The sequence below is a fragment of the Phoenix dactylifera genome, chromosome 2 (assembly GCF_009389715.1).
Source record: "Phoenix dactylifera cultivar Barhee BC4 chromosome 2, palm_55x_up_171113_PBpolish2nd_filt_p, whole genome shotgun sequence".
NCBI classification, from domain to species: domain Eukaryota; kingdom Viridiplantae; phylum Streptophyta; class Magnoliopsida; order Arecales; family Arecaceae; genus Phoenix; species Phoenix dactylifera.
The window spans coordinates 5,765,585-5,836,507 of record NC_052393.1 but is presented as its reverse complement, the minus strand read 5'-3'; the positions used below and the strand labels follow the sequence as shown (position 1 = coordinate 5,836,507).

Below are 70,923 nucleotides of genomic sequence, written 5' to 3'. Positions count from 1 at the left end.
TCTAGTCCTACGCTGTTGCTTGATTGATCTTCAACATGGCCCACCAAATGCACTCATTGTATTCTTAAACAAAAGCTTCCAGACTAGAATTTTTACTTAACTGACTTTAGGGCATGATCCACCAAAGCTTTCCAAGTAGTTCAAATCTAGCACCAAACCTGATTACAATGCATCAGAGCTTTCCGAAATAGTTCAAATCTAGGAAACGTTACCTGAATAGTGTTTCATCAATCAACATCTCCATAATCTGCACGGACCATAATTCATGGGACCTCCCACTGACATGGAAGAATAAGAAAAATAATGCCAATTTGAAGTACAGGCCCATACTACTCAGAAAATTCATCTTACCAGGAACAATTACACAACCGGCCACCAATCACTGATGCATGTGTGATGTCAATATAATTATTTTTGTGCATCATGCTTTCACAAGCACTGACAAGAGTACCTCCAATGGTGCTAGAGTGTATTTGTTCCTTGGGATGATGAAAATAATTATGTCTGTAAATTTTCAATGAATGCATGCCAGAAACATGTTAACATGCCTAGGTCAAACTAAGCTAATATCATAAGGTTTTTATTTCCAATAAACATCAAAAGATAGTTGTCCGCCTTCTTATATTTAAAGGACAATTAAGCAGTACCCATCATATGGTGACCAAGTCAAAGAACATACTCTTAGTGAATAAAGGAAAATCATATCTATGAGATATTTTCCAGAAAAACTAAGATCAAGATCCTCATTCGCAAGAGTTGGTTGAAAGGGATAGATGTCAATACGTCAAATATGACTTACGTGAACCACATGTTCTAGTGTTGACAATAGGCCCAAACCCTTGTCACATGATTCTAAGAATTCTCTTTTAGGTTTTAGCTACATAAAAGAATTTTATCAGCCCATGTGTAACAGCAAATTGACAGCATTATCAGTACTCTATATGAATATAAACTATCTTGTGTTTAATCAATCTTGTATATATTAAGAATATCATTATGGTAAACTAATCTTAAATTCATGAAACAATGACTGTCAAACAACCATTAACACTGTATAACACCACCATAATGACCAAAATGTAAATATTATATTCACTATTTCTAGGCCACTATGGTCTATGGGCCTCTTGGGCTGCTTACATGGTATGTATGGAGCAGGTATTGTTCTTGACTACTTGACCATGCACGGCTTGCTGGAAATTACTTTCTGTTTTAAGTGTTTCTAAAATTAAGTTGTAAGCAGCTTCATGCTATGAAGCTGAGCCATGCTCACATTAGAAGACTATCATGTTCAGAGCTAAAGAGAAATGCTGATATTTTATGTTTATATGAATCATACAGACATATTGTCATCATCACCATTTGTTTTACTGTCTTGTGCCTCAGCAAATGGTCCATAAGTAAGTTATTGGCAGCAGAAGATAGAATTAGAAATTATAGTCTGACTCACCCTGGAAGCCAATTAAACCGAGAACTCGAGAGAGACGAATTAAGTGGTATGAAAAATAATGAGACAATCAGTGTTTACCATACAAGAAGATACCAGGGTCATGGGACAGTATGATACCAGGTTCATGGGACAATATGACAACCGATGCAAAATTATTCCACCTAAAAGCAGAAGCCTGGCAGCTCCTTGTATGTCCCGCCAGGAGCTAAAAGACATTTGATTAAAAAATAATCAATTCACACTTCAATATTGTCTCACAACTACTCTCATATGAAGAAAATAAGAAAGGGAAGCGGATTTAGGGTATTAATAATGTTTGCTTAGTAGCAGCAGTCTCAAGATTTGCTTTCACTAGCTTCCATGGTTAGCTTTCATCTTCAAGACTACAGACTGTGAAAAACGAGCATGACAATATCTTATGTTGGTGTGTGTTGACTAAAGGATGTAAAATAAAGTTAAGGAAAATGATGAACATGAAGAAAAGAAATCCAGTGTGGAAACAACTTCAAGAGGGAGAAGCTCAACAAAGAGTGTGCACCATAACCACGCTTCAGTGAAAATTTCTTCCTCTTGACAATAAAGGAATGATAGTACAGCATCTCCATGAACAAAAGCTATCATCACTTATCAGTATAGGTAGAGAAGCAAATAAACAACTAGTACTTAATGCATATGATTAATAAGCAACTATAGGCATCTATTCTGTTACAGGTATGGCAAATTCAACATGAACTAAAGATAATCAGGATAAATTTACTTGATGATGCATGTGAATTGGCATTGAAAACCAGGGAACCTTGACACAAACCAACGGGTTTAAAATTCATAATAAATCAGTGGATTAACTTTTCAGGAACTAGTGGTAAAGAAATAGAGAGATAATTAGAGAAAGAAGAGAGAGAGAGATATAATGAAAGATTTATTTTTTTCCTTTTCTCTTCCCTATAGTTATCTTTTCTCTCTCCTATCTTTGTATTTGTCTCCTTAGAAAAACTTAATTTTCATAACTCAACTTACATCTAACCCTTTTGATGATTTAATGCATCAGAAGTTGAGATTTAATCTTCTAGCAAGGTTTTGAATCGTAGTATGAAAAATGGTGGGGAAACTATAGTACAGTATTCAAATTGGCAAAATTTGAAGATTTATATGGAACAGGGAAGTTTAGAAAGAATGATGGATATAATGAGCTGAAGGAAATTAGACTATAGCTCCAGTAAGAAAATTGTAGGTTGATTTTATGTTTCCGTTGAGATCTGAAATAATTGCCAAATGGCACAAACTTGATGTAAAAAATAAACAACTTTAAAGGATACAATACAAGGTGATAGGAAGAAGATACAGGCTGAGACTTTGGAATCCTCCACTGAAATATGAAATTTGCTCACTTTTATTATGCTAAAAACTCCTGATTATTTATAATAAATCTTTGACTAGATTTATTTTGAAGCCTATAAGTTTCCAATTTCATGTGAGCCATCCATCTGATTCAATTTTGAACCTTCATCTCTTTATTTAAGCCCAAAAATAATTTAAAGACTTACAAAAATTGAATAAAAAACCTAATCCATTCTAGAAGCAATTTCTAAGTCTGTTCTAGGGGGTTTCTCATGACAATTATTTTCCTCTACAAATGATCAGAGCATGTTACAATCACTTTTGTAAGATGGATGGTTTTAATTTCTTGACATTGAACTTTAGATGAATGTCACCTCGATGAAACCCTCTTTCTCCGGATGTCAAAGAAAAAGTTGATCATTTGAACATGAACGACATAATCAATGCACGAGCAATTTACTTGTCGGATCATCAAGCTCCAACACCACCACGATAATATGTTGCTGTTGCTTTCCCATCGAATCATATTCCATCAACTCTATTGCTCAGAAACCTCCATCCTTTTTACCCTTTTTTTTGTATATCTACTCAGCCTCCCAATTAACAAGATTATTTAAGCTCCAAGTTTCTCTGTACTTTCCTAAACTTCTCCAATATACATGTGATATAACAAAGATGGAGGTTGGAACCATACATACCAAACAAAAGCAATCTACAATTTGCATGACACTCTACCCCTCCAACACACTTAAGTAAATCATTTGGGAAATCAATGCTAATACTACCTTTGTGGAGTCAATTTGTCAATAATAAATCGCATTCAATAATGTCAATCACCAAAATTACAGCTCTTTAAAGGAGAATTTTTTTTAAAAAAAGAAATCCCGTTTTTCATTCGTCAAAATTAGATATGTACCGCTCTTTTAAGAAAAAAATATATATACCATTTTGAATGAATTAACACCAGAGAAACCAAACCGATTATACATGCCTAAGACATCGATTACACAGATTTTAGATTCCAAGACACCGCCTTTATAATGAGAAGGAAAAAACCCTAATTTTTGACGAAACAAGCCCCGTATATCTCAAGATAAATGATAAAAATGCGGAAAAAATAGAAAAAAAATCAACTTTAAGGAAAAAATAAAATCAACCAATGAGAAGGGCAATCAGATCACCTCAAATTCCCCAAACGGACCTACTCAGAATCCTTCTTGGGGACCTAGAAACCAACAAGAAATTCAAATTCAAGAATCGATAAACAAATAGATCGATGAGGGAAACCAGAAAAGAAAAAAAAAGGGAACGGATAAAGAAGAAGGAAAGAAAAGGGGTGGGGCACCATGGAGCTCGGGGGGGCGGCCGTCCTTCCCCCAGCCGATGCCGCGGGTGGCGTCGAGGTACTGCTGGACGAGGTGGCGGCACTTCTGGAGGTGGTTGACGCCCTCGATGCGGTAGCACCAGCGGAGCCGCTCGCGGATGATCTTGGCCGTCTCGATCTGAATCCACTTCTCCCTCACCAGGTGCTCTCTGTATTCCAGCATCGCTACCGGATCCCCGTACGGGTTGCTCGGATCGAAGTCGTCCGGCGGCCTCTCATCGAACTCGACCTTCGCCTTCCGCACCATCTCCTCCTCTTTCCTCTCGCTCTCCCCCACTATCAATCCATCCGCTTCGCTTCTCCTCTTATGAATGCTAGTTTTATTTAAATTGGCGTCATCTGAAGTATTTCTTTATGCATGATTTCTTTTTCTTCAATGGTTGCATCTCTGATCCAACCAAACCTCTAAATCCCTCAAACTTAGCCAACACAATACCGTCCCAATTCAGGAATTTTTCGAACTTAACGCAATCCAATCCCATGTTAAGTAAAATTTCAAGTATAGTTGGATTAGCTGGGTTGAATTGACTTAATTGAGTTGAGTTGGATTGTACCATATTAAAGATAAAAGAATATTTGGGATTTTATTTTGAATTAATATTAATTAATTTGGGATTATTATTATTATTATTATTATTATCTATTTTATTATTTTGTTAAGGCGGACGGATCATACCAACGAGTACGAATGCAACCATAAAGTCAAAAAATCTGAGCAACTCCCCATCTTTAGCCTATAGGGTGCTATCCAAGTGATTGACTACATAAGCAGCTATTCAGTCTGCAGGCTCATTGCTTCACGGAAAATATGTTTGGCTTGGAAGGCTTTTTTATTTCTCACTATTGTGCAAATATCTCGGAATAAAGAATGGACGCAACCATTATCCCTTGGACCTCCTCCGGATCTAACTAATAACCGTGGTCGAGTCCTCTCTAGAATGATGAAACTAGCCCGTAAAATACACCGAGCGTGGCGAAGGCCCAACCTTATTTTCAATAATATTCTAACACATAATTTAACAAATAAAAAATAAAATTATATAAATAATTTATATAAAATATAAATTATGTATTTATTTATATTGGTCCAGCCGGGTTGAGTTAAATCGAATCAAGTTCAAATTAATTTGAAGATCAATTCTAGCCCAACCTTATTTAAGATTAGATAGAAATTTTTTAACTCAAGCTCAATCTAAATTTAAAAACATTTAACCTATTTCTTTTCAATTAATGAGTTTGTTTGAGCCGGTAAACCCAATCCACGTTAACACCCCTAGGTATAGTCCCTATGGTATAACATGTATAAACTTGATCCTTTTAATATAGTGACACATTATCAAGCACTTAAAAATTTGTGCCTTAAAATTTATCCAGGCTCGAGAATATTTTTTTAAATAAAAATTCCGAGATTTCCCTATGAAATCACTCCGCGTTCGGCCACCATACAGCCGATCTGAAAGAGATTTCCGAGCGTTTTAACTCACCGCGGACCGCCGAGAGCCCAATCTTTCCACCGGCATCGGGTTCGCTCTCCAGTCGCGGGGAATGAGCTCGCCGGCGAGATCATCGGCGTCGGCGACAAGCGCGGGGGGGCAGGGGGCGGTGGCAGCGGCAACGCCGGCTTCGTTGACAGAGATCTTCCTCTTACCACTTTCCCACAGAGCTCATCTCCCGTCCCATGACCGCAAGGCGGAAGCCGCTCGCCGTAATCTTCCAATCCTATTGCAACCAGCCCTTATTCCACCTCCCTCCTTTTCCTTTTCTGTAAAGTTTGCATCTTTACGGATTTTCCTATTTCCTTCTCTATTCATAATTCTTGAATCGAGCGCGCCTTTTTTTCTTGATTTTCTTGATCGCATTTTTACCTTAAGTTTGTTGTGATTATTTTTCTGATTCAATTCGTTCCTTGGGTATTCCAGCATTGAAATCGGAATTGGTGGCCTCACTTCAGAAGGAGGTAAAATCCTTGGACGAAGACAGTTGGAGTTTTGCTCGCACTCGCTCCCATAAATTTACTTTTATTTCGAGACCCGGTACTTCATGCCCTAAATTTTAACTGATTCTATGATGCAATGTTTTCTATCAATTGCGAGAAAAGGGGTCAACATTGAAATTTCGCCAGTGGTAGGACTTATTCAGCTAGATCCAATTGAATGAGATAAAGTTCCCCGTTATTTCCATTGGGATGCACACAAATATGTGAAAATTCTCTTGAGTTTTAAGTTACTGTGGCCCGATTGTTTTTGTTTTCTGCTTTCCTTTCTGCATGGTGGTCAAGCGTGGCATGATGCATGCATTTTTCAGTGAATCAACACTAATTAAATTCTACTTGGACGTAACAATGATATCTAATTCTTAGTGGTACTAGGATCTAGGTTTTAGAAACCAGCACCAGGATAATTTACATGTTCTTGAATAACTGGTACCATCCTGGTTAACCAGGTTCCAACTTGTACATATACTGTAAATGCTTTTCTTTCCCTTGACATAAAACTCAGGTGGTTATCCCTCCCATTAACATCAAAAAAAAAAAAAAAAAAAAAAACAGGGACCAACAACATGGTAACAGGACTGCATATTGTATCGATAGGGCATACAAGTCCGATTTTCAATCGGAACAGTATGGTACCATTTGTGCCATCCTGTTCTGGCATTTTTAAAGCCTTGAGTAGGATTGATTCTTAGAGAACATTTCTTGGCAGAAGTTGATCAAATGGAGCTTGTGAGTGTATTTATCACCGGCTATGCATACCTTTGTTATTGCTGTAGATGTCCATCTATCTTGCGTTATTTTCACTGTCATTTGGACATCAAATGCTTCCTGAGAAGTCATATATTACGTCTTGTTGGGCACAAAGCTGCATACTTGATCGTTGAGGGTTATTAAGGGGATACTAAATAGTAAAACAAGTGCCTCTAGTTATGAATCTTTCTTAAGACAATCATCTATTGTTAGGAACAAAGATATTTTTATCCAAGAGTAATACATATGCTTTATCAAATTATTATCATTAAATAATGAGACATGATTTGAAGTTCTCTGAAACCTATTCATGACTTTAGCTCCAGCTAAGGATTTGAAGGATTAACACTTGGTTATTCCATAGGAACATGTTGAATATACTCTCAGACATTTGTGTCTTTCATGCCCTCAAATGCTAATACATGGATTCAAACTTCTGCGAGTTGCTCTAGGATCAGGCCAAAGTATCAACACTTATGCCCTCAAAATGGTATTGTCCAAACTCTTAGGGCTCGTTTGGTTCGCGGGAAAGAAGGGGGGAAGTGTGGTCAACGGAAAGTAATAAATGCCTCTTGTTGGTTGGAGTTTTCAAAAGAGAGATGGGAAAGTTGTATTCTTATGGAAATATGATTCCCACATTTCATGGGAAAGTCTTTTCCATGAGAAACATGGGAAAGTTACTTTCCCATGAAGCGGAAAATCACTCCATCTTTATTTTTTCCCACAAGGCCCTTCAGCATTAAAGAGGCATTAAAGACTAGCTTTTATTAAGGACATAATAGGAATTAACATAACTTCCCAAGAAAGTGGATGGTCACCAAACATAAGCACTCTAAAAATCTGTCACTTCTTCATGTTAACCAAACATGCCAAAAGTACATTTCCAGGCATCTCTTCCTAGGAATCTTCTTCCTAGGAATCATATTCCTACAGAAAAAAATGCTTCCCGCAACCAAACGAGCCCTTAATGCCAGGCATTTGTTCCACTTTACATTGATGAAATTATCTTCAAGCTTGGCAAATTAAAAGAATCAGAAATTTGAATATATTACACGCGACTTATTTTGGAACACAGCATTCCCAATTATTCAAGCATTACATCACCAAAAGGAACACCCTGCCCCACAAATAAAAAACAAAAAATAAACAAAATAAAAAAAAAATCCATAATTTGATATGGAATCCTCTTCAATAATTTCTTGCATATCATGCTTGTGTAATTGCTCAAAGTTTCTTTCTTTGTTTTTTTAGAAAGGGTCTATATGCAATGGTTACATAATGGAGCATAGCCCTACCCCTAATACCCTTAACTCTATAAGCTCGTGGAGGTGGGCTTCAGTCCTAGGTCATTTGGCAATTGCTAAAGACTTTACTAACTTGTTAAGTGGACTTTCAGCCTCCTTGAATTGTTGACCCATAGAAAAAACAATCCTAACGACCAGATGTTGCCTTTATGTGTCAGTTGTACTGTAGGCACCATATAACATTGATCATTCAAATATAATGGTAGTGACGCCATGATGTTGGTCACACAAATTAAGTGTCCTAATAAAATGGTGATCTAGAAGGCTTCTTTTGTTTCTTGCATGATTCCTCGACAATACTAGAATTGGCAATTCCACATGATCGCCATTGTTGCCAGCATCTAGATCATGTTTTATTAGCATTGAGATCACCATTGTTGTCAGCACTAGATCACATTGTTGTCAGCACTAAGATCAACTTGTTGTTGCACTAGGATCACCATTGTTGCAGCACTAAGATCAACATGTTGTTGCACTAGGATCACCATTGTTGTCAGCACTAAGATCACCATTGTTGTCAGCACTAAGATCACATTGTTGTTGCACTAGATCACCATTGTCATCCATCATTATTAGTATTGGATTCTATGTCATCAGCATTGAGAGTTGATGAAGATGGCATGGATGAAGGTTCTCCGATTTCTTCTGTTGACCTCCATTGCTATGGATAATAAAAGCCTACAGAATAATTTTAAATAATATAAAGGAACGATAGAAAAAATGTTAAATCAGTTTAGCAAATTTTAATCAAGTTCATATTCAATTGAGCTTGGATGAGAAGCACCTGCATGTTCTAATATGATGTGAAGATTGAAACATTGCCATACCATGGCCAAAATTATGAATAACATATAGTTACTAACCAAACTGATCAGATAGCTAAGATGAGATCTTCAATTCCCCCTTCTCCTTCTTCTCCTTTGTCTTTCCAATAGCTCTCTTAGTTACTAGTGTAATGTTACTCTAACTTGCATATGGGGGAATAAGATCATTGCAGAAATGATGGCAAAGGATCTTATTGAAGTTGACTCTTTTTATAGAGATCAGTCCATTTAATATCATAATTTAACATACAATAAATGGTATAAACTTATACTACACTACGATGCTTGGGTTATGGTCCAATTTATTTAGGCATGGAGGCAAGAATTGACTCAGTCCCCTTTATAGTTGAAAAATTCTAATTTAAGATTTTCAAACAATAATTAGTACAATTAAGAAGCACTAGTTCTGGAGTTGATATATGTCATTCTTCCTATGACTCCTCAATGATTATACCAGGAATTTATCAATGAATATGTGTTTATATTTGTAAAAGGATTTTTATTGTTAGGACTTTGTATGTTCAAATCAAGCGTCATTCAAATTTTTAAGAGAAATTTTGTAAGCTCAATTGTTTGTCTTTGTAATGAAATTACTAGAATTTTGTTGTTGACTGATTTACGAGAAGATGTATCAAATCTGATTAAGTACTTTGACTTTTAATTGGGGATTTTGCAGAAAAAAACTACTTAATTTTCATATTTGCAAAAACTGGCAAAATGACACATGCAATGCACATTTGAAGTGGAAAAAAAGAGAAAAACTATCATCTATTATTATATTATATTACATAAAATAAAATGAATTATTAGATATGTAAGATTCTGTGAAAAAAGAAAGTATATTAAATATAATAAAAATAAAGTCATAAAATATAGTGTAAGTTATGTATTCAAATTTTATATATTAAAATCATTGAAACTTTGGGGGGAAAATTGATAAAAAAATTTTTTTTTTTTTGGTTGGGGGGTGGTAATTTGGGGTCCCCAAATGGGAGGTGAGCATGTCATGTATGTGCACAGAGAGATTTGGAAGGGGAGATCCAACCAATCTGAGTAGGTGGGTGTGAAGGAAGAGAGATGGGGACAAAAGGATCATGTATAAAATCTCATTTAATTTTCCTAATCCTTTCCATCTATTGAATATTTGAGTTGAGGGTATTTGGATTTTATGGAGGGCTTTTTATTTGTAAGGAAAAAGTTGACAAATGGAATCTAGATAGGAGTGCTCCTTTTCTTAATATAGTATAGATGGGTCACTTTTTACTACCACCACCACACCATCATCATTTGCAGAAATGGTTCATTTTGGCCTTTAATTGAACCATTATGCTCTACCATCAAATGAATACCTGCAGTTAACACATCCATAGCACAGTTGCACACATAACATAGGCTGATGCACATCCAAGAACAATGTTGGTCATAATGTCAGGAGAGCAGAGATACAATGGTTCAGTAATTTCAAGGCTGACAGTTTCTGCAAAAAAAAACAGATAGAGAGAGAGAGAGAGGAGAGTTGATGTGTTTTTACAAAAATAAAAATTAAAGCAGATTTTTGTTGCTAATTTCTTTATATCATTGGTGGTTCTCATAAATTCATGAGCATAAGCAATAGACTTATGATACAAAATAGGGAATGTTGATGGATGGGTGTGATCCCATGAATTGGTAATGTGCTTTTCCCCACCTTTCGACGTGATGTAAGATGAACTCCGCTTACATATTTCAAGTGAGCTGCTGTTCTTATTTCCACCAATAGGAAAAAGAGAGGGAATTCAGAGGCATTACATATATCAAAATGGAAAAGGTGTGTTATAAAGCTGTTCTTTATCATCAATCCTCATGCAGATGTGGCAGTTCTGAAAGTAATATTTAGTAAAGGAAAAGGAAAAGGAAAATGATAATGATCAAGATGGTTGGTGAGAACGGAAAACTACTTGCATTCTAGGCAGCATAGTGGAAGGGCTCTAGCAACTTCTTTCACAGTGTAGACAAGCATTTTTTTGAAATATTTGGCTGATTCTTGCTTGGAGACTGCTTTGAGTTAGATGTACTACTTTGTTGTTATTTGTTGAGTATGTCTGGTGAAGTGAACAGCAGAAAAGCTCTGTTAGAAGAGAGGGTGAGGTGAAGGAAAATGTTGGTGCATTATAATATTCTGAGGGGTGGTATGGAAAGTATTCTGAGTTATTTTTAGACTTAAAAAGTAAACACAAAAGTACTTACATCATATATGTTTGTATTTATATTAAATTGTTTGCGATAAGTTAGTTCTTGGAAAAGTAGTAGCAAAACCTGATTCCGTGTTCAACTAATAATCAAGTCCAATTTCTAGTGGGAAGTTTGTACTTGAGCCTAGTGCCACATCCAAAAATATGAAGACTACAATTGGTGCGGAGTCGGCTTTGCATCATATGAATGGTCTTTACTTCCCCCTCAGCCAACTGATTCTCTGGATAGTTTCAGAAATTGATTTAACCAGGAATTATCTAATAAATCGCGAACTTTACAATTTATTCAGAAATAGTTCGACTTATAAAAGGATAAGTGTGCATCACAAGTTAAACCATGTCATCTGTTTCTTCAGTACTTTGGATTTCTTCTGTCAGCTCTGTCTAAGCTGTATCCAAACACAGGCAACAACTTTAATATCAGCCAGCTTGAGTGGACGAATACCTGGTTAAGTCTCTACTATAAACTTCAAAACCATTCAGGTTCACCCTATAAAGAATGAAAAGAACTGACTCGAATTTGAGCTTGTCAGAAACTAAAATGACCAAGCTTGCCTGTGCTATCATGTGCAAGGACTTGTTCACTTGCCAGCACCACTATCCTAATTCCTAAATATTAATGTTAGTTCAATAAGATGATTTGAACATCAAAATCAATTTGTTTGCACTCTTAAGAATATTTGCATACCTGAACCCCAGGAGCAGTTGAAAAATTTCTTCATGTCTTGTACCTTAACGACATTCCGGTATACATATTTCTTATCTGAAATTTTTGAGAAGAGGAAAATATTAAACCCAAATTTGTACACATAACACTACAGAAGAGAGAATGCTACATCAACGATTCATAATAGTCATTTCTCCACTCTTTTGACTTCTTTCTTTGATTAGGAAGCCTGAAACCTTGGTTGCACTGGCCATAAAGTGGTGTGGTGTAAGCCAAGGGGTTTCCTAAGGGGAAGATTGACTTTGACCAAGGGAAGGAGTTCAAGTTGATAGGAAAAATCTAAAGTCCATATCAAGGTGTCATTTAAACTACCTAGTCCAAAAATGTCACATTCAGAATTAGAGACAGCTAAAAATAGGAGAAGGGGACTGACCTGGATGAATCTATGTTTAGGTGAGGCTGGAGGCAATTTCCGCATAGGGATCGAAGGCAGTCAATGCAATAGAAGTTTAGCTCTTTCTTCTTCTTGTCATTGCATGTCTGGAACAGCCTCATAAATGTTGCGGCGACATCATGGCCAACCATAAGGGCATTGAATTGTTCTCCATCACCTACAAATAAGTGCTTTTCTGGTCAAAGTCTTTAGCCAAAATAACAATCATATAATATTAAAACCAAACAAAGATCAGAGAATGTTAATCAACACGAATGGAGCACTATGCAACTTATCATTTTTGAAGCATGCATCTAACACCATAAGAACCAGAATAAATTATCTCTTTTAACCTAAAACCAGTCAGGGATGTCTCCATGCAAGTTAAGTTTGATAGCATAAACCATCTTTATGGTGTATAATATTGTTAGGCCCTGTTGGAGAGCTGTTGGCAGTAGAGCTTTTGGAAGTAGAGCTTTTATAAAAAGTTGTTTGCTGTTTGGTAACTATATTTCTAAAGTGTTGTGGAACTTTAACATGTGTTTGGTAAACAACTCAGAAAGTACTTTTAGTATGACAAAATAACCATAAAAGACATTACATAATATTATACAACAGAGCATAATAAAATATAATATGTATAATACATAATATATGATATAGTATATATTAATATAATGTAATATAATATTAATATAATAATATAATATTGTATATCATAGAATAATATTTTAATATAATATTAAATTATTTAACATAATATATCAATGTATTATATATAATGTAATATAATATTATATTTATAGTATAGTTAATAATAAAGATATAAAATATTATAATTATTAGCATAAATTAATTTTCAGACTTATAAGAGACTTTTGGTGTAATTATTTATTTTATTATGGTATTTGATCAAAAAAATATTATAATTCAAAACAAAATGGAGCTTCTTTCAAAAAGCTATTTTAGCTTTCTGGCAAAGCTATAATGCTTTTCAAAAATTTTACCAAATACTCCTATTTATCTAAGAGTACTTTGGAGGGACAGAAGGTACTTTTTGGCCTTCCAAAGGCTCTCCAACAGGGGCGTAGGCCCTATTTGGAAGAGTTGTTGGTAGTAGAGTTTTAAAAGTAGAGCTGTTGGAAGTAGAGCTTTCTAAAAGTAGAGCTTTCTAAGTAGAAATTTTATAAAAAGTTGTTTATGTTTGGTAACTACATGTCTAAAGTACTGTGGTACTTTAACATATGTTTGGTAAACAAACTGAGAAAGTACTTTTGTATGACAAAAGTACTATAAAGGACATTGTACAATATTATACAATAGAGCATAATAAAATATAACATATTTAATATATAAATATATGATATAGATAATATTACTGTAGGTAATATAATATTATTATAATATAGTAATATAACATTGTATACTATAGCATAATAATTTATATAATATTAATTATTTAAAATAACATATCAAATGTATTATGATATAATGTAATATAATATTATATTTATAGTATAATACAATAATAGGAAATAAGAATATCTTTGCTTGTATGGAAGGGATTCTGATCCACGGCTAGAATTTTTTGTTAGGGCTCCAGCAGATTTTTAGGTTTATAAAGGGACAACATATGTAATTATTATATTTTATTATAGGTATTTTGGTCAAAAAAATAGCTTTCCGACAAACTTAAAATAGTTTTTTCGGAAGCTTCAAAAATAGAGCTTCTCCTAAAAAGCTGTTTTAACTTTCTGAGAAAGCAAAAATAGCTTTCCAAAATTTTTATCAAATACTTTTTTCATCCAAAAGTATTTTTGAAGGATCAGAAAAGTATTTTTTTGACCCTTAGTATTCTTTGGGACACACATTGCAATTGAACCATTGTAGCTAGTTTCTCCATCACTACATGGAGGGCTTACCCCACTATAAGGAGGGGGCTACTCCCCTTGTAACCATTATGTAACACACATGCATGTATTCTTCACTCTCCCTCTTCCGTGCACCCAAGTAGTTTCTATGTTGTCTGTCATGAATTTGAGGAGAACCGCTGGAGTTTAATGCAAAAATTTACTTTCCTTTTGTTCTGAAGTAATTAGGAATTCGCTATTTGATGGACATTGGAGAAAGAGAATACCAAACCAAACTTAAAATATGATTCCTCACGAGTATTCAAACAAAGTTTCAATATTATTTCTATCTTCTTTTTTTTAAAAAAAAAAGTGAACAGATTTTTTCATCTTTTTCCTATAAATATATTACTGTCCCGGCTTTTACCAATATCACATGTTGAAAATAAGTGATCAATTCTTTGATGAAGTTGATCCAACCAAAAGTTCCTAGGGGTAGTTGAAGAAAACCGGTTTCAGAGTGTTCAGAAAACCTAGTTGAAAGATGGAGAAACCTTCCCCTAACTTTCTCAGAGAGAAACAGTCTTTCTGGCAAGAGATCTACGTTTCTCGTTTAAAAAGTTTCATCACGAAAGCAGAAAAGAACTGCCTGTATGCCTCTGACTCCCTACTGCTGCTAATTAATAACGAGCAAGAAAGTGCAGAAGATTTTATATTGGAGGGAGGAGTAAAGTTGGCGGAAAAGGTACCGCTTTCTCCGGGGTCGTCGTCCCTGTACTTCTCTCTCCCGCGCCGTCTCCGTAGCTTGGCCTGCGATAAAATAATCGCCCGTCCGAACTTTTCCTATCTTTATATAATTTGTGATCATGAGTTCTGTAACTTACCATCACGTCTCTTCCCCTTGTTTCCAAAGTAAGTATATAGAAATAAATATATATTGATGGATCGGAATTTGATGGAGATCAAATAATGGAGTCTCTTGAGATCTTGGAAGATCTAGCTGCAACGGTATCCAGGGGAACAGTTACTTTATTTTTATCTGGTTTAATTTAAATATATCAACTCTTATAAATAAGGAAAATATTGGAAGAATACTCACGTGCCAAAGTTGCACGCATCACGGACTTTCCTGCCCTATTAGTCTACAACCTTAAGACTTCTATTATTACCAAAAAAAGAAAAAAAGCCATAAGAGTTCTTTTACTTGGTGCGTGGTTTAAAACGATACCCCCGTTTTGTTCTCTCTCTCTCTATCTCTCTTTTTAATGTTTTACAAGAATAATACTCGCACAATGGGCCAGGTAGGCCTGCTAAAAAACCTAGCGGTGGAGCCCCTAAAAAACGGGGCTGGTTTTGATCTTCTATCTCGGCAGGCTGGACCAAACTAGAAATTCAAATCGGTCCTTTAAACTAGCGGATCCAATCCGAGCCTAATTATTTAAATTAATATATATAATATAGATTTTTTTATATGATACTCTCTTAATATTGAATTTTGCACGAATATTCTTTTAAAATTATATTTGCAGGTATACTCTCGTAAACCACTTGTTTTGGCTATTCTACTTTTTTTTTTTTGTTTTTATATATATACCCATGGTACTAACCGACATTAAAAATTCTAACGGTTTCAAATTAAAATGACTAAAATACCCTTAATGGGTAGACATGCAAATAGATCACGATCTCGATAGCAAAAAAAGTAGACAGGGATGATAGCGTAATTTTAATTTTTTATTTTATTTTTAATTAATATAAATTTGATTTTTCTTAATACTGTTAAAATAACCGTTATATTAGAGGTATTTGTACAATAACAGAGTTTTAACGATGGTATAGATGCCAAATATCAATTTTGGAAGGGTATTCATGCAAATTCAATATTTAGAAGAGTATCCATACAAAAAAACTCTATAATATATATAATATTTTTAAAATATTCTTATAGTTACAAATTTATATCTCTGGCCTAACCCTTATATCCTGTTCCATCGCCTCCTTGTCGTGATCCATTCCCCTCTCGTCGTGGCCGCACCATCCCCTCTCTCTCTCTCTCTCTCGCCACGGCCACACCGTCTGCACCCCCTCTCATCTCCGCTGCGCCAGCCGCACCCTATCTCGCCGCGGCCGTGCCGTCTGCTCCTCCTCATCACTACCACTGCACATTTTGCATGGTTCCCTCCCCTCTCGTCATCGTCATGTCGTCCCCTCCCCATCCCGTTATAGTTGGGATGTGAAAAGCCTTAGGGCCGGCCCGATGTTTGGCCTAGGCTTGGTAAGTAAGCCCAAAGCCCAAGTCAGGTCAAGCTCGGGCCTGACTATATTTGGTTATATATTTGGTGGAGCTTGGCTTGAACCTAGCTCGCCCGGCCTGATAAGCAAGTCCAGTGCCAGGTGATAATGAAAACAAAAATATAGTTTTATGTAATACAAGGATAATAACAACTTAAAAAATAGAAGGAAAGAAAATGTGTGCATAAATTTTTCTTTCTTTTTTTACATGACTTCCAAAAATAATTAAGAACAATCAATTTTCTATGAATTTCTTTCTAGTTCTTCTGAAATTTGGAGAAGGGTTGAATTTTCTCGGTAATAATGAAAACAAAAATATAATTTATGTAATAAAAAAAGAACTTGAAAAATAGAATGAACAATAGAGGAAGAAAATATGTTGCAAACTTTTTTTTTTTTACATGACTTCCAAAAAATACATAAGAAGAGTTGATTTTTCTGTGATTTTCTCTCTATTTTTTCTAATTTTGGAGAGGGGTTGAATTTTCTCTCTCCTTTCTATTTAATAGGTATAGAAATATTATAACATATGAAATTATTAAAATAATATGAAATCATGATTTTTAAGGTTTCTGTATCCATACATCAAACAAAACAAAATCTATAATTTCAACAATATGGCATCATGTTTTAGTTTGATCTTTAACTTAAAAACATCCAAGTTAGCTGAATTTTAAAATATTTAGATCAAGATCAATAGTTTAGAATTACAAATTAAATACTTTATGCCATATTTTTGTTCATTAAACTATGTTGCTATAGTTCAGTTTTTGTAGGCTAGATGTATAGGAAAGAGATATCCAAAATAAATGACTTTTTAATTTCTATGTAGTTTATATATCTTAGATCATATTTCACACTATTGATTTTCAGCTTGAGAGATTCTTCATTCATGTCTGCTCCTACCAAAACACTCTCTCTTTGGGCGTTTTTATGTATAATAACATGAAGAATTTTACTGTACATTTAATAAATGCAAACATGTGCAAAAAAATGCTTTTTTATATAAGATAATTGCAAGAAAAGGTATTGCATTACCCAACGAATAATTTTGGTCAAGAAATGTATTAACATAATTGGTATGCCAAGCAAGGTCCTTGAGTCACATTAAGTTGGTTATACGAAGATGAACCAAACTATACAGCCCATCTGGTGCCTAGAGTAATTCAGTTAGATTGCCTTCACTTAAACAAAACAATGCCTATAAGCTTCGATTTCGAAGGCATGGTTGCCCTAATAGGAGGTTCATTAGTATGTTGTCTAATGGGCCAATCAATGACCATACATGGTCCAAATTAATAGGTCATGTAGATCCAACAATGCCTGCAAAATGGAATTTTGGTGCAATTATCTCATGATGCTGTATTTTGTGGGAAACTGGTGATTTGTTTTCTTTATATTGATTTTAAGAATAAAAGAGTAATTCCGCCAACAATAACATAATATTTTCTAGTATATAATAAAATATGTTTTCTCTAATATTAAAATAATGCAAACTTTTCAATAGTACTCCAGCAATAAGCCAAGGATTCAAATCTGAAAGTGATGGTATTATTTAAACTAACCTATAGGAGAAGATCGAAAATCCATCAATCCTAACTTGAAGTGGTCAAAAGTCTAGATTTGAATCTGACTATTTTATTAATAGATAATTTAATCTGACTATAATGGGTTGAAACACACTAAATGGGTTAAACAGTTAAGCTTGCCATCTAGACTACCCCACCTTATCTCACCGGGAGCAAGTAAATGTTATTAATGTTCATGGGTAGTATTACAAGGAAAATCTTTATCTAGCGAAACAAGCATCAAATGATCGTAAAAAAGGTAGTCTTACAAGTGCCAAGATCTCATCATCATCAGTTCGATGAACTGATGAATATATTAAATACTCCTCGTGAACATGTCCAGCTGGCAAATCTGAGTGAATGGGACGGGACAGATACATAGCTAATAGCTTGGTGTCAACTTGATAACATGACTGAATTAGCTCATTCGCATGGAAGGCAAATCACAGCTCGAGCTTGGATCCCAACTCGCAAACCAAACCTTAACACCAGGAGGAATGAGACAAGTATATCGGGAAATGTTAAAAAAAAAAAAAAAAAAAAAAGGTGGCGGTATCTGACGGCAGCAAGAAAGCGGTTCAAACGGATCTCCGGCGGGACGCTGCCACGTGTCCTCACGCCCCCCGATAGAACCGACCTATAAATATCCCCTCGATTCATCCATATCCACGACTCATAGACCTTCTACCAACTCCCAGTGTTTTTCTTTTCCTTTGTTGCTGAGCGGTTTGGGGTTTCCGAGTGAGTGAGATGGCCATGTCGGTGAGCACCGGTTCTCTTGCCTTGATTTCGGGTCTCTTTTGGCTTGGAAAGGATACTTGTAGTGTTTTGGATTCTGTTGTTTTGTCTTCTTACTTAGTGGCATTGCTTGATTTGTTTCTATTTCTTTCTTCTTCTTTTTTTTTTTTAATGAATGGTCTGTTTCTGTTGTGATTATTCGGTGTAGGAAATCTGTTTGACAAAACTTATGAAGTAAAAATGGTTGTTGGATTTATTTGAATCGTGTGGTTCTGAAATTCTCGGGGTTGGCTCGGATTTATTGAGGGTTTAAGGGTATTAGGTGTTCAAGAGACAAGAATCTGGAATTCTTGTAGTCATTGAAGCGCGTGATCTCTGTGATATATTTTGTAGTGTGCCTTTTTGTTATAACTGAGTGGTTTATTATGTTTTAAGACATGGATTCAAACATTACGCTTTTAATGGATTGTGTTTGAAAGCACTTACAGTTTCAGTCAGCAGAGTATAGGTATAGGTGTGGCCATTTGCACTAGTTCGCTCATCTAAAAGTTCAAGCATGCCATGACTTGGTTTAGATACAGTCATATTTAAGCACTCTAAGTGCTTTTTTATTTTACCCTTTTCTACCCACAAAATGTTACATAATTATTGGTTCTTCTATCATGTAAATTCATCAAATTTATTTTTTCTATGAAATTTTGTGGCCAGATTTGCTATCTTGGGTACCATATTTCATACTAGTACCATGCTGGTACAGTGTCGGTATGTTGCCACAGGATCGGCTAGCATATTGAGACTTAGTACGTCCCCTATATTGAGTTTTAGTTCAGTACCGGTATAATACGATATGCCTGGTACGACTGTATGCCCTATATGGAGTTGTATGCCCGATATGGGGCAATACACATTGGTATGATGAACCATGCTTCCTGCACGTAATTGTTTATTTATTTATTTCTTTTTCTTCTAGGAACATATTTTTTGGGTACTAGATTTGTTAAAGTCACATTTATTAGTGTAGTCTTATAACTTATAAGTTTTTCCACACATGTCTGAATTTGTGAACTCAGGAATGGGCTTGCCTTGTTAACTCTTCAAAATTTTCTCAATATGGAGACCAGAAGACTTACTTTTGGTTAGCCATGTTTATAGAAACTTAAGGGACAATCTACTCCTTAATTATCTAGCGCATCAAATTTGGACTGATTCTCATTTGGTGCATTTATAACAAAAAAATTGTGTTGAGTGACCATCCATGAATATTCATTGTCCAGCACGCTTAGGCATCTTCAATGTCGTTGCATCATGTATATTTTATCTGCTTGGTAATGTGCATACTGGTAGATCACTTCTTTGTGGCTTGCTTAACCAATGCATCATAACAGGAAGGTAGACTTGGTTATACTTTAAGATTTCACTTAGACCTAACAAACCCCTAGTCCAATGAATTTGACTGATAATAGGTTTTGTGGCATTGAGTTTTTGTGCTTATTCGTTTTGGCTTGGTATATGGAGTTGAAAGCGTATAGTAAGCCCCTCAATTTAGGAAGATCTAAAAGAACAGTCTAAAGTTTTGCATTCACACATCATACATCTCATCCATGTCATTTTGGACCAAAAATATCCTTACAGTTAATTTCATCAATGATGTTGATAGATCTAGCATATTGCATCAGTGCATCTAAAGTGAGTGATCTAATTAGATTTTTAGGGGTCTCAGGGTCCCATAGATTTCATTTTTCATTGAGATAATAGGCTTTTAAGGATTGGTGAAAGAAAATTGTTATTTGGGTTACTACCTAGATTCATGTGTTTTTCTCGCTCTCTCTATCTCTCTTTAAAGCAATGAGTTGGTTTTTTGCCACCGAATTGAACCCGGGATCTCTCCTATGAAGGGTTGGGTGCCCACCAACTAGGCTAATAGTATTGTGTTTTGACTCATGACATCTATCTTAGAATGAAATCTTTTACTAGACCACATGTTCTGACATGGCCTTATACTTGCTTGATATGCTAATAGACATTAAAAGTACAAGTGTTTGCCTATGATATACCTAACATCAACATGGATACTGGCTCTAATGCATGATTAGAGGATATCATTTCTTTCCTGATGAATTAATACCATGTTGTGGGTAAGACTACTATATAATAAGTTAAGAAAACATGATTTGTTTAATCTGGAAAGAGCAGAAGGTCATACACAAATAGATAAGAAAGCCCTTGTTTCACATGAGCAAATCACCCTAATATATTGTTGTCTTTGTTCTCTTTATTGCTGAGAAAGACTATACAGTATGGAACATGGTCTTTGAAACATTTATCCCAAGGACCTGTTCTTTTACTGGGGGACACCGGACACATATTCCCTGAGACCATGGTTATTTCCTGTTCTTAAAGTATTTCCATGCACCAAAGGTTTATCTCCTTCTATATATGCAGGATTGCATGCATAACCACTCAGGCTCATACATACTTCCACATATATGCATGCATGTGTATAAAGCTTTGGTGCAAACCCTATTTACCTAAACGTGACATACTTTCCATCATAAAGACCCCAAAGTTCATTTATAGTGAAACTCATAATTGCAGCTAGTCACTTTCTAAACTTGGAGATCGCAATGGCTGAAGAGTCGAACGTCTTCAGAAACTGCACTCTACCTTAGTTTCTTAGTTTTATAGGATTATTTGAGGAGAAATTACAGTGAAATAACCATCATGTTATATGTTTGGAAGTTGAAATCGCTGGAAAAAGGAACTGAGACAGGTTATATATAAGTTGGAATTCACATTGTTGATCATGATCTACAAATCCTAGAGCAAATATTCATTAGAGTAAGAAAAACTAGGATAACAATCTCCCTTGGCATTATCGTATCATAGGATGATGATGTAATGTTTAATTTGTGGATTTTCCCCCATTTCTGGTGATACTTGGTTGACAACCCTGCCACCTTCAAGGTTGTCATGCAGTAGAAAATGATCCATTCTATCTCTAGTCAGAGTGTCAGACTGTTCCAACAGATAGATTCCTTGGACTGTTATGAACTATATTTGGGTTTTACCGCTTTTAGTTATTGAACCATTTGTTTCTGTACTTCTAAATTCTAATGATGAAAGAAAGTGTGAGAAACAGGTAGAAAGAGGTGTAAGACAGTAGAGAGCAAAATTGGTTGGGTCGACTGGTACCTGATGAAAATTACTAATTGTTTGGAAGGTTTAATTTCAATCTGGTGTTTTGCTGCCATTAAATCATAACCTAGCTTATCGTCAAAATATGAGGTTGTGTTGGTGTTCCTGTTTCTTCAATTAAGTGCTTTAGTGTGTCAAAGTCCAAACACATCTTCTCTGATACAGAGTCTAGCTTGGTTGTGCGCAGGCCATATTAATGAGTCATGTCACTACTCTTGTTTTCCCCTGAAAGTGTTTGTTGTGGAGTTCTCTGTCATCCAGTTGTCTGAAGTAGCTATATTAATATCATGGTATCTTCTCTGTAGGAAGTCTGATAGTCATCTTATAAAAGTTGTCGTGTGTCTCTACAATGTGGTGAATACAAAACTCTGCAGGCAATTTTTTGTTTACTCAGACATGACTTTATCAGAATCTGGCTTTGCATCAGAGTAAACCACTATGCTGTTGAGAGTGTCTAAGGATTTCCAACCACCATATGTATTAGTCTTCCTTTTAGGGCTCCTGGTTGTCTTTGGGCCCTTAAAACAGATGATCATGATTTCTGGTTTCCTGTAAAATGGGTTTACGGAAACAGGGGGCGACCTGTTTTCATATAGCTTATTTTTCAGGTTCTATGACTTGCCAATTTTTACCAAACCGGCTGTATAGAAAGTAATGAGAAGATTTTCTAAAAAAAATTCATCCATTTTAGGTTTTGTATGCTTTCTAGAAAAATCTTACAACAAAACAGCATATTGTATAAATAAATGGTGTGGTAGCTGAATGTTGGAAGATATGTCTTTATTGCTCCATATTATATGAGATCCTTGTTCGAATAGTCATGAATGAATGTTGTCTCCTGCATATGTAAGATTTATTTGTCCCAGGATTATATATTTATTCAATCATTGTTTAAGAAATATAAAATTAGACTTGCGGCTTTGCTGCTACAAAGTTCTGTTGTTATACATCTATAACCATTATGAAGAAAATTTTCTGATCCCAGTTCATGTTTTTTAACATTTTTGCAGGCAAGGACAGTAAAGGTCAGCAATGTTTCCCTAGGTGCATCTGAGCAAGATATAGAAGAATTCTTTTCCTTTTCTGGTAACATTGAATATGTTGAAATGCGAAGGTCTGTGTTTGCACTTGCTATCGTAGTTTTATTTTCACTGTTTTCTTTTGATTTTTCTCCGATATGTACACGTTAGTGTTGCCATCCTTTTACAGTGGTGATGAGCGGACACAGGTTGCTTATGTCACCTTTAAAGAACCACAGGGAGCAGAGACTGCCCTTCTTCTTTCGGTGCGTTCTCATGGTTTCATGTTTGATGTGATGAATTCCTTATGATTTGCCTGTCTGTAGCTGTTTTCTTGGTGGAGAAACGAAAATGAATTCTGTGATGCATTAGCTGTATGCACATAGGTATATGTAACACTCAGTTATTGTCTCCTATTCACTTCTCATGGCCTTTGTCAGGTGCAATGAATCCCTTATCATTAGCCTGTTTGTAACCATTTTCTTGGACGAAAGAAAACGAATCTTTCATGTGTTACCTATACTGAGATATCTGTTTGCATAGACGTATGCATAGTTTTTTTCTTCTCTTAAGAGTATATTAGTATATGTATGTCTGTGTGTGGCAGCTGATTTGATCTCAACCTTGACTTCATGTATATGATAACAAGTGTCTGGTATGCATGTTACTTTTCTGTTGGGGTGGTATTATTTTGTCCCAAAAAAATGACGGGCACATTGTTTAAATCTTTTTCTTTAGATGAATCAGAAAATACAGAGTGGATCATTATCTTGATTGGTACCACTGGTCTTGCTAGTATCCTTCTAACTATCAAATTGCAACTTGGCAGATTTTTTTGTTGTTTATACAGGAAGGTGTAGGTGTCTGCTTCAATTTGTTATGACACAGTTCTCTTCTTAATTTTTCTCTTCTAAGTTCTGTTCTCACTTCTTTGTGGTGGCATAGGGTGCAACAATAGTTGATATGTCGGTCATCATTACGCCAGCCCCAGACTACCAACTGCCTGCCGCTGCTTCATCCCCACCCGCGGTAGACTGCATGTTATATGCTTCTGATGTTTTCATCTGCCCGTATTTAGCTGCTTGCGCATTCCATAATGTACTTAACCATAACTCTTCAACTTTCGCAGTCAAAAGATGCTAAGGCTGTCGGGGTTGCTGAATCTGCTGTTCAAAAAGCTGAAGACGTCATCAGCGCCATGCTTGCTAAGGGCTTTATCCTAGGCCAAGATGCTCTCAACAAAGCAAAGGCTTTTGATGAGAAGCACCAGTTCACATCCACAGCAGGTGCCAAAGTCTCATCCCTGGACAAGAAGATTGGGCTGAGCGAGCAAATCAGCATGGGCACTTCTGCTGTCAATGAAAAGGTCAGGGAAATGGATAAGAAGTTTCAGGTTTCTGAGAAGACAAAGTCAGCCTTTGCAGCTGCCGAGCTGAAGGTCAGCAGTGCTGGGTCAGCCATTATGAAGAACAGGTTTGTTTTCACTGGGGCATCATGGGTGACCGGTGCTTTCAACAGGGTGGCCAGGGCAGCAAGTGATGTTGGATCAAAGACAAAAGAGAAAGTTGCTGCTGAGCAAGAACATGAGAGCTTGGAGAATGACTTTGCAAAGGTTCATCTCTCTGAGACTCCGCCAGCTGCGACGGGTGAGCATTCTAACAAGCCTGCACCTGCTCAAGGATTGATCCTATGAGTTTTTGTATAACAGAAAAGGACATGGTTTTGTGTATTCAGTTTCTAGTGGTGAACATAGAATCAGTCTTCTGTGAATTGGTTGATGTTGTTTAATAACTTGTGTAGCTCTTTGTTATTATCATCAGGTCGAAGACGTGTGCAAAGAATAGGTAGCTCATAGGTACAAATATGTCTCTCTGTATTTCCTCCCTGATGCATCATTTTAAACCCTGACCTTTCTACCTTGACGACTTGCATTTTGGTTCTTGCTATCAAGGTAGTGATGAAGTTCTTTAAGTTCTTACTCAACAGGCTGAAGCCCCCCAGCATTAGTAGGCATTTCGGATTTGTAAGAGATTCCCCTGCAGAGAGCCGGATGAGGGGAGACCCTCACGACCCTACTATCATTATGCCTTTGCAATGTTACTTGGTTCAACTCCATTTGTGAGTCTGAGGCTTGCCTTTTCTGCCCCATGGCAATTATGCATTAGTTTAACTAAATTTTGTGCATCATATCATTTTATGGAACTCGTTGCTTGGTAACTGCTTAGTGATTTACAGTGTAATTATGTGAAGTGGCCTCATGTTCCCTCTACAGTCTAATTATGGATTCAGTTGTATCTTCAATAACATGCTTTAATAATCTATCAGATCTGGTGGCAAGCCTGGTGATCGTCTAATCCTATCTGTTGTGTTGCTGTGTAATGAAATCTTGCACCTTATGTTCTACATTCTTACTATAGTACAGCTTTTTCTGATAGGAGGTGGAAGTTTTCTTCCCATCATATCGAGTAATTTTGCATTTTGTGTCGTTGCTCCTTACGCTGCAACAAAAAATTGGTTTCATGGGGACTTCAATTACCAGTGGGAGTCAAAAAAAAAAAAAAAAAAAAATCCTTTGGAGACTGCAGATTTGAAACAATTGTTTTAATCTACCAATTGTAACACAACTCAATCTGAGAGCCGTTTTAGATTTCTCTGATCTCATCGCATCTTAAACTAAATCAGGATTAAGCCAGGTTGGGTCATTTATTACTTGGATCAATCAGGTCAAGTTTATGGTGCCACATTAATCAAGTTAAATAGAAATTTTAAGATAACATATAAGGGTATGATGTTTTTATTAGATTTAATTACTTATTAGGCTCGACGCACAAACTGTTCATTTGATAGTATGTTTACTTTAAGTTAAAAAATTAAAAATTATTAATATTTTAAAATATAAAAATAACTAAATATAAATTATACAAATCTTTTGTGCATACATATATATCAGATGAACTAATTGAAAATTATTTTTGACTCCAGACTCGACACATCTACTAAAAAACCCTTGCAATATTTTATTTAAGAACTATTAGGGCCCACTTCCCACTAAGGGAGGAGCCCTCCAAAAATTGGCGTATGCTGCTTTATGAGGCGGGCACACGGTATTCTTTAGTAAAAGGCGAAAGAATAGTTCGCTCTGCGCCCACCTCGCAGCTGCGTGGTTGTACCTGCAGGCGATCAGCCTTTCATATACCCATCGGCACTTTTAACTCTTGCTTTATTTCCGATGTGGGACTAAAGGCGAACTTCTACTAGATTGGGAAAAGGCGAGACCACGCCGTGCTCCGTTCTGACGAATAGATGTGATGCCCCGGGAACGAGGTAAGAGGACTCGTGATGAAGGAATCTTAGCCATATTTATAAATCCGATGGGACGCCTATCGTTAAGACGGCAGGGCAACGGAGTTTGCACCTGTTTTTTTATTTTTTTTATTTTTTTGGTACACCGGGCTCTGACACCAAATATATATATATAGCCACTAGAATCAAGAAAAAAAAAAAAAAAACTAAGCGATGAGTCATATGTTAAACTACCGAAATATGTGGACTTTGCACCTGTCTCATCGACGGGTCCAAAAATATTGCAATGATGAAAAGGTGTTTTTCTTTTTTATCTTCGTAACTAACTTTGGTATGTAAAATTAGCATTAGACACATTGCATGAAGATTTGGTTCCTAGCGTAATTAACTAGATGTTCATGAAGTTAATTAAATTAATATTGGCACTCGATATATTTGAAGGTTATATGAAACAGGAATTTGATTGCCAAATCTGCTTTTTAAAAAAAAAAACAGAGGAAGTTCTTGTGCTCATGTTTGCAATTTGTTAAGCTCTTATAGTAATGTTTTGTAAGATGATACTTTTTTAGCAAATTTTTATCGAGTCCCAACTATATATGTTGCTTGAAGAGCTTTAAATATAATCTGATCATGAGAAAAAGCTAATTATGAAATGCATAATAAGTACTAGAATGAGCAAGGATGGTGGTACAAAATTTATGGGATATAGTTACCAATATTAGCTTTTGGGACAGTTTAAAAATAATAAAAAAATTGATGTTAGATATTGTATAGGGTGTGAAGAGCCTCATGTCTAGCTGGTGAAAGATGAACTCAATAAGTAGACGGTGAAGGAGAAAATATTTAGATATTGAGCATGCAGAAAATTTGATAAATACCTTCATAAAACCAAATACGTTCCTCCAAATTATAAATTACAGTATTCCCACCTTATCCCCAAATGTTATTATTTATTACATTACGATTGAAATTCCCATGTCCACTTCAAAGCCATGAACTCTCTGAAATAACAAAAAGGCACCGTCTCATCATAAAACTCATGAATGCTGTCTCTTTTCCCTTTTTATATTCTCCCCCTTTTATTAGTCTTTTTTTATTTTTGGTTGACAGAGAAACTGATAGTACTAGCGGTGGTTGGGGCTGGCGCCTTCTCCGTTATAAATTAGATTAGAAAAGGTGGCCCCGGAAAAGTGACCCACTTGATCGCTCTGTTCTGATCCATTCGCAATAATTTAGCGTCACTTTCCTGTCTTGTGACAACCAAACAAAGGGAGGTCACGTACGATAAAGTCCCCAGATAAGTCCAGCCAAAGTATTGTAGAGTAAATTAAGGGTAGTCTTTGTCGATCAGTGATGGGGCTATTCTACCCGTTGTATTTGCTGTATAATTCCAATTCGAGGAGAGCAAACAATGCTCGCAGGAAGTTTAAACGAAAGCTACCGTGGCATTTAATTAGGTGAAGATGATAAGAATTAGGCGCTTGTTTCTCGGGAACTAGTGAACTACTAGTATGCATATCTCTCACCTGACAATTAGAAAAGAATTCCTGTGATGCGGTGGAAAGTACATCTGATGATATGATGTGATCGGATTGGTTGAACTCAGTGGAGCAGAACCAAGTCTATCTCGATCAAGTCGGAAAGTAGGATCAAGTCGAGAAGCGAGATGAGTTGATCAAAAAATCTCTGAAGTTACATGCCATCGGACGTGAAGCCCCGTAGCTCAAGAAGATATTTTTTTCTAAACATATTGCAAGCACTACGATCGACCTAATTGCAAGGATTCAAATCTATTCAAATCTAATTGCAAGCACTACGATCGACCTATGCTCATCCCAATGGATCTGCGTTGCGGTGTCTCCTAACTCACATAGGTTATGGATCATGTCCGCTCTGATACCATTTTGTAACAACCTAGAATCTCACCAAAAAAATTAGCCGGACGGTATTATTTGGATTCCATGATTCTGCATAAGCACCTAAGATCTACCCAGTAGATAACCGATATGGGACTAAACATATGCCTGCACGGATCCTCACAGTTATAGCACGACTCTAAGCTGTTAAGATATAATTCACAAAAAATTCGAGAATATATAGCTATAAATAAGCCTGTGAGTCTTTATGGGAAAGGTGCGTCTCTAATATTATTATAGCTATTGTTACTAAGCTCTTTATGCTTCCTATTTTATCTTCCTCGTCTCATGCTAGAAATCTTCTTTAGCTTAAGCATCGGTTGCTGGAGCTAATTTGAGGAGTCCTCTAATCCATTTATTGTCTTGCAAATCCGAAGTAGCCTGCATCACCAATCCAGGAATAGGCGGAAACACGTTGAAAATGGTTTATTATAAACCAATGGCCCTTGTTTTCTTTTCTTTCCGATTTAATGTTTCTTTCCATTCTTTCTAATGAGTTAAGTTGTCTATTTCATGATAAGACCAAGCAACCATGTATTAATTCAGATGACCCATTGATTTATGTAGTTGTTGCAGCAAAAGCGAAAACTAGAAAAAGTGAGAATTAGTATTATCTTTACGGGAGAAGTTGGTTCGAAAGATGAGCTTGCAATATGCATGGCTTTTTTTCTCCTAAGGTCGTGAGCACCAAGATAAGACAAAATCAAATTCAACGGTGTTGCCTCTTTGAATGGTAATACCAGGCCATTGGAGAACATCGAAGACCAAAATCGTAGAATAGTGGCCAAAATTATGAATTTTGCTACATTTGTTATTTATAATAATTCAGGATCTCATTCAAAATAACTAGCCAGAAGATATTATTTAAATTTTTTAATCTTTTATAAGTATCCAAAATCTATCCAGCGAATAACTTATGTAGGATTAAACATACTTTCATCTATCTTTTATAAGTACGGCCCCACATCATTTGTATCCATGCTTTCATCTATCTTAACTAAAAAAAATTAAAGGTTAAAAGAGAGATGAAAGCTAGCCAAGTAATATTGCGTGGGGATCGTTTTGTGCAAAACTCGGTTCCTCGGCACCCAAGTCAACATCCAAGTGCCGGAAACTCTCTTCATCCACTTGATCTGGATTCATTAACGTTAGCGGACACATTGGCCATGGATGGGGACCAGGACGGTCCTGCGATGTCACGTCTAACGAACGATCCAGAGGTATGGCGGCATGTGAACCAGGCGCTCCAACGCCCCACACTCCTAATCAATCAAAGCGAGGCTCCACTGGCGCGTACAGCTAAAATTCACAAGCATCAAACATCCCTTCTCCTGCCCCACCATTACAAAACATAACTCTTGTATGGTCTCCATGTACCAATATCACCACAATGTTACATGAGGGCGTTCCTCGTGTTTGTGCTCATTGTTTCACATAATTGCCTCATATAGCATCGTTGGTTTCGTATCAATTTCAATAATTTAACAGTACAAACTTGCTCAGAGACATTCAAACCATGATCAGTAGTGAAATAACCTTACAGACAAAGCACATATATCGTCAAGCCAACAAAACAGTAAATTGAGCAGGCTTGTATATAACTAACTATTCTGAAAAGGTTCTATCTCCGGTGTATTTCGAAACTTTCTATTTTTGACTTTTTTTTTTTTTTTTTTTGAATGTATTCATATTTGACATGTATCGTTTTGGCGTGCCCAAAAAAAAAAAAAAAACCTCCCCGTAATCCAATGTACTTGGGATTAAATCAACCAACGGACCGATCCATCATCGCAAATGGATGATAACGACCCGTAGGCTGCTCCTGCGGCGAAGCGGAATCGATCGCCGGCTCCCCTTGGTGCTCCGTACAGTTGCCGCATGCTTCTCATAATGCTCGCCAGCTGTTAATCGGTGGGAGCCAAATAACAGCTGGAACACAGTTCCTGCGGCACGCTTTACTAAGCACCATCGGGACGCCCGTTAGCAGAACCCCTATCGGAAACTAAAATCGATATTTATTTAAACTAAAATAAAAAATAGAGTTTTACAAAAAAAAATAAGGGCATTTTTTTTGTTATTTTTTCAAAATAATAGAAAAATTATCGTATTGACAGTGAATTAATCCAGCGCAAGTGCGAATCAATGCAACCGACGCCCATACAACAAAGCAAATCACCCCCTGGTTTCGATCAGCACAGTCCGGCACGTGTCAAGACAGGAGTACTCACGTGCGGAGAGCCTAGCCAAACGCCGTCGCACGTGCGCGGCCATTAGGAGAACCTCCCCAGCTTCCGGTGCCGGAGCTTCCTCGCCTCCTTCAGCCCCCGATGACTCCGAATCGCCGTTACGCCGCCGATCCCGGCCCCGATATTTCGCCCGATCTCCGTCGACGATCCCGCTGCAAAACGACAGAATTTTTTTAAACAAAAAAAGTTAGACGAAATTAAGGAAAAAGTGAAGAAACTGATATCCGCTAGAAAGGATCGGAAGGTTCTAGGACCGGCATTGTACCGTTGTCGAACAGAAGACGGGCGTCGCCGCCGAGCTTTTCCAATTCTGGCAAAAATAGCGAAAAGCGGTGAGGGAAAGAGAGAGAAGAGAGGAGATTTTCCCTGCGAATAAATCTGTAGGACCAAACCTATGGGCGTGGGGTCATGGGAGATGAGGTAGAGGAGGAGCAAGCAGAGGACGGTGAGGAGAGGGATGAGGTGGATGGATCTCTCCGTCCTCGAGTTCGATCGGATCAGCTTCTCGGCCTTGATCTGCTCCTCCTCCGGCACCGTCACCGCCGCCGCTCCACCAGCGCTCCTTCGCCTCTCCTCCTTGTCCCCTCCGCCGGCGGCTCCGCTCATCTGGAGCTTCGCGCCCGGCGACCCGAGCGACTGCCGCTGCATGCTTCTCTCCCGACTACAGCGAGCGAGAGAGAGGAGGGGTTGGTGCGGTGTCGGTCCGTGTCTTGGTGACGAAGGGTTTAAAAAGGAGGGGATTTTTTTTTAATATTCCTTTTTTTTAAGAATAAAATGGGAAATACAACGGCTGGCTTCCTCGGGAAGGGAATTGCTTAGCTGGAATTTTGGGGATGGTTATTTAATTAAGTAATAATTATAATTGTGGTTTAATTTGGCGAATGGTTGCTAATTTGGGCAGAGATCGGGGTGGATTGGAGTTTGACTGGGTGCCGTCATCGGCTGGCCTCGGAGATGACGCAGACGACGTAACGGTGCTCCTTGCGTTCTCAGAGAGCGTTGATCGGTGGATGGACGGTGGTGATGATGTGTTTGATATGGTAATTAATCATGCCTTGGAAAAGAAGTATCGCGCTCTCCAAAAAGGACACACACGCCATCTTTATCCCAAAGTTAAGGCGAAGACAGCGCAATTTCAACCGTAGGATGCCCTGAATCAGATGCCTTTTTGGAGGGATTATCTCGGATTAGCTACCGGGGACACAACAGCAATGCAACCAGAGTAACGCTATCACTGCAAGAGGAGATTAGTGAACTTTTTGGTGTATGGATAATAGATTCCATCTTTAGCAATTGCTTGATGGTTGTTAGTAACTAAGTACCTAGTTAATAAATTTTAATTAGATACTAGCCTCTTAAGTATAATCTAAAAAATGACTCGGACAAAATAGAGACACTCAGCACTTTAATCGATTGACAACATTCTAGTAAAGGTATGGTTTATGTTATTTTTTTTTTGCTAAAACGGATGATTCATATATTTTTAGTATTGATACATTTAATAAAATCAGAAGACAACAAGTTTCAAAGTATTTTAAGCAACTTTCCTTCTCTAACCCACATGATGCCTATAGAGTAACTGGCCCAGTATGGTCTATACTTTCATTTTACACCTTGTACTACTCAAAATGATTCAATCATCCAATGATCCAAGACAAAAGTGGATAATCGAAGTTTCCTGTGAATAATTTATATGGCACGCTACTCATTATATCCTCAAACGTAAGAGAAATCCACCAGGCTCAAGAAACCAAAATGGAGAAATATATGAAATCAATTCTTTGCTAAATTTTAGAAAAGACGTGGGGACAATGCTTAATTACGTGGGAAGGGCCTCCTTTTAATGTCAATGTGTACTTGTTTGCACACGCCTCTTATTTCTTGCTTTGGGCTCTCTGCAATCCCCAAGCACCCGAAAAATTTCATTTAGCTCCATCGTTCCGTCGCAAATAGTGCCATCACCTAGCTCAGCCAAATCTAAAGTGTGCATTCATGCCATGTTCTCACATAGTGTACCTTGTAAAGTTGTAATTGAAGTTTTGATTCACAGCTTCCTTATTTAGAAGATAGCCACGAGGAATCATGAAGTAGTATAGTGATGTGTTTTGGAAGGGCAGGAAAAGAAAAATATATATGAGAAGCAAACAAAGGGCAAGAAAAATATGATGAATTTATAAAATAATTCTCTAATTATGGTGAAAGGTTGATTTCCACTAATTGAGTTTAAGTTTCGTGAAAAGAACAGAAGATGAAAGGGAGAAATGTATCTTTCAAGAAAATCACTTTCAACAATGCAACACTCAATTAGGATGGCTATATAATTTGCGTTACCACGGATATTTCATGGATAGGTGCTAATTGCACCCTCTGAAATGTTGATATCGTATTGATAGATCCTGTCTTTTTAGGCGCACTAGTAGATAAACCATTGCACCAACTTCAATTTTGCTTGCATAACATTACTAAAAAAATGAGAAGAGCTATTAGGTATTCCACTGTATCAGTTACTTGAAATTTTTTGGGCCTACGTGGTTTAGGTGCGACAATTTAGAATCAACAATAATTTCTGAAACTTTTCATGACAAAGCAACCACTCCCTAGCATGACTCCTAAAATATTACAAACCATCATAAATTATTTCAAAAATTTAGTGCAAACGATGAGCAAGGTATTGAATTTGAATCATTGTCTTCTCTATTTTTATTTAAATCCTTTTATCAATCCCATCATTTTTGGTCAATGCCTTTTTTTTTTTCTTGTAAATACTTCTTTTTTTTTGAGGTGAGGGGGGAGGTTGGTGATTAGATCTTGGTCAAATGCACGAGGCCTATGTATCCATGATAAATAACCCGTTTATGGTATCGTTGAGTATACAGTGTTCTTCTATTGTTTGGTAAAAGTTGACTGCACTTTCATTGGTTGGAACAAGTCAACCACTGTTTAATTTCCAACATCCAAGAAAATTGTTCATCTCTTAGAGAACAAAAAAGAAGGCTTGTTCTTCAATAGGATGCAGCTGAGTATGAAAGCATGCTGTTAACACCTGGTTTATTTCAAGGAGTATAGAATAGTAAAATAAAATTTGCAAACTGAAAGGTGATGGCTGTGTTTGGTGATTAGTATGGGTCACCAAGAGTGCTTTCCTTTTTCTTATATTTCACACTTGGTGGATGGGTGATTTCTATCTCCTCTTGACCATGGCCTTATTTACCTAGAAAATTGCACACTTCCAGATCTTTGCCTAATAGCATTGATAGTTTTGAATATAAAATTCATAAAAAATATAGCTTCTCAATATAAATTTAGTATTGAAATTTTCCGCCGTATTAATGTAGAAGATTAACAATGTTAAATGGTACTTAAAATGATTGTTTATCAACATTGTCAGTCAAACAAGGAATATCCAATAAATTATGTTTCCAAAGGTCTATATATGCCAAAAAAATAAAATGAAATGAAATAAAAGAAGAGCAGCAAAGCTTTAGTTGGTCAATCAAGCTTGTTGGCTGGGGGGGGGGGGGATCCAAATCCAACTTGGGGTAGATCCATCTGAATATACTAACGAAAAGGACCAAGTCCACATGGTTGTGCCTCCCTTTTGTTTGGCATTTCTATTGGTTGAATGAAAGCATTGTCCGGAGACTAGCAGTAGTAATCCTTGATTCCATTGTTTTTTTTTTTTTTACTAAAATAGGTATTTCATACATCACAAGTACGGAGACACTCAATGAAATCAGCAAATAAGTCACGAAGTGCCCCGGGCATCGCCCTCTTTTCCACCCTTAGGGTTCCTTCGGAGTGGTTAGCCACATATGCTGTCACCCCGCTGTAATTTTCATTTATCAATCTGAAAAAAAGCTGTCACAATATTACTATAAGCCATCATCTGACCATGAATACTATTATAAAGATTTTATTTACACTAACATAAGAAATATATTTGATTATATACTTACAATCAGCTGTTTGTAAATTAATAACTTATGTCACTTGAGACATAGGTGCAATAGATCATCAGAGCTAATTTTAGGAAAATCTAGTAGGTCATGAATATTGGCTTTTGTTCCTTTGAAAGATTTAAATGGAGACCGATATGAAAAGCTGTGAATCCAACATCAGCATAGGGCCATGATATGTCGAAAATCCTACAATAACTCATTCTAATCTACAATTTTCTGCACATGCCCCTCCATAGGGCTCTTAACCATTCCATAAGACTTGATAATGTTTTGTGGAGATTTAGTTTGGAATTAATGGGATAGGCAAAATCCAATATATAATTTTAATATGGTTGGGCTCATATCCATGCGATTGTTGCCTAACACCTATTGATATGGTTGACGCACATATTCTTATAATGATAACTTTTTTCTATCACTTCGTCCAAAATTCATAGGCCCGTAAAATCTTTTTGCAGCTCGGCTCTCCGCATGGTAAATCTTTACTTTGACATAAAAACACTTCTTTTAATATTTCTTTTACTTTGTTTTTCTAGGGAGAGAAATAAGAGTATTGAATTGATAAAAACAATAGTATATCTATAAAATAATACGAATAAAAAAAAATAATCACATATATGTTTGGCAAAATCTTAGGACAACTATTAAAAAATGGCCTCTACAGTCATTATTAATATCAATCAAGATCTGGTTGTTATCGATTTTTTTCACACCTTAATGATCATACTACTTGGAAAAATTCAGCTAAGCTTATCAATACTTTACTAGACTAAATTAAATTAGAAATCCAAGTACTGGCTTAAATTTGATTCATATGCACCACTGCAATATAGCTTACATGATCCCTAATAACTGGAAGCTTACTGTAATTAAATTTTAAATATAAAATTGATTTGTGAGTTGCGACGTCAAATTAGGTGTTTGCATTAAGCAAGAAAATGAAGTACGAAGCAAAGAGTTCTCTATGAATTAAACCAACAAAATTCCAGGAGTTACCTAAACTAGAATACCAATCCTAACACCAAGTGAGAAAATTAACTATAGGTGCAAGTGCCATAAACATAACTTATCGAGCGAAAAGTGACGTTATCAATTGACTTCAAATTTCACACTATGCTTGTTACCTCAGAAAATAAAGAGTGCTAATCGATCTAAGAAGGGAGTTTGGGGGATTGAGCGAAAAGTGACGTTATCAATTGACTTCAAATTTCACACTATGCTTGTTACCTCAGAAAATAAAGAGTGCTAATCGATCTAAGAAGGGAGTTTGGGGGATTGAGTATAGAAACCAAAGCAATTGATTTTAGGACCGGGTTTGAGTCAAGTTTGAGTTAAACAAACACCAGCAGTAGGCTCTTGCCAATATTGTCATATAGTATGAAACATTTTAGGAATGACCAATTATAAATATATGGCTCATAAGAATGAAACTTAACCATATGATCCACTAGTTCAAGAAGGAACAAGGAGTCTCTGCAAATTTTAAAAGCCAAAGACCTAGCACCATGTCTAATTGATGAAGGCACTACAGAAAAAATATGAGTATGTCAAATATTTTTATATAGAAGTAATTTTCAAACAATATATCGCCATGCATCCGTTTGTGAACCAAGCAAACCGTTAAATTGTAGATGCCCATATCTTACACCTCCCCATCATCCTGCCATGGATACCTAGAAAAATATATGGATCTGCCGCAAAGGAATGGACAATAGATGAACCTAGTTATAGCCAAATAGATTTAGCTTGGCTCATAAATAGGTTTACTTGAGCTGTTACAAGTGTCAATATGGAAACCCATTCAAAAGCTTGACTCATAAAATATGCCAAGACCGAGACTTTGGGTTGCCAAAAGTAAGCAAGGGCTGAAAATCAACTTGGAAACAACTTGTCATATTCAATATCATGATTATAAATCTGAACATTCGTAACTAAGCTTTGCTTGGGATTAAAAATTACCCAAGCCTGAAATACATGCCTCAATATTGCTGTTGCTCCAAGTTCAAATGAGTTAGCCTATTAGAATCCATTGATTGATTGATTGATTATGCCAAACTTAGTCGGTCTTATCAAACTTTATCTTGATTGATTTATGATTGATTGTGCCAAACTTCGTCAGCCTCCTAGTACTATATAAAGGCTATTTCTGTACATTGTAATTGATAGATAGAAATACAATTCTCTTCTCTCATTTTTCTTTTTCAATGTAACCAATCACAAAAGTTTACAATACATGCCCTGATACAAAAAAACTAAAAATAGGCTCATGGATGGGCCTGAGCAAAAATATAACATGCCCAATCTGAAAATGAGGCCAAGCCTGGAAATATTAACAAATAGTCTGGACCGGCTCAGCCCGGCACCAAATGACTACATGTTCAGGGTTGGACCAAGCCTGGATAAAATATTATAGACCCGATGTCCCGGCCAGGCTAGTCTTGGACATAAGAATCGGACTTAATTTTTACTGTAGAGCCCGGCCCGGCCCGACGTTGGATCACCTCCATAATTCCAAGCACCATGTCCCGAGCAGGAGACCTTTCTAAAACTCCCAGTGCCCACAAAATACAAGAAGATAATCCCATGTTGCGCTGCTGGTTTTACATTCTGGCCCATTTGGTTCGTGGGAAAAGAAGGAGGAAAAAATGTGGTCAATGGAAAAGTAATGAGATTCCTCTTGTTTGGTTGGAGTTTTCAAAGGAGAGAGACAAAAAAGTTGTATTCTTATGGAAATATAATTCCCATATTTCATGGGAAAGTAACTTTCCCATGTTTTGGCAGGAATCACTCAATTTTTATTTTTTCTCAAAAAAGCCCTTCAGCATTAAAGAAGCATTAAAGAGGCATTAAAAATCTAATTTTTATTAAGGGCATAATAGAAATTATGCATAACTTTCTTAGGAAAGTGGAGGATCAACCAAACATAAGCACTTTAAAATTTTATCACTTTTCTATGGTCAACCAAACATGCCAAAAGTACTTTCGTAGGCATCCTCTTCTTAAGACTTTGTTTTTCAGAAATCATATTTCTAGAAGGAAAAATGCTTCCCGCGAACCAAACGAGCCCTCTACTCTTCTACTAATCAACAAAATCCTACCTTTCTTCATGTTCGGGTTGCATCTTTCACGCAAAAGAATAATTTATATTCTTTCACGGCGTCGCCCGTTGGATCACATCTCGGCATCTCAAAAGTGACTATGACGCGATCCAACGGTCCCTTCACGGGAAGGAAAGTGAATCCTTCTTCGCCTCGGCTCGTGTCGGTCCATCGCCGCCAGCTCCCGGCTTCCGCTCCAAGAAAAGAGCTCTCTCTAATAATCCTTATTAATCTAACGGACAGGAAGAAGGAGCCGAGTGGGAGCGAGCGAAAGAGGGAGGGGAAGATGGTTTTGTGGGAGATAACGCTGGGAACCGCCTATTTCTTAGGGCTGAGGCGAACCTACAAGCTTGCCCTTAGGATTCAGCGGCGCATCGTCGGCCCCAATCACCCCAAGATCCGCCAATTCCTTCACAGGTAACCCCCCGCCTCTTCTCCCTTCGATCCGTCTTCTCTTGTGTTATCGTCTTGGTTTCTTTCTTGTATATACTTGTTTTTGTCAACCACGGATGGTAGTGGCATTGTTGTTAGAATCTCATGGCTTCATGTTCGTAAAAGTGAGATTCCATCACCATAGCTTCTCTCGGATTTTTTCTGGTCGTTTTTTTTTTGTTGAAATCACTTATTTGGTTAATACCCTAAATAACAAAAGAATATTCTTGAGGCCACTCGTTGTTTTCTTTTCCCCCAATCACCATTACAAACTTCGCTTCTGATGTGCGACGCGATCGATGTGGTATAGTAGCTTTGATATAATCTTTATTGCATTAAGTTGATCTTTTACTCAACCAAACGTAGCGGGGCTTTGGGAACATATTCAAGGGGAAAGATATGGGTTATGGTTGGGTTAATTGAGGTAGATGGATCATTATCTTCAAGAAGATGAGTTCTTGTTGCCATCTTGAGAGATGATGGAGGAAATATGCTTGGCGCAATAGTTCATTAAAAGGGACGGAGCTATCTTTCGAGGATGTCGTAAGTTGGTTAATAATCACTTTTAAGGTTGATTAGCTTTGTGAACAAGAATTCGTTTCTTCATTCTTCATAGCAAATCCAAACTCCCTGTCTTCAAACAATCCAGAATTCTAATAATGAACTAACAGATCTCAAACTAGATAGCTGATTTGTGGTAGGTGATGGTTGCACCATGGAGTCTTAAATTCACATTTGGTGGAAGTTTTGGCAATAGAAGCTTAGAGAAGATAAGATGAAACTTACAAAGATGAGGAATTATAGATGAATAAATGGTAAAACAAGGATTGTTCTTGATAAGGAACTTACTCATTTTTGCATTTCAAGGGGAAAAAAGAGAGAAGGGGTGGGGTGGGAGAATCTGCAAACAGAATATGGAGGAATTGACACTGATAGAGGTTGCATCCCTTTATAGGAATATGAAAAATGGTCTTACTAGCCATTATAATTTTATATACCTTCTCTTATATTTCAGAGGCATGCAATAATACACTACATCCTAGAAAGAAATGTCTTGTTCCTTTCCTCTGCAATAATCTGTACTAGCATATAACCTGCACAATGTGCTGGTACAATTTTTTTCTTTTCTTCCAACTGTTGTTGAAATGCAATACAACAATGCAACAAATTATAATAAATAGAAGGCTTTAATAGCTGATTTTTTGTGTCACATTACATAATAAACTTCAATGATTGTCGAGCAAAATCTTTCATCATTATTAGCGTTGTCATTAATACAGGCATCCAAATGACAATGGAGAAGAACTTAGCACAACTTGCATGCAAGAACTCCTATCATTAATATTGCAATCATCAATATCAGCCCTTTCACGATACATCATGCGTATGGTTCTTCTCCTCTTTTTTTTCCAACTATTGTTGAAATGTAATGTAATGATATAATGAGTTATATTAAAAAGAAGGTTTTAATAGCCAAATTTTTGTTACATATTAAGTAATGAACTTTAATGACTACCGAGCAGAAACTCCCGTCATTAATAGCAGTGTTATTAATATTGGTGTCCATATGATGAATAGAGAATTTTGCATAAACTAAGCTTGCATGCTAAGACTCCCGTCATTAATATCACAATCATCAATATTGGCTCTCATGGGATGGAGTATGGTTCCTTTCTCCCTTGTTCCAACTATTTATGAAATGTAATATGGCAATGCAATAAATTATAATGCATAAAAAGCTTCAATAGCCAAATTTCTATTGTATAATAAACTTTGATGATGGCCGAGCACATTAATACGACCATTAATATCTGTTGCATATTAAGCAAGGAATTTTAATAATGGCCGATCACATTAATATTTCCATCATTAATACCAACATTCATATGAAAAATGGAGAGCTTTGCATAAGCTTAGCCTTCATTTTAGATACATAGAAGAAATAAGTCATTAAATATGGCCGAGCCCCTTGTTTTTTAATTATTGTTAGCATCACAATGTGTAATTATTGTAATATACATTTTTTAACAAAACTTATCTTCTATAACTTTCCTTCATGTTTCAGCCTAGTCCTTAATTTATTCACTTAGCATCTTAATTTATTCACTTAGCATCTTACCAATACAATATCATCTTCAAATAATTTATCATAATAACATATATATCAAAACATTTCCTTATTTCTTGAAACTAGTTGGGGCACACGAAGAGATAGATAATATTTTTAGAACTCATTCTACTTCTATAATTGTTTTGTTTGTCATATCCAATTACCCTTAAGGATGCCTATACTAATTTTCTTCTTTGTCCTTCACCACATGTTTCCCCTTAAATATCTCCCTCCCTTGGGCTTCTTACTTGGAGCTAATTACCTTAGCTTCTAACTGCTTGTATTCTCTCTCCCTTGATGTTCATCTTGGCCTATGGTTGGCCAATTTTACTATCTTTTTTTGAAGCGCTCCTACTCTCCTCCCCATCCTCCTTTTTTTTAAAAAAAAATTGATTTTATATGTATTCCATTTGCATGCTGGGCAACTGCTACCCTCCATCTAATTCATTCAGACAAAGTCTTCTAAGCATTGGGTTTTTTCGCCATAAAAGAGCGGTTAGAACCCATCAGCCAATTTATTAAAAAAAAAGCAAGAGGAGGCAGGATTGAGTTTTAATTAAGAATAAGGGCATGTGTGGATTTGTTATATTCATAAGATTTTCAGCCTAATCATCCAAACAGGCCCTAAGTTGGCTCATTAATCATCAAGCGGAAAAATGTGCTTTCCCTCTTCAAAATGGATATATAACTTATCATAATTGTCCTTCTACATAATTTACATGTAGACTTTACCATGTAGAGTACCTTTTGTTGGAAATATAAAATGGTTGTATGTTAGCCGATTTTCTTCAGATCATTTTGTATTGTCTACAAGAATTGCAAGTCATACCCACTAAGTAAGATGTGTTTTCCTAACAAACTTTAGTTATGTCTTGGTAGTTATTAAGTAGATTGCTACTGCAAAATTTCATATTTAGGTGGGCCTACTAGTCTGGCTCGTGTTCTAGTTGGTCCTGGTTGGTTTTCCATTTGTTTGATCTTCAAGAGTGATATATCTCCGTATTTGTTAGCCACATAACCTTGTGAATAGATCTTCACATATATTGAGTATGTTTATTACTCCATCCACATGAATTGCACATGCCTCAAAATACAATATGACATCAACTCTCAGGGGCACTCTCTCTTAAGTTAAAAGGTTAAATTTTGTCAAACTACGTCAATGATACATCTCCAAGGAATACTATCCCAAATTAGTTTTTCCTATTATTCATGTGTCAATAATTTATAGATAAAGTACTGGAGGAGGCAAAGCCTTTGTACATTATTTGTTATCTCACCTGTTTTATTGCCTTGTCCTATTGGATGATATTGTGCTTATCGAGTAGTCTGACTCCAACTCATATAACATGTGCACAAGACAAGTTTTAAGTAGCAACATTAGATGCATGCGTCAAATATACTAATGAATTATCAAAACAAATCAATCTTCATATTGTGCATGATAAACACAGATAGACATAAAATAACATTTTTATGTCTTTTTTCCTATGATGTTCCATCAGTAGCTTGAGGTTTTTGTATTGATACGCCCAATGTCATTTCTGGCATCAAACTAAATGTTTTGCATAATATATTTGCATAAATAAAGCTACTAAGCTTGGAGAACTGACCAGTTTGAGAAAACTAATGGGAATGGTTTTCTCAAGAATAGGTTCCCCTCAACCAACAAAATTTGCTTTTAGTAATAAGTCATTTTTCAAAGAAAACAGGCAGTGCTACCATTCATTATATTTTTTTCCCCTTTCTTTTCCCTTGGACTTGATATTTCTGTTTTTCGTTGTCACTAAATGCCTTGAACCAAGTTCTTTGCAACAAACTGAATCATGAAGCTTTTCTGTAAAGAATCTTTCTTATTTGCTGGCTTGATTGTGTATGAAACATGTAAAGATAATGGATGCATTAGTGGTAAAATAAGCTGCCATTTGCTATGATTGGGTCAGTCAATCTGCTATAGTATTATGCTGATATTAGGTGACTTTGACCTACAAATTTTCATTCCTCTAAGCTGCTTACAAGCTTCCATATCATCTTACCTTTGTGCAGGCGCACACGCAGTGTTTTTGATGTGGCAGTCAGAGTTCACCAAAGCACACAGCAGAGACCCATAGAAGTTGGAAGGAATTTTGGGAACTGGATTCTACGGTGGCTAGACCGTGTGAAATCATCAGCGCAGATCCGTGCCCAACCAACAAGGCTACTAACCTGTAGTAACCACATCCCCAAGAATGTAGCAAGCTCTGGCCATGCTTTTAGATACCAGAGGCCCATATTTCACAGTAAATATCAGGAGAGGAAAGTCCGTTCTTTTTTCGCCCCTTGGAACATTCACCTTAGATCCTTCCCAACTATAGCCATGATGATGCAGCCTCTGCGACCTGCTGGCATGAATGGCCAGTATAGGCATGCATCTCATTATATGCCTAGCTCATCAGCATTGGACTACAGAATAGATCGAGTTCAGAGCATTTTCCGCAAGGATATTGCCCAGTGGATGCTGCGTAACTAAATGTGCAGCTACAGGTTTTGCTGCCAATTATCTACTTTGTTGTTATATCTATATCTCCTCTGATCAGATGTTCGAGTTATTCTAAATATGAAATATTTTTGTAATACTGGAAGATCTCTGATGGATAATGCTGAAAGTCTGGATAGCCTGCATGATCATTTAATTCATGCAGTTTGAAGAACCTGAATACAACTTTTGAATCTAGGAAGTCTTTGGATGGTTGTTTTAGGACATCCGTTTAAATTGATGCCACAAATAGGCCATCTCGCAAAGATATGTGATTCGTTACGGAGATGGTTGGTCTGTAATGCTGTAGACTTCCATGGCTGTTGGTAGACCTTGTATCTATAAACTTTAATTCTCTGCGTGCTTTTCTTATAGTAAATATGGACAGCTTGCCATCACCTCATGGCTGCACTCTCTGCACTTTGGCTTCTTTCTAATGGCTAAAAGAGTGTTTTGAGGCTGACCTAGGATGAAATCTCATGGAAGACTTGTGAGCTAATGCTTAGCACCAAATGTTTGTTTTGCTTACCATGTTGTTCTACCATGCGGAGGAACTTGAATTTTAGCTATAATATTTTCAAACAAGTCAAGATGGGAACTTAATTTGGTGGTTGGCACTGGCAGGCAATAAATTTGAAACTAGAAACTCATTCGGGAGTCTGGCTACCATTGGGTTGTACAAAGACTTGTTTTGTTTTTCCCTGCGTAGAAATAAACTTTGCGAGTTCTATTTTTTGTATGGTCTTCTTGTTGGCAATAATAGTAATAAGAAATTAAAACTTACTATGCTTCTAGGAACAAGAGTCCTCTGGTGCACGCATTAGAAAATATTGTATGCGTCAAACTTTCTATTTGGCCATTTTTTTTTCTAGTGTCCATCTTAAAAAAAAATCCAACTACTAACAGGATCTGTCAGTCTCGTAATTTAAAAAGTTCCCAGGCCTGGCTCGATTTTTTGGTCGGGCTGCTTTTTCTGCCTAGGCCCGACCCTTGGGCTTTTTTTTTAATGCCCAAGTCCGAAAAATTTCGGGCCGGGCTGGGCGGGTTGGGCGGGCCAGAAGGCCCGTGATCAGCTCTATTTGAATGACTATTTGGATGGGTGTGTATCATTTAGCCATGTACTATATACTAGTGAACATTGTGTTTTGGAAACTGTTTCTGGTGGTCCAAACCGAGAACGATTGGCACAGCGGTGTGAACGGGGTTCCGTTTGAGTTGCCTTGGTTGGTGTTGATTGCGCTCCACCTTCCACCGGGAAACCTGCAAGCAAGCCTCGCACCACCACTGGGGCAGTGGGGGCCCTCCGACGATCAAGTCAGAGGAGATTGGAGGAGAAGGAGAGATAATAGTAGCAAGTAAGAGAATGCTCTAGAAGTTCTCGCTTACCCCCCCTCCTCCCCCCAGCCGCATATATACCAGGCTGGGGGGTCTTTCAGGGGGGTTCGTCATCGTGGGGCACGATGGAGCTGCCACTGACACGGCCGTTACAGGGCGTCGTGGGGCAGCGCTGGGTACGGCCATGACAGGGCGTAGTGGAGCTCCGCCTTGTACGGCTGTTACAGGGGATCGTGGAGCAGCGCCAGATACAACCGTTGCAGGGAGTAGTGGAGCAGGAGGCTGCGGCGTGCCTCTGGGGAATAGCCTGTCGTTGTCGAGAGATGTCCGACTCGGGGTCGGGCTGCGGAGATGAAGATGTCCGACTCGGGGTCGGATTGCTGGATCAAGGGGCAGCCGACTCGGGGTCGGGCTGCGGAGCCGAAGATGTCCGACTCGGGGTCGGATTGCTGGATCAAGGGGCTGCCGACTCGGGGTCGGGCTGCGGAGCCGAAGATGTCCGACTCGGGGTCGGATTGCTGGATCAAGGGGCAGCCGACTCGGGGTCGGGCTGCGGAGCCGAAGATGTCCGACTCGGGGTCGGATTGCTGGATCAAGGGGCTGCCGACTCGGGGTCGGGCTGCGGAGCCGAAGATGTCCGACTCGGGGTCGGATTGCTGGATCAAGGAGCTGCCGTAGTCTTCCTGGGCGCGCGTGCCGGTCACGTGGGGCATGGTGGCTAAGTTCCCCCGTAACAGAAACTATATATCAATTTACCTAGAGCTATATATTGGGCAACTGTTGGGTGTGTATCAAGGAAACGATATATATTTGGAAGCCGATGAATATGTCACTTGATTATATACTGTGTACTAGTGAACATCATGTTCTGAATGACTAGTCGATTTATCTAAATATGTGTATTAGGATGTTGGATGACTATTTTGTTAAGTTTGTATTATCAGGTCATGTAGTGTATACTAATGAACATCATATTATGAAAATCATATACCGATTTATCCAAATATGTGTATTGACATGCTGGATAATTTTTCTGCTAGGTACGCATCACTTAGCTATATAGTGTGTACTAGTAAACATTGTTTTGGAAACTATACATCCATTTACTTGCAGGTATATATTAGGATGCTTGATGACTATTTTGCTATGTGTATATTACCTAACCATGTATTGTGCGTTGGTGAATACTGTATTCTAGATGCCTTCATGAAAAAGAAGATTCACAGGAGGGCAAAAAGCTTGGAGATGGGGAGAAAAACCTTGCAAAGAAGAAGAGAGAATACAACTTTCTTCATGTGTGATTTCTTTCCTTTTTTTTTTTTTTTTTTAAATCACAAGGCTGACAGATTCCATAAGCAGAAAGAATTTTATTGTAATTTAATGTTTGGATTTTCTCTTTAAGATGGCGCTAAAGAAAATATGGCAAGATAGGGAGCTTACCCCATACAATATTCTCCCGTGCATGCACCAATGAATTTTTTTCCTCCATATATTAGAATGCTATTTATAAACTCCATTGCATTGATTATTTAAAAAAAGGAGAAAAAATAAAAGGAATCTCTGTTGATTGAGTGCTATAATTAACCTCTCTGCTCCTACCTGTGTATATATGGTATCTCAGTAATGCCATCACCGTTCTTACCACGTTTCATTGAAATGGTCATCCAGCTCCAGCCAATGCAGGAAGATCCAAATTTGGCTCCCAGATAAAAATTTTGAATCTTGGACATCTTATCCCAATTTGCTCTTTCCTGTTGGAGACTGCCAGCCGTGCAGTTACCCACTTACCATCCGGGATGTAGACCATAACTCAATCTTGAAACATCAAGCGATTCCCCGAGATCGGACGGCTGGGAACAGCCGAGCCGCCGGCCAGCGCAGCTCAGGGCGGCGAGGATTGCGGAGTTCTCCATAGCGGATGATGGAGTCCACCGTGGCGGTGGCGACGCGCCGCTCTTTCTTTCGCCGTACCTTTTTTTTTAGAAAAAGAAATTATTAATTAGAGAGATGAGTTGGGAGGACTGATTTATTTTTCCCGATTTTCGTTCTTTTTTTTTTTTTGGTTCTATACTTGAGGAGGCTGATGCCGACCGATTCCATTGAAAGGGAAAGGAGGCCGAATCCCAAACCAAACCCAAGTTTTCTTGTGCTTCCCTTCGATCCGATCCCCTCCTCCACGAGGCGCTCGCAATCCGGCGCGAGATCCAGAGACCTCGGGCTCCCACTCCAGATCCGCCAAAAGGGGCGCGGATTCCCGAAGGCGGGGAAGAGAGATCGGGAGCCGAGGCGGACCCGATCAGCATCCCTGTCCACTCAAAATTCGGACGAAATCCACTGGATTTCGATCATCTGATTGGATCCCAGATCCAAAGAAAATCGAATCTTGGTAGGCCGCAAAAGCAAATGCGGTCGATTTCTTAAAGATATCGATTCCTATCGAGTGCGAGAAGATCAGGAATTCGATTCATTTGTATTGAGAGTTAGGAGAAGAATGAGTAGAATTTCTCAGTTTCGGCTCCTCTGAGAGGCGATCTGAGAAAACGCGGTTCAAGAATCGGAGACAAGGAAGAGGAGGAGGTCGAAGCCCAATTCTATCCAAGATGAGCGGCGGCAAAGAGGATGCGGTGAAGCTGGACGACGAGCAGCTGGCGGAGCTTCGGGAGATCTTCCGGTCGTTCGACCGGAACAACGACGGCAGCGTCACCCAGCTGGAGCTCGGCTCCCTTCTCCGGTCTCTGGGTCTCAAGCCCAGCCCCGATCAGCTGGAGGCTTTGATCCAGAAGGCGGACACCAACAACAATGGCCTGGTGGAGTTCTCCGAGTTCGTGGCTCTCGTCGCGCCGGAGCTTCTCCGGGCCAAGTCCCCCTACACGGAGGAGCAGCTCCGCCAGCTTTTCAAGATGTTCGACCGGGACGGCAACGGCTTCATCACCGCCGCCGAGCTCGCCCACTCCATGGCCAAACTCGGCCACGCCCTGACGGCCGAGGAGCTCACCGGGATGATAAAGGAGGCCGACACCGACGGCGACGGCCGGATCAGCTTCCAGGAGTTCTCCCAGGCCATCATCTCCGCCGCCTTTGACAATTCGTGGGCTTGATCCTCTAACTTCTTCTTCCGGCAGGCCTCCTCGCCTCTAGATCGTTCATGCTCTGTTTCGCTTTTCCTCTCTATGTATGCATGGAAAACGGAGTTCGATTGCGTGGTTGTTGAATGAGAATTTTGGAGTGAAATCTGTGAGGATGGCCAGTGGTGTTGAATTGCTCCGACCTGGTGTATATGGAGACGGGCATTTTTTTTTCTTAATTCTTTCAGATTTTTACATTTGAAAAGATTGCATCTTTCATGCAAATGCTTGTGATTTGGGGTTTTGATTTCCAGTTTGTGAGAATGAAAAATAATCTGAAAGAGCAGATTAGCAGAACTATAGAAAATTTTGAGTTGGCATGCAATATTTACGATGTAATTGGAATGCTTTTACGGGTCTAGGGAGCTTAATTGACAGGTGCAGATCTGTCTGTCATCAAAATTAGCATGTGATTGCTTTGTTGCGGGTGGGTCTGTCTATTTCTTGCCAATAGGTGGAAGAAAAAAAAAATAGGGTTGGTTACCCTTAATCTCACAAATCCTGAAAGTTCGGAAAAATGATTGTAAAAAAAAAAAAAATATATAGTATTTGGTTAGTGAAAAATTACTCCAAAAAATGATACTAGAGAAATATTACTAGTTTTTGTTGAACATAATTTTATATAGAAATATTAGCAAATTTTTAGCAATACTTTTGAATAAACAATTCAAGTAATGGTATTTTCTTAAAATTCATTTGTTGGCTGTTTATGGCCCACTTACATGAAAGATATCAATATGAATCATTTCAAATATTGAATTAAACATATATTAGAAAATATATTTCCTATTCTAAATATTTTTTAGTATATTTTTTGGTATATTAAGAAATATACTAATTATAAATTTTATAAGATCTATGCTGTAATGGTTGGTATTGAAATAGTTGTAAAGTTAATGTCACACCCTAGTTGAAGTCCAAAGCTCTCGCTTTGATATGCTCATAGTTTGGGTGTCCTTTTTTCTGTAACAGAGCTGACTGTGAGGGATTTATCTGTGACATGCTAAGCCAGGAGATTCTTTTCCTACTTTAGCTAGCCTCCTGACATTTAGATGTTATATAGAAATGCCTTGGTGCTCATTTAATATTACTCTATCTGTTCATGCTTGTACCCTTTTCACCATGAATCCATTCAAATTATTGATTGTCGTTTGACAAATTCGGTCATTTTTCTGTGACTTCTTTGCACCATTCTCCAATTCGGATATAAATAGTATACTCCCAAACAGGTTACTTTGTTGTGAGAAGATTTAGATATCTTAGTGTTCTCATCTTTTCATTTCCTCCGTGCATATTATAACACAGCTGGTTTCACGGACTAAAATCTAATAGTTTTTCTGTTCCTAAGCAGCCCATCGAGGCTCCCACAATTGCAGAATTTGGGAATGATTAATACATGCAGCCTTAATTCCACTTGTGTGAAAGCTGTTTTCATGTTTCGAATCTGTGACCTCCATTTATAATGGAGCTGATGCATCAAGGCTCACCCCCTTATAGTATTTTCCTGATCCTAAATTTGAATGATGCCATTAAAAGCCACAAATCTTATCTCGCAAAAGATGCATGATTGTAATGCTGCATTCAAAATTAAAAGCCTAGTTGCATGTATTATTTGCATTTCATTGGATGTACAATTTATTTAAAATGGACAAGAAATGTTTACAGATCTTTCTCTTATAGAAGGTACAACAAACACTCTGAAATTGGTCAGGATTTTATCGGTAATTTAAACGCATTTCAGAGAACATTTTAAGCAACGCAAATCTTATGCTGGTGGAATGTTCATCGGCACCAAAGATAGAAACCAAAGATAGTAAGCTTCACTGAGGAATGAGGACATGGGCAAAGAAACATTGGTAGAAACAAGGCAGCTTATCAGAACCAATCTGTTTTGAAGTCTCACCATGGAAGATTTATGCCCGAGGCATGCTGCACAAATATGAAAGCTAGTGAGAAGCTGAACACTTGAGCATCTAGCTGTGTTTTTCTCTTCATTTTTCAAATAGTTGGGGAGGTCATAGGTCAGGGATAGTCGAAGATATTGACACTTGAAGGTTGACCCCCTGACCTCTCTTTGAAAGCGAGGACTGTGCTAATGCTCAGGTACAACATCTAACACCATAGTTTGAGGAACTCAAGCATCTTTTTAACAAGAGGAAAAAAAAAAACCCTTCACATGGAATCTCCTCCATGTGGAGTCCTAAAGTCCTGTGAGTAAATCTGAATGTGAATGTAGGGACATGAATTCACGAACATCCAGCTGTGAATATTTCAAAGGAGGGTTTTCTTGCTGGGCTTTCAACAGTGTTTGCAAGCATGCACTGCCTTAGTTTATTAGCATCGACGCCTCCTACAGTACATAATAGCTTTCTAGTTTCTACTTGAGGAAAATAGCAGGCCGCACATTATAAGGAGATGAATGGAAAATAAGGGGCTTGCTGTTCTTCAATTGTTTTCTTTGTGGTTTCTCATTGTCCAAACAGGAGAGAGAAAACAAGGGGTAAATTGCTCATTTTCCATTGAAAGTTGTACCATCAAAATTTGGAACAGCATATCGTTGCCCTACTTGAAATGTTACAGGACGATAATTTCAACGACTGGCTTTGAAGTGTCGCTCGATGGAGATAATCTTGGTCTTATTATATTGATGGTTGCACTTTTGGACTATAGCTCGTGCTGGTTGCACCCCTCCTCCAGAAGAGAGGTTCTACGTTCAAATTATAGTAATATTTGTTTACAAAGCACCCCTTTAAAGGATTTCTAAACGAACATTTGGATTACATTTTAAAGAACCTACTGTTACCTTACATTCTAGATGAATAATGATTCAGTTCGTAAAGGGATAATTGGCAGTAAAAGTTGAGCTTGTGCGCCCTAGCCAGCATGCTTTATAGAATGAAAGGAAGTAAAGCTGTCAGGAGTGGTTTTGTGCATGGATAATGCTGATGTGGTGTGGATAGTATTTTTACGAACATCGTACCCAAATAATTGAACAATGCAGTCCAAATCCTGAAAGGGTAGGAATGTTTTCGATTCAAGCTTTGTGCAGAAATTGATATGCATCTCGAGACACCGAAGCTGTTTCGGCTGACCGGTTTGCAAGATGTGTGCAATTATCTAGTGAAAATACCTGCAGCTCCTGGCATCTACTAAGATCTTCTGACAATGATTCTTGGTAGAATTCTAGTTCTTTACTTTCTTCTTCTTCAGAAGAAGAAAAGAAAAAAAAGGGGTAGGTTGCAATCTTGCCTCACATGTAGAGGCTGGCCCAGGGGTGCAAGATGTTGTTAAAGTGGAGCTTGGCCCGACCCATTTGCATCGCTGCTGAAGGGTGCCAACCTACCTGCTAATAGGAGCCCACCTCCATAGCATGCTCGTGGACTGGAAAACGGAATGGTGACCTAAAAAAGACCTTCAGCTGGGTCCCGGATTTCTCTCGGAGTCAAAAGAGAGAATTCTGCTCCATGATTTGAGTATTAAGTTGTTCTGGCCATTGAGTTACCAAAGAGAACTCAAGTCTTTCTGCCTTTCTCACCACTAAAAGAGCAAAGAAGAAAAAGATATGCACCCTATGTTGAACTCATTTTAAGGCCGGTTCCAAGAGCACTTGAAGATGAGATGTATTAAGATCGACAAGCAGGACAAGACCATGTAGAGAGACAGACCAAGTATAATGAAGCACATTATATGGCATGCACTTGGTGGAAACAGTGGCATGGCGCAGTCTTCTCCCAAAAAAAAAAATCACAAAGTTTTCTAAAAACAGCGGCGTCACTCAAGATGGTCTATTTGAGAAGGCAGTGGAATGAAAGACTTGGAACAAAAAGTATTCCAGTTTGGTAGGCTTCAACTGTGGCTATTGTTAGGGCCCTGCTTGGATCAGCCTGGTATGGGGCGAGCTGGGCTGTCGTCTTCCCCGTCCATCCAGGCCCACTTAAATAGTCTTATCGCATACCAGGTGGGGCCCGAGCGAGCGGTTGGTAGTTGGTGGTGGTTGGTACCTGGTTTCTCTTTAGAGGAGGTCGCGTTTTCAAACGCACAAAATCTATAAAGTTTTATATCCTACAATAGGAGTCTACTATTTGAGGACCATAGCTACTAGAGTTAGGATTTGAATGATAGGGCACATTCATCTATAAACAAGAACAGCTTAAATAAGACATTACAATGAAGATGAAGAAGAACATGAAATTGGAAAAGATTGAGATTCAATTTTATGAGGGCTAGTTTCTCACGATGATCTTTCACGATCGACGTGATGATGGTGATTGGATGGCCCACCATTGTCCGAATCATGGATGGCCATGATTGGAAAACTGGCCTTCCATGGTATATGTAAAATGTGAGGAAGATTTGACTATTGTATCAATGCCATCCAGGGATTGGAGCAGGATGGCATGATATTACTTTAGCAATAAATTTTTTTTTCTAGAACAATAACAAGAACTTACAAATGAGCCAGCACTAAATATACATGGTTCCACATGTTAAGAAAGGATTTTATGATTCATCCAACACATGGAAAGTATTTGCCAAAGTGAATAGCCATACAAATCCTGCATCGTAGTTGAAACTTTTCGTAATTTTTTTTCCTTTTTATACATGATATCTTCATTTTGTTGTATCTCATATGCTTTTTGTTTATTAGGCAATCTACTTGTACTGCCAATTACAATTTTTAGTCCCTTTAGCTCCAAAACTCTTTTTATGCCTGCACAACACAAAAACCTACATCCACGGTTCTCATTAGTCACATTGCGCACTACCATTAATCATGATTTATATACATACATACATAAAGATACTTTTTTATCAAATTAATATACAATTTAAAGGAGATAAATAATGGATGTGCATCAACTATAAGTGAGACTACACTTATACAAGGACCATAGTTATTATATATGCTTCCTCTCACTTGACAACACTCACATGCATAGAGGTACATGCCTAAAGCTATTTTATCAATAATTAATCTCCTATCACACATGATTCATTTTTATCAACTGTATAATGCCCAAGGCATGAGACAAGATCCGCCTATTTTTCTTTTCGACAACAAACAATTACTATTCTTGGGCCCTTGCCCGACCCACTAGCTATACAAATACAGATGGACGCCCACCCGATCAACCTAATATTCTGTGCTGTTTCAGTTTTATCGGATATTTCTGAAGAGACGAAACAATAATTCATCTCAATAATAACATTATTGGCGTTCCCGGTATATTTTTTTTTTTTGACAATAATAGTTCCTGCTTTACCTTCGAGATAACTTTGTTGAGAGAAGAAAGAAAATAATTGGTATCCTCGCATGCTTTGAGATCGATGTTTGCAGCCTTACGTTGGGCTTACACCACTATTATGTCATACAATCAACTAACTCACCTGACAGCAAATCCTACCGAACACCCAACAATGATGGAAATGTTGGACTAAACGAGTTCAAACCTACCTAAAGCCAATGATAGCTACGCTCAAGAAAAAAGAAAGCACACCATTGAAAGTCTGAAACCATTGCCCCTTTAAGAGATCTCATAAAAACCTGACCATCCACACCTAGTATATGGTTTGCCCTTTTGTCCGATGATGGAGAAGCCTTCTCCAATGAAGAACTTTTTTTTCTCTAATCTAGTGGCTTATAAGTTTTCAGAAGGAATACACCATTTAAATTGTGAATCCAATGTCCCTGGTGGGCAACGGACGGTTTATGAGAGAGGTCAGTTAATGATGCCAATTGGATGCCACTCTTTTCCTAGAAACTTGATGTCCTTCCTTCACCAACTAAAGTTAATACTGGGGCCTCGATCTCCGACTCCTTTCCTCAATAAAGACAGTTGCTTTGTGTTTGGAGACAAGACAGCCCTCGTTTATCCGAGAAGCAAATCTTGGCGATTTGTAATCTGTCTTAAAACACCTTTCACAAATGGCAGCTCTCAGAGTGGTCATATCAGTAGTGGCAAACATGCGTCAATTACTAAATTATAGCCTGAAATGGATTCCTTGGGAAAGAAAAGGATCGGTTAAATGGGGATTTTGGTGGGCCGGGCTTGTCTAGGTTCGTACACTACACAGTATGGGTTGGCATATTTGCTGTTTTCACAGATTGGGCCCGGACTAATGGGTGATTTGATACTGAAACAGATGAGTCCGGCTACAGATGTATCTTGATTTTATTTCCTCAAGAAGATAACTAAGAATAGCCTTATAAAGTATGGGTGATATTTTGGCTCGGGCCAAAGTGTAAGAACATTGGTGCAAATCAACTTTTTGATGATGGGAAAAGTACTGATTTTTCCTCCCTTATAGTAACTTACTTTGATGGTAGCATACGGGAAAGAGGTGTTTTTGGTGGGGCAAACTTTATTATTAGGACTGCTAGTAGTGCTTTAGTAGCTTTAGGTGGTGTCGGAATATTTGATACGATCGTTCAGCATGGAAAGGGCTTACCTACGCTATTCAGACACTTAGGGCGACCCATACTTGCTTGGAGGGAGATTTCCTAACAATTATTAGATGGCTTTCAAATTCACCATCTGCTACTATCAGATTCCATCCTCTTTACAAGATTGCTGGTGATTGATGCATAGATTACTTTGTATTGAGATTTCTCCTATATACAAAAAAGCAAATAGGGCAACTAACTAAATGTTGTCTTATATGACCAATCACACTGGAACTACGCTGTAAGATTCTACGATGAATTTTTTTGATTTATTATTAAATATTTTGTTTGCCGATTTCTATGGATGTATTTACACTTGATTGGTTTAATTTATCTTATTTACCAAAAAAAAGAGAAAATAAAGAGTGAGTTTAAATCATAGTTTCGTCAGCTGATGCATTTCCCACGTTTGTTCCTCTGATTGTTTGTGACCTAACAACCCTTATGTGCTCGTACCTATGATTGTGATCAATTAGTCCATACTCAAAGAAGTGAGAATTACTCCATTGTTTTAAAGAGTCAAAATTGCTTTCCTATCAAAATTCTTTAGCGGAATCGTAGTCGTCAAATCATGCCTTCTAATTCTAACTTCAACATTCCTAATCTTTGTGAAATTTGTCATTAGTCTACTCAAACTGTACCATCAAAATGCAAACAAACTAAGCAATAATTTACCCTACTCCTTTATGGGAACGGTTTTCCATAAAGTTTCAATTACAAATTAAGAACCCTAACCTAACCCAAGCAGCAAGGCATTTTTTTTTTTCAATTAATGAACACAATCTTTTCTAAAGCTACCTATTGCACAAGCAAACAAGCACACGCACAAACATATTAAACAAGTTCCAACATATCACTACGTCCAAGCTAACCCTACACTTCCCCACCCATCCACCCCCACCCACCATTCTTTTTTTTTTATTTGGTGCATGAGTTTACATCCTTTTTGACAGTCTTCTTAGTCTTCTTTTGTCTTTTTGATTGGGTAATCTTCTTTAGTCAAAGCTAATGATCTAACGCTCTCTTGACCTTGGGAGCATCAACTAACCGTATGACGATTTTTTCTAGCTGTACGGATTAATCGCCTGGTTGTAAGCGTCAAGAGTGTGAAAAGAGGAAAAATTCAGTGTGTGCTCTGCATATACTGTGGGACCTGACCTGACTTTTAAGGGGTTAAAATGTTTTCCTTCCATGTTTAATAACTCAATCAGAGAAGTTTTCAACAAAGGCATTTTCCTTGACTCCATCGAAATTGTTATTAATAATTATACTAATTATTGTTAGAATAATTTTAGAAATCATGAAACAACCTACATCATCTGTAATATTTTTCTTTATTAGCATGATGTTGTATCAACCTATATTATTTTTCTTAATTAGCATAATATTTTTTTTTGTTAGTATGATCATATATCAGCCTATATTATTTTTCTTATATAGAGTTTGTACACGAATGTATATAATTCTTGAGATGTACCGAATGCGATGGAATAAAAAAATAAAATTATTTTTTTCTCTTTTTCTCTCTTGTTTTGCTCTATATTTTAACAATTATAACTTGGTTGCCATTTGCCCAACAATGCATGATTTCAAAATTTTAGTATTAAGATAATAATTATTATAAAAACATTATAATGGAAGGAATAGGCAATAAATATTCAAGAATAACTAGCATTACTTTACAAATCATTTTTTACTTCTTATCTTTTATTTTTTTTAAAGTTGATAAAAGTTCAATTTGGATAAAAACTTCTACAACAATTTAAATTTTGAAAAGATATTATTTTTATTTATAGAAACAAGATGAATGAAAAATAATGGCTGTTATTTTTGTTCCGATGGATTGTTCTAATAGTATATAACCCATTATAATGGACATTTTGTTTCTCCATCATCATATATACCGGCATATAACTCACGTGATGTGTGCATTAAAAATTTTTTCCCTCTTTTTTAAATGGCAATTTAACAAATTATAATAAATAAAAGGTTTCAATTGCTAAATTTTTGTTGCTTATTAAGCAATGATTTGTAATGATAGCCAAGTAGAAAGTTCCATCATCAATATTAGCATAATCAATATTGGCTTTTACATAATGAATGGAGAATATTTACACAAGCTGAGCTTCTATGTAGTATCTCTTGCCATTGATATTGATATCATTAATATCGGCTCTACACAATATATATAGTATTTTTTTTCAACTGCTTTTAAAATATAATATAACAATGCAATAAATTATAATAAAAAGAAGGCTTCCATAGCCAAATTTCTATTATACTTAAGCAAAAAATTTTAATGATGGCTAATATCAGTGTTCATATGATAAATGAATAATTTTGCATAAGTCGAGTGGCCGAGTAGGAACTCCGGTTATGAATACTAGCATTTCCATAGTAAATAGAGAATGTTGTATAAGCTAAGCCTCTGTATAGAAATTTTTATTATTAATACCGACTACGGTGGTGCATGAGATACGATTTCTTTTCCTCCATTTTTTTCAATTATTTTTGAATGTCATATATCAACATAACACATTATAATAAATAGTAGTTTCAATAATCAAACTTCTATTGCACATTAATAAAAAAATAATTTTTAATGATAGCTAAGTACATTAATACTGTTATCATTAATATCCATTATACATCGAGCAATAAATTTTAGTGATGGACAGCCTTTTTAATATAACAACAACTATAGCATTCTAATGGCTATTATTTTAATCATTGCTATTAGATAGTTTCTTCTTTTAAGAATGAAAATGAACTGTTCCTGAGTTTTGCATTAGATTCTGAGCCATGGACACAATGGCATTTGGGCGCCATACGGCAGCACCTAATTAGGTATGTTATGTGTAGTGTGATTTAGGTACAAGCTACTAGCAAAGGCCAACGAAGTCATGGCCAAACCTCATGGGCATGGCCTTTGGCTCGGCAGTTAACATGTGACTGGGACATACTTTATAGTTTGAGACGGCACGCTTGGGCCATCCTACTCTTAGACTAAGGTATTTCCACATTTCTTCGGATTTATATAATTACGGGCTTAACTTTTTTTTTTTTCTTTTTTTGCTACAACGAATGATTTATATCATTCTAGTATAGATATATCTAAAAAAAAAGTCAAAAAACAGTAAATCTCGGAGCGCTCTATCTAATTTCCTCTTCCTAACTTACAGAATCTCCTCAGCCTATCAAGGTCAAGAAATATTGGAGATGTGATATTACGAGGAAAGTTAGAAGAAAAAAAAAAGCCTTCCCTTCGCCCATGGCTATGAGAATCTGATAACAATTGGTCCAAGAGATTTCATCAGGTAAGAAAAAAAAACAATTGATCCTAGAGAGCCCTATAGTCATTTAGGTCACCAGGGGGCTCGGACACCTGTGGCTCGATTATTGTTCTAATCACTTGTCACATATTTTTTAAGCATTGCTTGTTTTTGAAGTTGCCATTGATTTAGCATTACACATGCCAAAAGCTTTTTTTTTTCTTTTTTAATAAGCATGTGACTTAAGCATTGCTTGTTTTTGGAGTTGCCATTGACTTAGCATTACACATGCCAAAAGCTATTTTTTTTGAGCATGTGACTTAAGCATTGCATGTTGTTTATGTAATTATATCTATTTGTCTTTATTGATTGTAAGATCTCATTCAAAAAAAAAAAATCAATTTGAAAGTATTATTTGAATTCTCGATTCTGTATAAGTACTTAAGATTTACCTAATACATAGCCGATATGGGACTAAATATATACCTATTGGTTTAAATCATGATAAGTCCAAATGGACTAGTGCTGCATTGTTTTCTAGTCCACGTAAGCCATAGTATGGACTTGCTCTAATATCATTTGTAACAACCGAAAATCTCATTCAAAAAAAATAGCCAAAAAGCATTATTTGTATTCGCTGGCTCTGTATAGATATTCAAGATCTACTCGGTGTATAGCTGATACGGGACTAAATATATATTAAAAATTAGAGATGTGCACCAACAAGCCCTGGCCTAGGCCTCCTTGCAATGCTGGTGAATTAATAATAAAATTCTTTTTCATTGTATTTATCTTCTCTCTGTTCTTTCCTCGTTCTTTTGTTTCTGTGACGGGGGAGAGCTGAGGCGGCTTGACATTGTTTTGAGGTCTTGACGTTCTGGTATCCGTCCTCAGTCCTCTGCCCCCATTCCTCTTTATTTCTTCGTTTTATATCGTCCCATTTCAACCCGTATGAAATGTGACGGTGGTTTCCCCACAGTTGAGAAGAGTTGAGCAGAACTCCACGAAACGGGATCTTCTCCTCCACCAAACTCACTCAAGTACAAATTGTAACTCGACTATTGAAATAATTAGTGGTCAAGACTTTAGAACACCAGTGTACAGAGTCCATTGACATTATCTTTTCTTTTTGCTGATTCTTTCCGTCATCTTACAGCGATAAATATTGCCACCAGTCACGTTCACACAAGATCAGGGATTGGGTAAGACATGATATATATTGTGTATTGTTAGTCTCTTTAACTTTTTTTTTTTTTCCAAGTGACGCAGCACAAAAAAGACAAAAGGGGTAGCTAAACTGTCAGTGACCAATAGGTAGAAATCTAAATAGAGAGTCAAATTTTAGACCCAAACAATTCAAACCAGAGAGGTTTTAGGTACCCCAAAGTCCCCCAGATCAAGATGTCCAAAGTTAGGTATTGGTAAGGTAACAGGGCACTAAATGTTGGTTCCCCTAATTTGAAGTCTAGGATGGAGATACTGTATTTAAAGGGGAGGTTAGGGGTTGTTGAAGGAGATGGGGTTTGGCCATGAGTGGTGATTTCTTCTTTTCTAAGATGATCTCAACTGAAATTTTGGGAGGGCTGGCGACCTAAAACATCAGGCAAGCGCTGACATGGTCACGGTCGTTTGCATAGCAGTATTTGGTCAGATTTCTCCTCTTGATTTTAGAAAAAAGATTAAAGTTTAAAGAGAAAAATTATAGCCTGCACTATGCGCACTATATCAGCGGTGTACCACAGAAGTAAACCGAGACGAAATATGCAAGGCGGCAATATGAGATGAGGACATGATGCATGAGACCTATAAAAACCGGGATGTGTGATTGGCGTGGTGCACCGCTATGTGGTCCAAGGTGTAATCTCTCGATTATTAAAGGACACCTAGATTTTATTGGACATTTGACCAGAATCAACCTCAGCACTGAAGAATTTCTACAGTTCCTTTTTGGAGTTTTCGTACAACGTTTGGTCACATGCTCCCTTAGCAGCCACACAAAAAAAAAAAAAAAAAAAAAGACAAGGATTTCATGGACATGTTACCAAGACCAAAACTTATTAAGAAAGAATATGTATAGTTTCTATTTCGCTTAGTTTGCTGTGGTTCTAAGCATATTAATAGATCTGCTACAGGGTCTAAACCAAAAATACTGTCGCTTAACTTCATGCAGACAAAGGCAAGTTGGTCTGCGTGAAAACAAAGCTGACTTCTTAACTACCTTTTTGTCAATCTAATAATTTCCTTCTTCTATTTGGAAAATATACGAATGTCTTCTAGAAATTGACAAATACGTACACATGCTTACTTCCGAAGATTTTTGGTGCTACAAAAAAGTTTTTCTTTCTCTGACTCCTAACTTTGGATGTTTTCAAGAGCTTTCTCCTGTTTAGCCCTATCATCGTTCCTCCTAAAACATTTTTAAATCACGAAGTTAACCTTTCTTTGGAGCAAGTGTGGATGTCCCTCGGCGATGGACATATAGATACAACTTTGACATTTATATATCAAGAAGTACGGAGGAGAGGATTGTGATTAACTATTTCCTTCAAAATAAAATTATTTAATCTTCGATAGAAGATAAGCTAGAGAAAAATTTGTAAAACTGCGAAAGAGCAAAATAGTGAACAGTTTGACTTTTCTATTAGCGAACAATTTGACTTTTCCAATAGGCACGTTGTGCCACTACTTTTGTCATAAAAGTAAAAAAGAAAAGATTGTTTTTAGCTAGGAAGAAAATAAGAAAAAACTTCATCTTGGACCTTTATTTTTAGCTTTTTTTTCCCTTCATTAAAAAAAAAAAATCCAAGCCCACCTATTGAGTGGCCTAGGTCAGACTCAAAATGGGAGGCCCATAATATGAGATCTTTCTCTTTTGTATTTGCAGTAGAAAATAGGATCTTAAGTTGATAATATTTATATAATTTAGTCTTGGGGATTAACGCCCAAAGGCCAGCCCAAGCTATTCAATGGAAGGCTAATTAAGAGCCAATCTCCGAAGCCTAATTCCTTGAGCCCAATAACAGCTTCCTAAAATGATATAGACGGGTCATGAAAAGGAGATTAGTTAGCCTTTTATAAATAACTTTATATAACCTCTCCTACCTTCATCTAAGACTTTCTCCGATCTCTCCCTTTCTCTCTCCTTCCCCCAACCACAAAAGCAACGCTTTATCTTGTCATGCTTCTTGGTTAATGACAAATGAATGATATATTTAAAGAGTAATATTACATAAGTAAGACAGCAGAAGGAAAATTAGTGTGCAGTCTCCATCAGCCATCCAATGTCCATCGGACAGCGTCGGCATCATGTTAGTCCCACGGTGCAACCTGGTTGCACCATCTCCATCTTAGGCTTGTGGGCCTGTGCCTAACGACCACCCAATCCTGATGGGACTGCTCCTGAATCAAATGGGTGCCCTTTTGCTGATCATAGCCCTTTTCTTGCAGCCGGGGGGGGGGGGGAAAAAGTGTGGTGATCCTATTTCCATCCACTAAGTTCTACATATATATATATGTGTGTGTGTGTAGCAGCATTTGTTGAAATGTAAGCATTAAAACATGGTAGAATGTTTTATATCGAAGTTACATAAAAGTCTTATAGATGGCCTTTTCATGTATCTTTATGTAATAGGGTTTGGTAAGGAAAGAATCTGGAGTGCTAGGCCTGGCTATTGGTAAAACAGCTCTTATCATCACTATCTTGAACTCCCCCAGCTTTATATAAATACTTGCCAACTCTTTCTTTGCAACTAGTGGCTAGGGAAGTTGTAGACAAGAAATTGCAAGAGAGAAAGATGGGTCGAGGGAGAGCACCATGCTGCGAGAAGGTTGGGCTGAACAAGGGGTCATGGACGCCAGAGGAGGACGTGAGACTCATGGCCTACATTCAGAAGTATGGTCATGGGAATTGGCGTGCTCTTCCCAAACGAGCAGGTGTCTCTTCTTCTCCATTTCTATTGATTTCAACATTGATCTTGTATGCAGCAATAAGGATGCAAGCCTTAATCTTTGGTTAATTCTTCAAAAGCGAGCAGAATTTTTACAGACAATAGAACAGTGGCATGGGGGGGAGGGGGGGGACTGACTCTGGTCTTTGTTTTGAGTTTTGAAAGGCTTGCTGCGATGCGGGAAGAGCTGCCGTCTGAGGTGGATGAACTACCTTCGGCCCGACATCAAGCGCGGAAACTTCAGCAAGGAAGAAGAGGAAACCATAATTAAGCTACATGGCTTGCTTGGAAACAAGTATGATGTCAATCTTAACCCAATCACTTGCTTTCTAAATAGTAGTTTCGATGTAGGCCTCTCATTTTGCTTTCGAAGGCTTAGCTAACTTGATCCAATGTTGTTTTTAGATGGTCGAAAATAGCGTCTTGTCTCCCGGGAAGAACTGACAACGAGATTAAGAACGTGTGGAACACGCACTTGAAGAAGAGGCTCCTGTCCAAAGAGCGAAGCCAGAAGACCGACAAGCTCGAAGAGACGCCGAGCTTGTCTTCCTCCACGACCTCCCACTCGTGCTCCGATCAAGTCGAAGGCAGGAGCGACAGCGAGCACACCGATCCAAGCGTAGACTCCACCAATCCCTCGGAGGATAAGATTGAGATTCCCACCGAGCTCGGCATGGACATGTGGGTCATGCTGGAGGATGCTCTCCCGAGCTCGCCTCGAAAATCCGACACCGAGGACAAGAACATGCCGGAGCTGCATCTCGAGCAAAATTCTTTGTCGGATTCCTCGGCAACCAATGGCAGTAGCAGTGGATCAGGAAGAGGACAAGCGCTTGACGACATTCATGACCACCCGAGGGAGGCTGAGAAGGATCCTTTGGAGTTGCCTGATGTAGCTATCGAACCGGAGCTCTGGGACATGATCCAGGACGGCGATGCCGGGTTGTTTAGTCAAGGAGTGGGGGCCATGGTGGAGCTTGGAGTTCATGGGAATCCAGAAAGCTTAGATGATGAGCCAAGCAGAGGAGAAGGGAGCAGAATCTGGGTGGAATACTTGGAGAAGGAGCTTGGCTTGTGGGGAGCAAGTGATGACAACCAGGAGTCCCCCATGGGTCCCTGGGCAGAGATGGAGGGAGATCCTGTGACCTGTTATTTTCAGAAGGGCCCCTCTTCCTCCTCTCCTGTAGATCTTCATGACCTGAAAGTGTCCTGATGCATTGTTATGAGTCCATAGGTAGGTTAGATCCCACACAAAGGTGTATATTTAGGAGGCCATGGCTGCTGGACGCATCCCTAACCTTTCATTAGAGAGTCAAAGTGGTAGGTGCTTAAATTAATGCTTTAATACTATGAGGATGTGACTCATGTTACATGTCATCCTTGTCGTGCTTGTTCTTTTATCATCGTGCCGTCAGTTTTGAATCATTTTTCTCTTCTTTTTTCCTTTCCCACACAGCAGGCTGCTAACAGTACGTGTGCATGATTGCTAATTAAGAAAATGCGTCCCATAAAAATAATTGAATCAACATCATGAACTCAATAATTCCATGCTCGCGATCTATTTAAAATATTAATTGCTATGGTTTCATGATGACCGAATAGCTTTTGTAAATATGAGCATCATAGTCTATTTCTCTGAGTACTGCATGCTTCAAAGAAAATGAAGCCTTTCAGTGGAACTCTACAGTTGATCTTGCAGCTCGGTTTTTGAATCTTTGATTTTCTGATTTTCGTACGTGTATTTATTTTAAATTAGTTTAATTTAGTTAGTTTATTAAAAAAATAAGAAAATAAAATCTAGCCTTTCAATTCACGAACAAACCTGCTTCGTTGTGAATTATGCTTGAAACCTTGATGCATCACCAAATTTATTTGTTTTCTTTTGTGATGGAAATTCAAGGAAGGAAGCCTTCTCCCCAACTTTATCTCTTTTTTTTCTTTCATGGTTTTGATATTTTTGTGTTAAATGGTAATTAATCTAAGGCTTTGCAAGGTGCGAACTCATAGCCATGATCATGAATGTCTAAATAATGCGCATCTAATTTGGAACTCCATGCGGGTTGGCTGGAATCCATAGACGGTGAAAATTTTATTCCTATGGGCATGGAAGCCAACCTAATTTGGAATCTACGTGAAGCACAAAGAACTCTTGGGAGAATATGTGCATCAATTAAAGAATCTATGATAAATTTTTTTTTTTTTTTTAAAAAAAGGCAGCAATGGTAGCGGAATACCAGTCAGGGAAGGACCCAAGAAGCCAGGAGAGTAAGCAAAAAATAATATGCCAAGTTCCTCCCACCTTGTGTGCAAGTTGAAAAGATTCTGAACAGTCCAGGTGAAGTGTTCTTTGGAGCCATTTGCTCCGTGCATCACGGCAATTGTCATCTTGGTGCTGTACCACATCAGTACAATTGTCGGTAAATTAATTTTCAACGCTCACAACACTTTTGCGATGATTTATAAAGCATCAAGAATAAAATTAACGATGCTTATAAGCATCAATATATATAATAAAAAGCATCAATAATGCCGATAATGCCTAATTTTTTTGTAGTGCGGCACTCTTTTTTCAGTTCGGCCTTTCTGAATATATAGAGAACGTTGAGCCTCTTCATAGATCCTGCATGTTGAAGTACAGAACTAAGTAGTCTTAAGCCTTTGGTTTAGCATGTGCAAGTACACGCTCTGGTTGAATAAATTTAGCTTTCATTTTGTTTATCTGCAGAGAACGTCATGTTTGAAAGATTTGAATCTCAATAGTGACGATTTCAACATAAACATTTAAATCAAATTCATGGTGTTGGATGGGATGAACATTTGGGAAATTTTTGCATGCTTGGGATCATATACTGTTTGCTTGAACAACATGCTAAGCTAAATGTTCCCTTAAGCAATATAAAAAAGCTAAGCTGATGGGGCGAACGGTTATTTGAGGGAACGGAGAGTGGTACATTAGAAGCCTGAAAATCTTGCGATCCTCTGTTTCTTCAAGGATGTTTGTCTGCTTGATTTTAAAAAGATTTGGTCTAATGATGCAACATTGTGAAGTGTGGATTTTTATTATGTGAAGTATTAATTAACTGCTTTGAACGGGTTCCCTTCTTCCTTCTTTGCTTGGAAGATGGATTTTCCTAAACCGAGGTCCATAGATTTTTGCCTTTTTTTTTTTGTTGGAATGGTGTGCAATGCTTCCATCATTATTTTTCTAAAAAAAAAAAATCTAATATAAAACTAGGACTACTAGGGTTTGGCTTTGTGGTCATATCTCTTTATCTAGCAACTACATATTTCAGAACTTAAAGAATAGTATGTCCCCAATTATTTGAATTTGAATAATTGGTCCTATCTTTTTCTCTCATTAAAAAAAAAATAATTCCAGAAAATAGACTCTTTTTATTATCATTATTCATCATTATAATAGAAACAACTATAATTATTTGTCCCAATCTGCTAGATTATAAATGTACGGAAAATAAATAATGATTATTATAATGGCTATCATTTTATATTTTTGGCTTAAACTTCTATTCATCAAATTAAAAATTGCTTTTATTAATTTGCAATCTAGCATAGAGATTTTAATTCTAAAATATTATTTTATTCCAAGGAACAATATAGAAAAATAAATAAATATGGTTATAAGCTATACATAATTAATGAATAATGCAAAAAAACTAGGGTCATTTTATTTTGTGTGTGTGGCAAGGGAATGAACACTCTCAAAATTGTCACAAAAGTCATTATTGTTTGAAGGAATATACTTAGAAGTTGCTATTTTACTTGAATAATAAAATAAATTAAAAAAATAATTATCTATAAAAAGTTAAAAATCAATTGGTTGAAAACTTACATGGATTAAGGTGTGCGAGAACACTGTCCTAAAAATGTGATTCGTTTCATATATGCAGGTCTGTAGCATTTTATCTTCAAGGTACAGCAACCCAACTCTAGTCGATCATGCTCTAACGAGCACGATCGTTTGGAGGTTTGACTCCAAAGACTTCTCTAGTTGCTTGGAAAAGAAAGAAGAAGAAAAGGTGGAGGAAAAAAATGGAAGAAGAAAAGTTGAAAGTGTAGAAGCGCCTTCCCCCTCTCCCCCCCCCCCACGCATTTGCACAGCATTGCCGACCACACCAAGCTGAGTGCGCAAGCGCCCGTGTGTAGTCACTAGCCCACTTTCCTCAGAGTCCAACTTAAACTTTCAGGGAAAGAATTTCCATTTAAGAAAAAAAATTTGTTTCACATATCTGATAGAAGACTAAAAGAGGAAAGAATTTTAAAGCATTTGAAATAACAAATGGAAGATAAGATTGGTTTTTATTTTAAAAATTTAATTTTTTTAATAAATTAAAACTCCAAGAATTATAAATTTATAACCTCAAAGACCTCTTAAACTTTATGGGAGACCACCAACCGCCCCCCACCCCCTCCCCCTCCATCTCCATAGGCATGATTGAGGTTTCTCATCTTTTGAAAATAAGAGTAAATTTTTCTGATTGCTACGTCAGGGGCTCGTACATAGAGCCTGTATAAACCTATCAACTAAAGGTTGCAACCTGTTTTGGGTGTATGACATGTATAGTTCTTTCATTGTTTATATGGATTCATGGTGATGCTTCCATCATTATCATTTAGAAAGCAAAAACAACATGAAGTATCAACTTTTACTACTCGTATGAAACCTTCAAACGTACTCGTTGCATCTCTTGTACCATCCACATCCATTTGACATGGGCTTGACTCAGCTTTCTCCAATATTGGTGACAAAACTAGCTAGATATCTTCCTCTGTATCCAAGCCCCTTTCCACAAGCTAAATGAATCCTCTAGTAACATCAAGGGCCTCCTGTCTTCAAACCAATCCTTTCCCTTTTTCTTTTATTTGGCAACAAAGGTTGCCCTTTTACATATATCTGGTATAGAACCAGCCTCTAGAGTTAGAAGTAAGGAAATCATATAATGTTCAGCTTCACAGGCCACCAATCAGATTGAGTTACCCTCTCAGAACCTATGCGAAACACATACACTAACCACGATCATTACATGCATTCTCAAAGTTTACAAGCATTTTGTAATTGAACAAAGCTAAATTATGGGACAGCGAAACTCTATTAATTGCTTTTTCATTGCTAAAGTTCAATCATGTAGCAAAATTTCTGCACATCAAGGAAGATTGCCACTTGGACGCCTGGACCGGTGGTAAAATATTATGGCAAGGAAAAAGGTGAGAGTAAATAATTTACAGCAACATCAAGTTATTGCCAATCATGTAGAAGGAATTAGAATAAGGGATAGCAACTTGTTGGCTCAAGTTAGAACAGCGCACAAAACTTTTACCTATAGCCTAACTCAATATCCTTCAACCAATACCCAATCATGAGCCAAAACCTATGATCCGGTATAATCTAACTCAATATCCTTCAACCTAACCTAACTCTCAATGACTTGATTTCAAAGTTGATTGAAACAGCTATAATGATCAAAGAAAAAAAACCACTCAAGATTTGTTACCTAAGGTCCTGACTCAACTCAACTTGGACAGTCTCCATTTAAATAGAATTATATTCTCATGATCCAAATCTGGTTAAGCTTTGACCCATCCCACCATGGCCTTATAAAAAAAATGGCAGATAGGGTCAAAATTGCCTAGATCTGGCTAATATTTTGTGATACGCACTTAGATTTAGAATTTTAGATTCTCAATTTTTGAATTTAAATATTTTTACATTTCTGAATTTTGGATTGCTTTCTCTTTCCTCTAAACTTAGCTTAGCAGTAGAGAGGACTATAAGCTTTATGACATGCAGAAGATAAGATACAAAAAGACCCGAGGAGAGCAGAGGATAAAATTTTATGAAAAATATTACGTTTTTTATATTTACATACAATAGTTTGTAAAACGTATACTTACACCCAATTAAATTAACGACATTAGTGAAACTATTACACTCATGTGAAAAATCAAAATTATCCTTGAGTGAGAAGGAAAATACATGTTTTCTTTTGTCCTTAGGTGGCTGTTATGTTACTTAAGATTTGATGGTCATTTTTGAAATCTTTTCTTATGTGCCATCGAGGTTCCATTTAAGGTTAACGATTTGATTAATATTCTGTGAAGTTATATATTAAAATATTGAATAAAAATAAATCTCAGAGGAGTAACTATATATTTTTCAAATTATAAGATGTTAGTGTAATTTAAATTTATTCTTACGCATTTGTAATTTACTCTTAAATTTTCAACAAACTCAAGCCATGGCTTCACTAATAAAATTCGGCCCACGGGCCGGCCATCTACATTAAAGTGTGAACCCAACTCAAGGCCGCCAGCTAATCCACGGACCAGGAGAGCACCGGCCTCTCTCTCTCTCTCTCTTGGCCGCTATATTAAACCTTAGGCGTACTATTTTATTTTCCCCTGCGCCCGAAAACCCAAAACCCCAAAGAAATAGGAAGAAACTATGGCACATCTCCGAGAGGAGAGCAGAGCCCACGACGGCGAAACCGTGGGGAGAGTCTTCTCTCGCCTCAAGCCCTACTACGTGTATCTCCTCGACCTCGTCCGGAACCCTAAGAATGACGGCTCCTTCCTTCCGGTGATGGCCGACTTCCTCCGCCGCGCGCCGACCAACGCATTGCAGCCTGTCTCGACTAAGCTCTGCCTCTTCTCCCTCCAAGAACCCTCATATGCCTCCACTTGACGACCATTCCAAGAATCTTTCTTCCTTATCAATAGCCATCTCCAATTGAAGGTTTCCACGTTATACAGATCCGTTCTTGATCGATTTTCATATCTGAGGCGTCTCTTTCAATTCTCTTTTTTGCAAACTAGCTATTTGTGCGGCTTGGGTCCAAGATTTTGAAGCTAAAGTCTCGTTCTTGATCGGTTTTTGACATCCGACGTCTCTTTCTGCTCTCCTTTATCAGTAATTCCTCTGTAAATTAGCTATTTCTAGGTGTTGAATCCAAGATTTCGAAGTTAAAGACTCGTTCTTGATCGATTTTGACATCTGGGTCGTCTCTCCGTTTTCTCAGCAATATCTTTATGAAGTAGCTATTTCTGGGCTAGTAGCTTAGTCTAGATTTTGAGTCCAAGATTTCAAAGTTGGAGACTCGATCTCGATTGATTTAACATCTAAGTGTGGTCTTTTCTTTTTCTCAGCTATACATTGTTTCGGTTTCTTCTTTTGCGATTCAGATGGGTGCTTGGGGAACACCGGTGCCTCATTGGGAGGTCTTGAGATCAGTGATAGTGTGGCGTAAGGTGTTCTAATATGCGTTGAGAAACTTCTAAAGAAATGCCATATGGGGTCTGTGAATCAGGTATGTGCTTCATAACATATTCTTTTGTTTTTTTTAAGCGTTCTTGATATACTATTTTCTTTGTTGCTTAGTGTTTTTGTTTTTCCTGTTGTTTATAATGGTGCTAAACACCGTGCGTTTCTAAACCTGGGTGAGAATACTTAGGTGCAAGTTCAATTGTGGAGACTATAGTATGTAATTTGCTAAATCATGTCGAAATCTTGATATGGTTTCAACTTGTGAAAGGAACTTTTTATCCTCACTTTTAGTGGTCTTTTCTGTTTTTCATTCTTTGTTTAACACGGCATTATTCTAAACCTGGGTGAGAATAGTTAGGTGCAATTTCAATTGTAGACTATAGGATGTAATGTGCTAAATTGTATGCAGAATCTTGATACAGTCTCAACTTGTGGTAGAACTCTTTAACATTGATTTGAGGATTTGGACCTCTATGAGAATTATGATGGATTTACAGTGGAAAATTCTTAGTCAAACCAGTGATGTAATAAAGTGCTGACTGGAACATAATAGTTGTTTTAGATATTTGGTATAATATCTTTAAGGAGGCAGACGGCTTAATTGTAGCTTTTGAAGTTATCATTAAGGATTGAACCAGCAGTTCATGCTGATGCCAATGATTCAGTAGTTTGTTTGAAGTTAATCTTGGAAGCTGGCAAACTTTTACCTACCTCTACTGATTCAGTAGTCTGTCTGTAGCATTTATAATGTCTTCTTAAGAATATGCAATGCGCCATTAGCTATTAGACTTTTTGGGATGAGCATCTCATTACTTGAAAAGCACTTTTTCGGATTTTAAGGTAACGAAAAAAACATTGTCAGGGGGCAAAAAAAATATCATCAATAAAAAATTGCTTCCTGTGTAAGTAGAAATCAACAAGCTGCTTTTAGGAGAAGCTAGAAAAAGTAGCTTTTCTCTTATGTTTATTTTGACCACCGACTTCATTACCATTAAAATACTGAGTTTGCATCACTTAAGAGCAGATATTTTGCAAGTGGAATGTATTATCCTATTGCAACCCAAGTAGCCTATAAAGTTATGTAAGTGTTTTATGAAAAGGATATTTTTTCCTCAATTTTTGGAGCGGAGTTGAGAGTTGTTTGGGCCGACCTCTGCCATGCCTGGTGTGTATGAGAGCTAACGCCATTTTATTGGAAGGTGACTCGGCTATAGTGGTTGGTTGCATACAGGGGCATGTGAGGGAAGTTCAGATCTATTCCCTACTTCAGGATATCTAGAGCTTGGCAAGAGGATGCGCATCTCCTTTGGGGCCAGGCACATCTACAGGGAGGCGAATGGTGCCGCTGACTGGATGGCCTTCTTTATGGCGGACCTTTCTGTTAGGGTGCTTCGGACGGGAGAGGCACAATTGCCGAGGGCTTTGCTGGATGTCTGGTGTTTTCTGATTTTTTTGGATGTATTCATACTAGAGTAGTGTTAGTCATTGTAGCAAAAAAAAAAAAAAAAAATTATTGCGTTGTGGAGGGTGGGGGGGTGCGGAGCAGAAGCAACACATAACATGCTCTCAAAGAACTTGGTCATGCTTTAAGCTTTTAGCAAGTTAGTGATGGATGAATTTAGCACTGATATGTACCATGATGACTTTGGGATAAATGGGTTGATGGTTAACAAATCATGAGGTGCTGAAGTGAAAACCAATGATATCCAGTTGAGAAATCATTAAACAGCAGAAGATAATTAACTGTTTTTCAAGCATTTGCAAACTAACTAGAAGTAAAATCCTATACAATGGTATAATCATGTTATGCAGTATATTTCATATCTCATAGATAATTTGAGATATTTTCGGGATTTAGTTCCTGGTGTTGATATTTCATTTTTTCCACTTCAATACACTTGAAATCTATATGACAATTACATTATCGGAGTGAAATGCCAAAAACATCTTATCCGAGTAAGAATTATATGTTAATTGGTTGTCTTGTGTTTGCTGAAATATTTTCTTTATTTAACTCTCTAAGCTTGTTCAGTTGTTTAAACATGGTAGATCATTTGAAGGTTGGGCATGGTTAATCCGATTTGGAAGTTCCTATTCTATTATAGCCCTCAAGCTAGTAAATGTTGGATATATCTTTCATCCTCAATTGTTTTTTTTAGTTACATTTTTATTTTTCATTTTATGTTCCTTTAGGTTGGTACTGCTGATGTACTCGCCTTTTTTCTACCCGGCATTGTCAGCTGCTGTGCAAAAGCTCTGTATGTATCAAGGAGCATGATAAAGTTGCTGCTGGAAGCATGGGTAGCATTGAGCATGCAGTTCGTGGGTTAACTGAGTTCTTGATACTAGTTTTGGATGATGAGGCAAATCTCTATGGCCTTGAGATGTCGATAAATGATATTTCTGGGTTCTGCCTTAAGGAAAGTAGCTCTGCCCAATCTGCACTGGAGGTCTTTCATCATTTACCAGTCAGTTCTCAAAATCAATCAACTAGCTGGAGAGTTGTCTAATCAATCACAGTCTTTTCTTCCAAAAATGAACATAATGAAAAGAGAAATCATTATGGGCATGGCACAAGATTTTTATATGTGCAACATCCAAAGGAGCAGATGGATGAAACTTTTGCAAATGTTGATAAAGGTCTGCTACATTTCCTCGTGTGTTTCTATGCTTGCCAGGCCATTTGTTGCATTACTGTAAACTTTTGAGTCTCGAACAAAGACATTATATATAATCTGATCATCAATATGTCTCCCTGACAATGTGGTTTGTTGTTTTTCAGCTTTCTGTTCACCCTGCAGATAAAGTCAGCATGGCACTTGTGGATGGTATAGCAGGGCTATTGTCAAATTGCAGTTAGACCCGGAACAAGAGCAAGTTCATGTGTTTAGTGTGTTTCAGAACT

General features: G+C 37.4%; 6 protein-coding genes, 2 long non-coding RNA genes and 1 other non-coding gene across 11 annotated transcripts in view; 6 read left to right on the top strand and 3 right to left on the bottom strand.

The window, feature by feature from the left end:
* LOC103714583 overlaps positions 1-3,985 on the bottom strand; it is a 15,576-nt gene extending 11,591 nt beyond the window's left edge. The window contains exon 1 of one of the 3 annotated variants that reach the window (XR_605248.4): positions 3,970-3,985. This is a non-coding gene — a long non-coding RNA (uncharacterized LOC103714583). Of the gene's footprint in view, positions 1-101; positions 3,948-3,969 lie in introns of those variants that run through there. The other 2 variants (XR_005508216.1, XR_005508217.1) reach the window with 2 other exon arrangements.
* A 1,471-nt stretch (positions 3,986-5,456) lies between these two features.
* Positions 5,457-12,822, top strand: LOC103714582. Its single transcript, XM_039115904.1, has 3 exons — positions 5,457-6,012; positions 6,044-6,209; positions 11,634-12,822. Exons 1-3 carry the CDS (start codon positions 5,718-5,720, stop codon positions 11,725-11,727), a joined length of 555 nt encoding a protein of 184 aa, XP_038971832.1. The 5' UTR covers positions 5,457-5,717; the 3' UTR covers positions 11,728-12,822.
* A 5,936-nt stretch (positions 12,823-18,758) lies between these two features.
* Positions 18,759-24,956, top strand: LOC103714581 (binding partner of ACD11 1). The gene is made up of 5 exons (XM_008801873.4): positions 18,759-18,846; positions 23,028-23,131; positions 23,227-23,302; positions 23,982-24,065; positions 24,166-24,956. Exons 1-5 carry the CDS (start codon positions 18,835-18,837, stop codon positions 24,727-24,729), a joined length of 840 nt encoding a protein of 279 aa, XP_008800095.1. The 5' UTR covers positions 18,759-18,834; the 3' UTR covers positions 24,730-24,956.
* A 1,120-nt stretch (positions 24,957-26,076) lies between these two features.
* Positions 26,077-26,194, bottom strand: LOC113463208. Its single transcript, XR_003387071.1, has one exon. It is a non-coding gene; the product is annotated as a U5 spliceosomal RNA (small nuclear RNA).
* A 4,103-nt stretch (positions 26,195-30,297) lies between these two features.
* Positions 30,298-31,218, bottom strand: LOC103714580. The gene is made up of 3 exons (XM_008801872.4): positions 30,894-31,218; positions 30,767-30,811; positions 30,298-30,653 (listed from the first exon to the last, which is right to left on the bottom strand). Exons 1-3 carry the CDS (start codon positions 31,147-31,149, stop codon positions 30,526-30,528), a joined length of 429 nt encoding a protein of 142 aa, XP_008800094.1. The 5' UTR covers positions 31,150-31,218; the 3' UTR covers positions 30,298-30,525.
* A 6,490-nt stretch (positions 31,219-37,708) lies between these two features.
* On the top strand, positions 37,709-42,967 carry LOC103714579. The gene is made up of 2 exons (XM_039118758.1): positions 37,709-37,975; positions 42,147-42,967. Exons 1-2 carry the CDS (start codon positions 37,845-37,847, stop codon positions 42,607-42,609), a joined length of 594 nt encoding a protein of 197 aa, XP_038974686.1. The 5' UTR covers positions 37,709-37,844; the 3' UTR covers positions 42,610-42,967.
* A 2,802-nt stretch (positions 42,968-45,769) lies between these two features.
* On the top strand, positions 45,770-47,375 carry LOC103714578 (probable calcium-binding protein CML18). The gene has a single exon (XM_008801870.4). It carries the CDS (start codon positions 46,551-46,553, stop codon positions 47,046-47,048), a length of 498 nt encoding a protein of 165 aa, XP_008800092.1. The 5' UTR covers positions 45,770-46,550; the 3' UTR covers positions 47,049-47,375.
* Positions 47,376-60,295: 12,920 nt separating this feature from the next.
* Positions 60,296-62,116, top strand: LOC103714577 (myb-related protein Zm1-like). The gene is made up of 3 exons (XM_008801869.4): positions 60,296-60,725; positions 60,905-61,034; positions 61,145-62,116. The coding sequence occupies exons 1-3, from the start codon at positions 60,587-60,589 to the stop codon at positions 61,950-61,952; spliced, it is 1,077 nt and encodes a 358-aa protein (XP_008800091.1). The 5' UTR covers positions 60,296-60,586; the 3' UTR covers positions 61,953-62,116.
* A 5,052-nt stretch (positions 62,117-67,168) lies between these two features.
* Positions 67,169-70,923, top strand: part of LOC103714576 — an 8,503-nt gene continuing 4,748 nt past the window's right edge. Inside the window, exons 1-4 of the long non-coding RNA XR_605246.4 lie at positions 67,169-67,490; positions 67,901-68,061; positions 70,212-70,658; positions 70,801-70,923. The exon at positions 70,801-70,923 is cut by the window's right edge and continues 4,748 nt beyond it. This is a non-coding gene — a long non-coding RNA (uncharacterized LOC103714576). The remainder of the gene's footprint in view (positions 67,491-67,900; positions 68,062-70,211; positions 70,659-70,800) is intronic.

Excerpts from the sequence above, each read along its gene's own strand:
- LOC103714582 (XM_039115904.1), top strand. The coding sequence starts at position 5,718 with ATGAGCTCGCCGGCGAGATCATCGGCGTCGGCGACAAGCGCGGGGGGG. Across the intron at positions 6,013-6,043 it reads ATCGAGCGCGCCTTTTTTTC|TTTGTTGTGATTATTTTTCT; the intron begins TTGATTTTCTTG and ends TTTTACCTTAAG. Across the intron at positions 6,210-11,633 it reads TTTATTTCGAGACCCGGTAC|TTTGGATTTCTTCTGTCAGC; the intron begins TTCATGCCCTAA and ends TTTCTTCAGTAC.
- LOC103714581 (XM_008801873.4), top strand. Across the intron at positions 23,132-23,226 it reads GAATATGTTGAAATGCGAAG|TGGTGATGAGCGGACACAGG; the intron begins GTCTGTGTTTGC and ends ATCCTTTTACAG. Across the intron at positions 23,303-23,981 it reads AGACTGCCCTTCTTCTTTCG|GGTGCAACAATAGTTGATAT; the intron begins GTGCGTTCTCAT and ends GTGGTGGCATAG.
- LOC103714580 (XM_008801872.4), bottom strand. The coding sequence starts at position 31,149 with ATGCAGCGGCAGTCGCTCGGGTCGCCGGGCGCGAAGCTCCAGATGAGC. Across the intron at positions 30,812-30,893 it reads CCATGACCCCACGCCCATAG|AATTGGAAAAGCTCGGCGGC; the intron begins GTTTGGTCCTAC and ends TATTTTTGCCAG. Across the intron at positions 30,654-30,766 it reads CCGTCTTCTGTTCGACAACG|CGGGATCGTCGACGGAGATC; the intron begins GTACAATGCCGG and ends GTCGTTTTGCAG.
- LOC103714579 (XM_039118758.1), top strand. The coding sequence starts at position 37,845 with ATGGTTTTGTGGGAGATAACGCTGGGAACCGCCTATTTCTTAGGGCTG. Across the intron at positions 37,976-42,146 it reads ATCCGCCAATTCCTTCACAG|GCGCACACGCAGTGTTTTTG; the intron begins GTAACCCCCCGC and ends ACCTTTGTGCAG.
- LOC103714578 (XM_008801870.4), top strand. The coding sequence starts at position 46,551 with ATGAGCGGCGGCAAAGAGGATGCGGTGAAGCTGGACGACGAGCAGCTG.
- LOC103714577 (XM_008801869.4), top strand. The coding sequence starts at position 60,587 with ATGGGTCGAGGGAGAGCACCATGCTGCGAGAAGGTTGGGCTGAACAAG. Across the intron at positions 60,726-60,904 it reads TGCTCTTCCCAAACGAGCAG|GCTTGCTGCGATGCGGGAAG; the intron begins GTGTCTCTTCTT and ends GAGTTTTGAAAG. Across the intron at positions 61,035-61,144 it reads CATGGCTTGCTTGGAAACAA|ATGGTCGAAAATAGCGTCTT; the intron begins GTATGATGTCAA and ends TGTTGTTTTTAG.